The following is a 60,948-nucleotide window of genomic DNA, read 5'->3' on the forward strand; positions in this document are numbered from 1 at the left end:
AACAAAAAAAACACATTTGAACAAAACCACAATGAACTCCACTGCAACCCTCTTCTTTATTTCTTTTGTGTTGTGTGCCGCTGTGGAAAGTAAGCACTAGAACTCATTCAAGAACAGGACAAGTTTTGAATTTAAAGAATCGTGTTTTTTTGTTAAATCCATAGTAAAAAAAAAAAAAAACTAAAAATAAAATAAAAGGTCATCAAATGACCTGACCAAAATGTCATTGTACAACTGTTTGTATTGAGGTTTGGTTTTATGCCATTGATAGGTTTAATAAAAGCAGATAATACAATATTTCTTGATAATATAACAATCATAATTGCACTGTAAAAGATTATCAGATAGTAATAATGCTAACAATATACAGTATTGCAGATTCCATTGCATTTTTTAATGTAAACTGTATGTGAGGAACAGGTTTATCGCACTGTCAGGGTATCCAAACACAGCCACCGTTTATTTGTCTAAAACACTGCTGTCTCTGGGGAATTACACATATTCAAAGGCACATGTGGCCATGATAGTTTGAACTATTTGTAATAATGTGGTGGTTATTTAAGTTGTTCTTTGCCCACAGTATTTCAAAAGCTTCATTTCTGTTCTTTGTGTTCATCAGGTACTTCTCTGTATGAAAAGGGCCGATGCTTTTGCCTTAAGAATGGGGATGACTTTGTGCGTCGAAGAAACATTGAGAAGTTAGAAGTGATACCAAAAAGCCCAATGTGTGACAGGCTAGAGATTATGTGAATAGCTTTGTATTTTTTCTTTTTCCTTTGTTTAAGAAAACAATTACGTGACATTGTGAATTAGTGTTTAGTCGTTGTTTAAAAAATAATCCAATATTGAGAAATGTTACGTTTTTTGTGTTCTAGCACTTTGTAAAACTTTTGTTTTTTGATAGTGTGACACTGAAGGGTACAGCAGAACAGAGATGCCTGAATCCCCAGTCTAAGTTTGTGCAGAATCTGGTCAACACATTAAGGAAAAGGTATACAATTTTAATATATGACATTTATAAAAATGGTTATATATGTTACATATGTCAATTCTATCAAATATACATTGTGCATTTTAAAGTAGTTACTGAAATATGCAAATAACAAATGTACTTACTGTAAAGCATTGCACTACCAGGATTTAACATGAATAGAGTACAGTGCATAATAAAACAGATAAAGATACAATTATGCAAAAGGTATTTTTAATTTAATTAATAGTCAGTCATTTGACCAGCTGGACTGTATAAATCGATTTCTCAATCAAAGTGTCACATTTTGCTTGACTCTAGGAATGTACTAATACAAGAAAAGTATGTTTTGTCGATTTGTGCTTTTTTTGTTTTTTAACTTTCTTAATCTGTTATTTAGGTCTTCAAAGTAAACTTATATGCAACGAAGGACATGAAAACCCGAAAATAAAGGCCAGCCAAACCACTAGAAACATCGGCACACCTTAAACCTGTTTACAATGTTTACTTTGAACATTTTTTATGGGCATTATTTCCTTTGAATGTTTGGATACGATAGCACAAATAATACAGTCAGTTGTAGTTATTATTTATATATTTTATTTGTAAATACAGGAGTACACATTATTATTTTGAAAGTACTATTAAAGAGTTTGTCTTTGTTACTGAATGTATCATGTATTTGTTTCGTGCAAATCAAATAACAAACTATTTATGTAAATTATTCAATTACCTTTAAATCCCAGCATACTGTATGTCATGTCTGTTTCTCGGACAGAACTGATGTCAAATGTAAAGCACAGTGTACAATTACTTGTATTGTTTGTCAGTAAAGAAAGACTTATGAGCAAGAAAATGAATGTTGTATTTGTAATGCCCAAAGGTGCATATATATATATAATAATAAATATATATATATAGATATATCTATATATATATATATATATTATATAGTACATTCTGAAATGCACTGTATATAATGCACATTCTGAAATGTGTACTGTTTTTGAAATGTTGGTAGTTATGATATGTGTATTACCCTGTGTATATGCTTGTGGTTTTGTACAGTTATAATATGAAAAGTAAATTATTGAATTTTAAACTAATTGTGTGTCATCTGAGTACTTTCATTCTTTTACACATTGCTGGAAAGCATTAATTCATTTTCTAATCCCTCAAGCCAAATAAACCCAAACATACTGTACAATAAACAATCTGTGCTTTAAGGTCTTCACTATTCAGTATCATTACAAAGTTTTGTAACAGATTAAACCTTTGCAAGAAATATGAATGTAAACAGTATGTAATTTACAATACATTACATTAGGGTTACAATCTCAGCCTTTGACACAACTTGGGATTACTGTTGATAAAGATCATGTTTACCTAGGGAACACAAACTCACTGTACTTTCAATGCTATCTAGCCTCTTGTTGAGTCATGGTTTTAAAGACTGAGGTGTTCTTCAGTGAACTGCAGCACGACCAAACATACTACTGTCATTTTGCAAATAAATAAATCATTCATAACTTCAGACAATGAGAAATTCTCAGGTGAAACTGCTGTAAAGCATGTAGACAGACATTTTGGCTGATGACTTCAGCATATTAACTATAATTTGTGGAAGCTCGCATATTCATTTTAACTCAAGTTCTTCAGATTTGTTTTTTAATCAAACATGTTCTCATTTGAATGTAAGATGTGCATTGTGTAACAGGGCGAAGACTGGGCACGAACCGGTTTAGTGTTATAAAGCGGTACATCGTCACAATGAGGTATGCGTACCAAAACCAAAACGTGACCTGTGTAATGTTAGAAAGCAGTACGTTGTCCCATTGAAAGTGGTGCACTGTGAGATTTTGGTAGGTGCAATCAGTTGTGATGTGATGGGTGTTTTCCTATTGTCATACAGTGATACATTTACCATTAACTAAACATTGTTTTTTTTTTTTTTTTTTTTTTTTTTTGCAAACTTAAACTGGAAACAGACAATCAATTTGTCTTAAATAAATAAATAAATAAATAAAAACCCAAGAAATTTTGATAAATATTGAGAGAAGAGAAAGAGAGAGAGGGGGGGGTAAAAAAAGAGAGGTAAAGAAACGAAAACGAAAAGCAGAAGTAAACATTTTCTTTGTGTGTGTGTGTCTATATCTATATATATATATATATATATATATATATATATATATATATATATATATATATATATATATATATATATATATATATATAGACACACACACACACACACACACACACAAGTACCTGACGGTGTCAGCTGTCTGGTCTGGGAACGTCAATCCTCTGCTACCCTGTCACATGGTTCCCTTTCAATTCAAAGACAACCATCACTACATTAGGTATGGGATATTCCTGCCCTTCGGGTAGGTATTGCTGAGTTCTCTATACCAGAGCTGCCGAAAGGCCCCTTCCAGGGTTAACGCACTCGGTCCTTTCCACCAAGAGAACAAAACCATCACACAGGAAGATCCTCCTCTTTTTCCTTTTCAAGGGTACGGTAAGACCTCTGTGTTGAGCTGAGCTTGTTGATAGAAAAAGAGCTTCTCGAGTTGATTCAAGTAGGTTGTATTTCCCTTGCATTCGTGCTGAAAGATGGCTTGCCCCTTTCCTGGAAACAACGACTTAAAAAAGACCAAGTCCTTTTTGCCTTTCTGTCTTTTCAGCGGCCTAGACTCCACTACGTTGTGTGCATATCTGTCGAGCGACAGAGTTGCAACTATCCAAGGTTGCCTCTCCTTATTTCGACAGGGATTGTAGGTCACCCTCAGATTGTGTCAAAAAAACTACTGGGTCTGATGGCTGCAGCTATCTCGGCCATTCAGCTGGGTCTGCTTCGCATGTACTGCTCAAGCGTGATTCAATGCATTTCACCTCAATGCCAAACGCGACAGCCACCGTCGGCTGACTGTGTCTTACGCATGCTCAGAAGCCCTACGCTGGGGGAGGGTTCCCTCTCACCTGCACAAATGCGTGCAAATGGGAGTAGTATTGAACTGCCAAGTGGTGACAACAGACACTTCCAACCTGGGTTGGGGAGCAGTCTGGGAAAGCAGAGGGGTACACAGATCCTGGTCGGACCACTGGACATCCCTGCACATAAACATGCTGGAGGTGCAAGCGGTATCCCTTGTTCTCCACCACTTCCTCCCAGTGCAGAGCGGTACACATGTGCTGATTCGGACAGACAGCACAACAGTGGTGGAGTATGTCAACCACCAGGGAGGCCTACGGTCCCCGGGGTTGCATCACATAGCTTTCAAGCTATTGATATGGACGCAGAGGAACCTTCTGTCCCTACAGGCGATTCAAATTCCCGGAACAGTGAACTGAGCGGCGGCCCTCCTCTCCAGGAGTGGCCCGCATCCGTCGGAATGGCAACTCCACCCTCAGATGGAGCCGCGCATTTGGGAACCCCCTGTAGTACTCCCTCCACCACTTAGGCGGTCCATTTGGCGTAGATCCCCTAGTGCACGAATGCCCCAAGGCGTTTTTGTATGCTTCCTGCCTATACCGTTGCTCCCGGCTTTTCTCGAAGAAGTCAGGTTAGAGAAAGTGTCAGTTCTCCTAGTGGCTCCCAAGTGGTCCAGGGGAATATGGTTTTTGACCCTGTGCCAGCTGTTGCACTTCACTTGGATCTCCTCAGTCAGGGAAAAGGCTCTCTTTGGCACCAGGAGCCGGGCAGGTTCCAACTATGGGTCAGGCCTCTGAAAGGGACCACTGGTTAGCCCTAGGGCTATCAGATGCAATTGTGTTTACAATGCAGAGCGCTAGGGCGGACTCCACTAAGTCTTTATATACCTATAAGTGGTAGTATTTTCAAGCTTGGTGTCTGGCTGGGAACTATGACCCCATCTCTTGCCTTATGCCAGTCATTTTGTAGTTTCTACAAGAACTGCTTGATGCTGGAAGGTCACCTTCCACCTTGAAGGTGTATCTAGCGGCTATGTCTACTTATCATGCTCACGGAGATTCTATGTCTCTGGGTGTGCAGTTTTAGGCCAACCCATTTCCTTAAAGACGCATGACGATTACGCCCTCTTAGGAGGACTGTTCTCCCCGAATGAAGCCTTAATATTGCACTAGAGGCTTTCACAAAGGCCCTGTTTGAGCCCTTACACTCCATAGAGCTGAAGTACATGTCTATGAATACAGCCTTCCCAATGTTCATGATTTAGAAAAATAAAATGTTGCTGATACATCAATAAATGTGTATGTGAGGATTTAGCTCAGTCTTTGCAGAAATTAAAAACTTGGATTCTGTTTAAAAAAAAGAAATGACACTTTGGACTTAAACTTTGACTCAGCATTTCTTCTAAATCAGTTGTCTGTAGACAATGAGACCGAAGAGGAGAAACTGGAAATTCCCACTCTTTCTTGACTTTCTGCCAACAGAGCTCCACAGCCATCCTTTGTTGCTTTCTTGTTGTTTGCAGCTATTGGTTGTAAGGTTGATCAGAATACAGAAGATGCATTCATATCTGCATACACAGATACTGTATGTTTTTATAATGTCTTTGTTGACAATTTATTTTAATGCAATTTTGTATCTGTACCACTCCCTACTACAATGAATAAAAAACAGTATAGCATAAAAGCACACCATGCATGTTTAGTGAGTTAAAAAAAAAAAAAAAAAAAAAAAAAAAAGTAGGGGGTATTTTATTCAGTGCATGAAAATAATAATTTTGTACCTTGTGCTGAAGTTTATTTTTGTATTACTATGCTATTAGTGTTTTGAAAAGCTCCTGTTAGGTTATATAAAATTACATGTTTATGTTGTCTTGACTTGTCGCTTTATAATAAGGGTGGTTGCCGATACATTGTGAATGGTGTTAATTTGTATTGAACATTGTCAGATGACACCACCAACCTTGATGTGTGAGCAGGCAGAGATCATATAAATATATTTCAGACAAATCTTTTTTTTTTGTTTTTAAATCATTTAAAGATGTAACATTGATGCTATATCAAAGTAGTGCTAGGAAACCATTTCAAGTCCTATAACTTTTTCAATCTATAGCAGCCATAAGCAGTAACATTAATGTCATGTAAGAACATATTTACACATTCCAATCCATTTGTATTTACTGTAATGCTAAGTTGCTGGTTACCCTAATGCATACATTCAAGACTTATCTGTCTCATACTCTTGTAGTTGTTTGTAGTTAAAATGGAAACTATCAGCTTTTTACAGTATAAACATTATAAGCCAGTGGGTGTTTCCTTCCAGCTGTTTTAGGTATGGTTATAGCTCAATAAGAGGTATATATTTGCCATATGTGCTAGTCCAGTAGTTGTATCTATTTACTCTGCCATGATGCTAGGGCCGTGCAAAGGTGTCAATAGTTTTGGATTGGATTTATACTTAGATTGGATGTGATATTCATCTGAGTCAATTGGAAGTACATGACAAAGACTGAACTATAAAAAAACAACATTTTTTAATGTAAACATAGAATAAAGCTCAACATAAGATAAATTAGAATATGTTACATCATATCAGTATCACCATACACAGAGTACATAATTCTGATTTATGTTTTGACATTAAAGCTTTAAATGCTCATATATCAAATGAATCATTTTGTTGAAGAAGATGATTATGCTCTCAGCCAGTGATGTTGTAGTGACGTTCTAGTCACACATGGTGGCAGAAAATGAGAGAAATAAATCAAAACACATACTTTTGGTAACAGAAAAGTTATCTCTACATACCTGTAATCAATCCACTTGTGTCTCCTAGCTCTATTTTACTCACCCCGTAGTGGAGCTTTTCTGTAGAAAGGAGCATATTTGTAATTTAAACAGTATTTCAAAGAAACATGTTTTCATTCAACAGGACTGAGGAGGTTACTATAAAGTCAACCCTTTGAATAATTTACATTGACCTGTAGTATGTAATAGGTTACCTACTGGCCCATTCAAATGGGATAATGTTCCTTTTTAAATGGGCTGATCAGCAGGTGAAACCTCAACAAGACCTTCTAGAGGTTTGGTGTATGCATTAAACAAATAAATAAAGCACCAATATCACAGCCATATAAGTTATAAAAATACCTGTAAGATTAGATCTTGCTGTGCTGTTTTCTATCTTCCAGGATCACTTGAAATAACTTTTTTTCAGAATTATGAACTGCTTTGGGCAACTCTGATCTATCCCAATGCTTGGTGGCACTGTTTGCATCTTTGGCTGCGGTGCCAGATTAGTGTCTTCATTCTTTCTGGTCAGGTCAAGCATGTGCACCCCGATAAAAGTTAGTAGATGCACCTCTTCATTATTGTTGCTCGAGAGTTTCCCAAAGCTAATTTTTACAGACAGTATCTGCAGCTGCACAGCCTGGCATCGCATGCAGCAGTGTTTGTGAATGTGTTTCCCAATGACACTAATTGCAATACACTTGCTGGCAACAGGTGTCATCTGGGATGCAACTGAGGAACTGACCAGGCTGAATGCTGCATGAAACTCATCTGTGTACAAAATGATGAAAGATACTATCAACCAAAACCACTCCAACACCCACTACCATGATCACATCTAAGAATGCATTGACATTCAGACTGCTCCTTCTCTCAACAAAGTACACACATAGATGTTTATATTGGGCTGCAACTGCAAAGAAAGAGATCGAAGTTTACCTTAGATTCATATTGTATTTTATTTAAAAACATGAACACAGGGCATTTACAAAACATTCCTTAAAATGATGAAAACTATATATAATATACATAGGGTTTATTAAAAAGCATGTATGATTCTTTTAAGTCAGACACCAGGTCTTTGCAGAAATGAAAACTACTTGCATCACGTTAATAAGAAGAAGTGATACTTGGGATTTATTTGAATGCTTGGATATTTCTTATAAATCAAGTGTCGTTGTAGAAAGGGAATCTGAAGTGGTAAAACAGGACTTTCCCTCTCTGTCTTGAATTTCTGCCATAACAATGAATGTCACGAATGGCAACCCCCATGAAAACAATACAAACAGAAGGACCTTTTCACCTTTCACTGGTTCAGTGCTCAAGACAACAGAGTCCAGAACCCAAAAGAAACTTGAACAATAACAGCAATGAACTCCACAGCCGTCCTCTTTGTTGTTTTTCTCTTGTTTGCAGCTGTTGAAGGTAAGGCATCATATTGCACGTTAGGTCAAAAATAAATACCATCCTACAGAGAAATGTTTGGGAATTTGTATGTAGATAATTATTTTTAATACAAATTCCAATACAGCTGCCTAATTTGAATGTATTACGCCTACAATGGACATTTTTGCATCTATAAATATTGTATAATTGATGTGTTGATTAATAAATAAATAAACCTAACTTACAGTATTGGTGCTACTGAAGTATATATCCTTTTAGAGTTTGCTAGTGGTTGGATAAGTCAAAGAGTATGCTCCAATAATATTTAATACTAGTGTCTTTCAAACTTGTTAAGTAGTGGTGTTGTTTTTGCATCGTCTGCATTTTTAGACAGCAGACTCTGTCCATATTACAGGTAATCTGCAAATATATACGATATATGCCATGCTTATCTTTTGCTGTGTATCTTTTCCAGGCTCCCCACTTTACAACAAGGGCCGTTGCCACTGCATTGGGACCAGTGCTGACTTTATACATTTAAAACACATTGAAAAGTTTAAAGTGATACCAGCAACCTCAATGTGTCAGCAGATAGAAATTGTGTAAGTATTGTGGTGAAGTGGGATATTCTTTGTCATGCTTCAGGACCTTTTCAATGTCTTTCGGTGTAAAATGAGTACTTAAACAGCAGCAACTAGGGTGTAAGTAGGTCAGTGCCTGTATATTAATTCATTAACCACAAAAATTAAACAAACAAAACAAAAGCTTAACACTTAGTGAATACGTTCTAAACTATAACTGGACGGCTAAGCCCTTTAGCAGTCCTCAAACAAGACTACCTTTTCAATATATTTTCGAGGCCTGTCCCCACACATCTCTTCTCACAGACCCAGACCAAGCATTTTAACCTGCTTATATATCTGCCTGCTTAATCCTAGGCAGGTGTCCCTCATTAAATTAGAGTCAGGTGATTCCACGCCTGGCTCTACTCCAACCCTATTGCATTCTGGAAGATGTAGTCCTGCAGCAAACCCCTGGACTCCCTTATGGAAAAAAAAGCAAAACATATTTTTAATATATGATAGAAAAGTGCAATCCTTATATTTTTCATATATAAAAAAGGATCTGTGACAGGCTGGCAAGTGGATAGAGGCCCAGAGACGGACTGCAGTTCAAATAATACTTTTATTATAAATAAACACAAAATAAAAGGGCACAAGGGCCAAAACAAAGGTATTTATACTCAAACGCAAAGCAAAACTTACAGAAAAGGTTTCAGGGCTGGGTGATGACTTCACTGGAGCGAGCGAGCGAGCGAGCGAGCGAGCACGCACGCACGCACGCACGCACGCATGCACGCACGCACCAGCTTGCTTTCTCAGCTCCCTCCTCTCCCAAATGGGAAGCTGAGGCCTCCTTTTATGTCAAGTGGCTGGGTGCTGATTGATCGTTAATTACTCCAATCAACCCCCCAGCCACCGGAACACAATAAACCCAGGCAAGTAGGGGGATTTAACCCTATCCCTGCCAACCTATAAAGGGCAGAGCTCTGCTATGCCACAGGGGCCAATTTCTATATATGAAAAGTATAAGAATCATACTTTTCTACCATATATTAAAAATATATGTTTGTTCCATAAGGGCTACATATTTCCTCCCCCTACTCTGCCACAGAATTGAATCAGTCATGATTCCCCCATCATGAGGGATCATCCTTTACTATCTGAATAAAGCTTATTGCATTTTTTAAAATAGATTATTTTACAATACTGTCATTTTATTTTCCAGTGTTACAATGAAGGACACTGCAGAGGAGAGATGCATGAATCCCAAGTCAAAGCAGGCACAAAATATCATCAACAACCTGCTAAAGAAAAGGTATCTATTCACAGTATGATTGCCTTCAATGTTATGTAAAGTCATGCTATGCTGTTTATATCCGTTATTGTGTCATAGTTAGAATTATTTTTTTTGTTGTTTTTAAGTTATATTGGCTGCTTATGAATTGTTCTGTGTTTATGTAGCCTGACATTGTAAAGTCTAGTCTGTAAATTATGTTCTAGGTCCCCACAGAAGTAAAGCCAGCAAGGGAATTCCAGACCAGTTCTGATGTGGCCCTCCCCACCTGTCCTTCATGAAGCTAATAGGCATCATCAGTCCCAGCTGTCATGGTTACTGCTTGTCAAAATGTTGATAATGATTTAGGTATGCATTATAAAACAAATGTGACCATTTTTTAGATTGTCTTTTGCCACATAATACAGCAGTGTGTGTTCAATTACAATAATTGAATTGTATAGTATACTGCCATTTAAATTACATGATTACCTAATTAGAATCTAGCAAATGCCAACATTTTTGTGGTTAGACCATCTGCCGAAAAAAAAACATTAAGGCACACTGAGGAATCTGTTCAAACATGAGCTGAATTTGTATGTATCATTTGTGTATATAAACATACACATATGCTTGTGTGTTTTGCATAAATACTATGCATTTCTAACTTTTGTACTTTATATTTTTTTTAATATATCAATAAATTACTTTCAGACTATTTTTGGTTAGTAGCCAATGTGTTTTGGATGACAACTGTTCAACTGTATTTTCTGTAAATTAATTCTAGTGGCATTTAAAAAAACAACCTCACTTCACAAATCCAGACATTAGTTAGTAATCTATGGGGTGCCATGTGTAAAAACAAAAGGGTTAATATTTTAACATGTCTTTTTTCCAGATTTAACTTAACTTAAATCAGATATCATTTATAAAATCTAGTTACAAGATTTAACATTTAGCTAAATATTTCACGCGATTTGATTAGCTCTTGTAATGCTAATCTGGGAATATGCAAATTTCAGCATTACAAGAGCCAATCAAATCGTGTGAAAGCACAAAGCAAGCAGAGCTCATTTGCATACAAACTCCAGATTTAGCTGGCCAGATAAATATTTAGCTAAATGTTAAACCTTGCTAAGAGATTTGAGATATAGTAGTATATTAAACTTCCTATCATAATGTCAATAAGAAAGAGTGCATGTACAGTAATAGTTTTCTTTTTCCATTCTGCAAAGCATTTTACAGGAAAACAGAAAATGATAAAAGGGAACTTCACTTCATAGTTGTTTATGTGGGAAAATGGACTACCTCATAGATTATAGACTATGAACAGGAAGTGAGAAGTTCAAATTCAGGGTTATTGTTTATAAATAGGGATTCTGAGATGAGGTTTTATAAAAAAGAAAAAAGAAAACAGGATCATTTAAGAATTTGCCTTTTTAAATCATACTCTTAAATAAAACAATAAAAGCGTTACATTTTTATATCTGTCCATTTAATACATTTAATACTAGAATGTATTTACTCGTTTTTACAAAAGAGATCCTGATCATAGTTCAAGAAAGTTTCACTGATATATAATAGCACTGCAGTATTAATTAAGCTTTCTCTCTGGTTAATAACTTTTTGACATAGTTTTAAAATCCTGTACCATAATCATGAATAATGAAATTAACTGCTACCATATATTTAATATTAGCATGAATATGTATCAATGCAAATACTACAGTAGTGTAACACACACAGACAAATGTTAAATTAAGAAACAAAACATAACAAAAGAAAATCGTTCCCCTTTTCATACAGTAAATGTTGCAACAGTGAAAATATTTAATCTGAAACGTCATTATACAGCCACTAAGGTTTACATTAAGCAGTCCACGTTCATTGTTATTCACTGTACATACAGTATACAGTATATTATTCACTGTCATTGTTGAGTTGAACATCTCTTTTGCTTCATAACTGTGACTCTCCATTGAAAGAAGAGTAATGTAGTATAGAAGCTCCATGACGTCCATACAGGTCCGCAGGTATTACAGCCCCCTGGACAGAGATGTGTTACTTTAACAGGAAAAGTGAAATTAATTACTGCATGCAGTAACAAACTGAAAGCAGCTTCTCTCACGCACAAGCACATGGTATGCATTTATTTGCAGGATCATACTGTAAAGCTGCATGTACAGGATGTTGTTCCAACAGATGTGGTTGTTTTAAATATAATAATCCTCAAGCGCATGGCAAAGTGAGTGCTCCGTGTGCAGGTACAGGGTGCGGTGCTGCTGAGCTGTGCAGGGGATTTGAGTGCTGCCTCTGTGGCTGTAGCTTCCCAATCTCTACTGGTCTGCAATAGAAACAAAACAGTGTTTCAGCATAAAGGGCTGTAATTCATGTAGCTACATCCTCTTTGTACGGCCAAACTCCTTCCTCATGATCAGCCCAGCGCCACACTCTATCCAGTTGCTGCGTAGCCCTCCAGCTGATCACAATGGAGTTGTTTAGCTATCTTACAGCTTCGCCCTTTCACCAAGATGACCGACTTCCGGTTCCGTCATACCATCACGTTAGCCCATCCCTGTGAAGAAGTACCACCAACCTTACCTAGCACCCTTCTTGGTTGGGAGGTAGAGTTACAGCTCAAATTAATTCTCTCCCATTCGCAGTACAGTAGACCCCCATTAACCTGTGTAGATTGGGACCGATTTGAGCTCAAATTAGCCAAAATTGAGTTTACTGTTTGGGAAATCCCTACGTTATTAACTGAAAACTTGAAAAATGCAATAATACAAATAAAATATAATGCTTCAACAATGGTCAAAATATATACCGTACATAATCAGCCTTGTTCAGAGGCAGAGAGAGCTGGTTTAAAAAAGTCACTGACCGTGCACTTAAAGTCTTTAATTGTCATAACTGCTCTTAATATTCAGACTGCCAGGCTAAGAGAGTCTTAAGTGTGGTTTCTGCTTGCTTGTCACTGGTTTCAATAACTATAATACAGTGCTGTCCATTGGCTTGCTCTAAACTGTACTGAATTAAATTAAATGATGACCTTCCGCTACCACACAGGTACGCTGATTTCCGCACTCATAAAGTGTGCGAATATTCACTTCTGCACAGATCAGATGTCTTCTGCACATTTTTATAATGTACTTAAACAGCACAGATTATTGAAACACAAATTAATGAAAGAAACACGGATTAATGGGAGTCTACTGTAATACATTGTACTGAGCATGCTAAAGTGTACAGCGAGGAAACTGCAAACTGCAAAGAACGAGGCAACATTTTAGAAAAGAATACAACTATTTTAATGGCATCAAATGTTCCTTTAATTTTCACACTTTTTACATTGTATTGCAGCACCTGCTCTCTACTGTACATCCCATTTTAAAGTGTCTTTAATCATGTGGTGTATTGCATTTGTAAATACTGATTGTAGTTTATAACCTTTCCTATAATGCCTTAATACATTTTACATAACTTACATCTTGTGGCAGAAGCCGGTAAAGGTGATGTGGGGCTTTTAGCATTAGCAATTCACACTAAGATAAAAGTTTAAATACCGCAAATCACTAAATAGAATTACGATAGTAAAAGAGGCCACAGATTTATATGCACACATTTTGTATTGCAAACTGAAACAATTCTTAATTTAATTGCATTAAAACAGAACTTCGTTTTTCTGGTTTTGCAGCTTTGGTCCTAATACAATATAATGTTTGCAAAGTGTATACTGCCACCTAAAGGATCTTTACAGGATCACACCCATAATTATTTAGTATGTGGAACTGTATTTTAGATTGATCAAGTGAAATATGCAGTCTCTACAGAAACTCTTGAATAAAATAGTGTGGACTAGGCCGTTTGGCAAATTTTCTATGTAAACTGAAATACATTCTGTCAAGGGCTTTTTTTTTTGCCTGAGTCCTGAAACTGTTCTTTAGTTCCAGTTGCTTGGTACAGACACACAGTATGTAACGCAGGCTAGATCAGCCAGAAATTAAAACGTCATGCTTGTCTCCAAATTAACTGTTCACTAGATGGCGCTGGTGATTATTTCTACAAAGACACAGAAGTTGGAAAAAAAGGATCAAACATATATATGTATATCAAAATGCTTTTAAGTAAATAAAATGTAAGAGTTTGCTACACAACATCAGTGGTCATGTCTTAAAGAATATAGAAGAGTTTTTGAGTGTGCGAGCAGCCCCATCTCCACACATATCAACAATCAATGGAGGTACTGTATGCATGACCTTGTAGAGACATTTTTTTTGTTTTTTGTGTGTGTGTGTGTGTGTGTGTGTGTGTGTGTGTGTGTGTGGATATATTATATATGTACCTATATTATATATATCTATATATATATATATATATCTATATATATATATATATATATATATATATATATACTATATTAACACTGTGACAATGATCGAGGGAAATACGGAGGCAAATTTCCGTTTAAACAGAGCTTAATTGGGATATAGTTTTATTTCAGTACCAGTGAAGTAACCAGCATATATATATATATATATATATATATATATAGATATATATAATATAGCTATATATATAATATATATATATATATTTATATATAAGATCTACAGTAACATACTTACTCAAGACTTTTTTGACAACAAAGTTGAACAACATTTGTATAAAAACATAGGAGTACTAAAATATAAACTTTGAACAAGAACTTAATGATCAGTCTTCATGTGATATTTTGCCTATGGGCCCCCAACCTAATGTCTTTATACGTGTTGCTAAAGAGAAATTTCTTTAGCAACACATATAATGCATTTCTGGGGACCCTACAGCTTGCGATCCCCTGATAAAGGCAAAGTAGGTGGGACTAGATGAGTTTAAATGGAATGAGAAAGGCTGTTCGGTGCCAGGGCTCTGACAGCTCAAACAATGCAAGCTCAAAGCCAGGGTCATTTTATAACAAAGTAGCATCACAGGTGGAATTATGAGTTAATCAAATAATGGTGCTAATTGACTGGCTAGTTCTAAAATTGTTATTATCATAGCTCTAACAGCAGCTAGGAGCAGGAAAGGAATTCCCAAATATGAGGCTGCATGTTATGAACACAAGAGCAAACTGTAACTGCTTTTATGCTATCAGAGTTCACATACTTGAGCTTAGAAATAGCTGCTGTCCCATCTTTAGTTCACAGTAGCATTTATCACACATTTTTGCATATAGTGAACTACTTTGAAATGATGATGAAACTTGCAAAAGCTATAACCTACTTGCAGTGTTTACTCCACATATAAGCCTATCCTGTACATTACTAGCCTTGCAGTCAACCAAAAAAAATACTGTTAAAGTATTATTAATACAGTATCTAATGTAAAAGGGGGTGAATTAAACAGATCTAACAAATCACTGAATTACTGGTAATTTACTAAACAAATTATTTTGTGAATGCACAATGGTTTATAATCCAGCCTCAGATCTCTAAAATCTTTCTGGCGCACTCTGCTGGAAAAAGAAAGTATATATTTTAAAGACACTGCCAAAGTGGATTTATATTAGGTGTCCAAAATTATCACCAAAATCTTGACACAGGGGTGGTACCGACAGACTGGAAAATTGCAAACATAATACTGATCCACAAAAAGGGAAACAAAACTGAACCAGGTAACTACAGACCAGTAAGCCTGACTTCTATTATATGCAAACTTATAGAAACTATAACAAGATCCAAAATGGAAAATTACCTATATGGTAACAGTATCCTGGGAGACAGTCAACATGGTTTTAGAAAAGGGAGATCGTGTCTAACTAACCTGCTTGATTTTTTTGAGGATGCAACAACGATAATGGATAATTGCAAAGCATATGACATGGTTTATTTAGATTTCCAGAAAGCTTTTGTCAAAGTCCCACATAAAAGATTAATTCTCAAACTGAACGCAGTAGGGATTCAAGGAAACACATGTACATGGATTAGGGAGTGGTTAACATGTAGAAAACAGAAAGTACTGATTAGAGGAGAAACCTCAGAATGGAGTGTGGTAACCAGTGGAGCACCACAGGGATCAATATTAGGACCTCTGCTATTCCTAATCTACATTAATGATTTAGATTCTGGTATAGTAAGCACATTTGTTAAATTCGCAGACGACACAAAATAGGAGGAGTGGCAAACACTGTTGCAGCAGCAAAGGTCATTCAAAATGATCTAGACAAGATTCAGAACTGGGCAGACACATGGCAAATTACATTGAATAGAGAAAAATGTAAAGTACTGCACGCAGGAAATAAAAATATGCATTATAAATATCATATGGGAGATATTGAAATTGGAGAAGGAATCTATGAAAAAGATTTTGTTGACTCAGAAATGTCTTCATCTAGACAATGTGGGGAAGCTATAAAAAAGGCCAACAAGATGCTTGGATACATTGTGAAAAGTGTTGAATTTAAATCAAGGGAAGTAATGTTAAAACTGTACAATGCTTTAGTAAGACCTCCTCTTGAATATTGTGTTCAGTTCTGGGTACCTCGCTACAAAAAGGATATTGCTGCTCTAGAAAGAGTGCAAAGAAGAGCGACCAGAATTATTCCAGGTTTAAAAGGCATGTCATATGCAGCAGACTAAAAGAATTGAATCTATTCAGCCTTGAACAGAGAAGACTACACGGCGACCTAATTCAAGCATTCAAAATTCTAAAAGGTATTGACAATGTCGACCCAAGGGACTTTTTCGACCTGAAAAAAGAAACAAGGACCAGGGGTCACAAATGGAGATTAGACAAAGGGGCATTCAGAACAGAAAATAGGAGGAACTTTTTTACACAGAGAATCGTGAGGGTCTGGAATCAACTCCCCAGTAATGTTGTTGAAGCTGACACCCTGGGATCCTTCAAGAAGCTGAAGATTCTGGGATCAATAAGCTACTGACAACCAAACGAGCAAGATGGGCCGAATGGCCTCCTCTCGTTTGTAAACTTTCTTATGTTTTTATATGTGTGTGTGTGTGTGTGTACTACATAACCTGTTCCTACTATAATAAATCTGACCAATTCGTTGGTACGGAAGTATTCGTTTGAGGTTTTACATGTAATCTGCCCTCTCCTTCTCCATCCTGGGATAAAAAGTATATTTCCTATCTCCATAAACACAAGCTTATTTCATCTGTCTGAGATCAGGCTCTTTCTGACCTTTTTAGTGATCAGACTGATCCCACCAATGCCAATGATGCAGTTGCTCTTTATAATTCTTTAATTTGACAGGATCGCTCTTCGACTTGGTATGCCACAAAACTTAGAGATTTAAAATCATCTGGATGTCGGCTTGAGAGCAGGTGGAAAGACACAGGTCTTACAGTTTACAGGGAAATCTGGAAATCTCATCTTAAAGAGTACAGTTCACAGCTAAAATGAGCAAAAATTAAGTATTACTCCTTCATCATTTCGAAGGGACATGGTAATCTACATGTCCTCTTCAGTACTTTTGATAAGATTACTTCTCACACCTCCTACTCTCCTGTCTCTGCTAATCTTTCTGATTTCTCGTCTGTCTCTTCCTTCGATGCATGCGGGTCGAGCAATAAGGCTGAGACTCTACCTGTGCTACTGACCCTTGGCCCTCCAATGTTATTAAATATTATGCTGGAATTCTGTCTCCTGCTATCACTAATATAATCAATTTATCACTTCTCACAGGTTCTGTTCCTATTTCATTTAAACAAGCCATTGTTACACCCATTCTTAAAAAAACACCACTTGCTCCTACATTACGCAGTAATTTTCATTCTATTTCTAAACTCCCTTATTTAAGCTCAAGATACTTGAGGGAGTTGTTGCCAACCAGCTACTCTTACATCTCTCACAAAGCAATATCATGGTAAAATTCCAATCTGGCTTTAGAACCTTTCATAGCACTGAAACGGCGCTGGTTAGGGTTGTCAACGATCTTCTCAATCCTGTTGATGGTGCTTTTGACACTACTGACCATCAGATTCTTTTGGAAAGCCTTGAATATCTAGTGAGTGTGATGGGGTCTGCTCTTGAGTGGTTCCACTCATACCTGTCAAATCCATATCAGTGCGTGTCCTATGCTGGTTCTAATTCTTCTACCGCTCAAGCAGTTCATGGAGTCCCTCATGGTTTTTTTCTATGGTTTTAATATTTACATTTGCTGGTGGGAGGGTCTAAACCCTAGCTTTACTCTCGTTAAGTGATTGTTCCCTTAATACTTCCTCAGTGGTCCGAAACGTAGGTGTCCAGTTAGAATCTAGGTTAACGCTTGACACATCTTTACAGTGGTGAAGGCAGGGTTCTTCCATCTAAAGAAAATCTCTTGTAAGAAATCAGGGTTCGTTTATTTCTCAAAAATAACAATTCCAGTCCTTTTGATGTGATTTTCAATAAAACTATTTAATTCCAGAACAGAGGAAAAACCAATGGTACACAGTACAGAACGTAACCACATACAAACTGCAAGAACAAATCTTCAAACAAAACAATACTGTAGTTTTGACCCTACAGGACCCTTCAGATGAGCTTGATGAAAGAAGGTTCAGAGTACAGAAATACACAGGTTTAAATAGAAGGCAAAACCAGTCCCTTCCTTCCCCCAGCAGAAGCCCGACACCTTGTCTGTGGGAACCTGCCTCTATCGGCTGTGATTGTGTTTTTAACACCTGTGCTCAAATTTGCTCTATATAGGGGAAATAGCACCGAGGATATTCAAAGGGTACTCTGAACTTCAGAATAACCAGATCTTATACTGTTTCCCCAGACAGACAGGGCTTTTGGCAGTGTGTGAGACTATAGGGGGAGAGATAGTTAAGGATGTATTCCTTCTTACTATAACAATTTAATTGTAAAATGGTCACGATGAATAGAATATTTAAAATCTTACACTCTAGAGTGTGTCCTGAGATCCTTGTTCATGCCTTTGCCACTTCTCACTTAGATTATTGCAATGCCATTTTTGCTGGCCTTCCTAGCCTTCCCTTCCTCTGTAGTCATTTACAGTTGGTACAAAATGCAGCAACTAGAATCTTGACGGGCACTAGACAGGCTGAACACGACTCCTGTTCTTGCGCATTTGCATTGGCTAATGCAAATGGTCATTCTTACATCATGGACCTTCTTAGCTCATACATCCCTGGGAGACAGCTTAGGTCTTCCAATTCAGGACTTCTTAAATTAATTTCACCTAAGTGTATCATTCTTGGTGGGCACAGTTTTAGATACATTACCCCTTCCTTATAGAACTCTCTGCCTAGCTGTATTTGAAATTCTACTTCAGTTTCTCTTAAAATGCACCTCTTTTTGGCTTCTTAGGCTCCCTAGGTTTTGAAATATAAACTGACATTGTGTTTGTCTGTATAGTCTGTTTTGTTTGTCTCTTTGTTTTGGCTACCAGGGCCATGTCCTGTGTTTTGTTTGTCTCTCCCCTTTTATTTTCTGTGTAATAAACGGTGCAGCAGCACGATTTCAAAAACCTGCGTTCTTTGTTGGTTCCTGTTTCTAGTCTGATGTCACCCACTACAGCCGTCTTTGTGACAGGGATGTAGCGAGGTGATCTGTTCCTTTGTTATGGTTAACGCTGACCCAGAAGAAGAACCGTGTTATATATCGTGAGTGTTTTCTTTGTTTTGTTGTGTTTAATTATATACTTGTTTGTTGTTATTAGACGGCTAACAAGATCCAGAGTCGTTGCTACAGGCCAGCACAAACCCGGACAACAGTGCACTGCACTTGTTTCACGATTAATTGCATTTTCACAACAAGCACTACAGCACTCACGTTGGACTTGTGGCCGTGTTTACATATTGTGTGTGTATTAAAGACTGTGTTTATTATCTTGGGACTGAACCCAGTGGTTTCGCTCAGCAATACGCATTGTTGTGTATTGCAGTTAACATTATTATTTACTGTTGTCAAGTGACGATGGACTGCAAAATAAACCATCATTTCACTAGTAACATTGTTGTTGTCATTCTGTTGAGCACTGCATCAACTCTACACCTACTCACTGCAAATCGTTTTGCCACAGATGCATATCTTTGCAAATGGTTAAACATATAGGAATGGTTCTCCATGTTTAACACCTGGAAAACTTAAAAAATCGAAACTATTAACATGCCTGATTTCTGCAAATGAATTTTTCAAGCCATGCATTTTAAAGAGTTCTCTATTTCTACCACCCTGCAATACAGCTTTATTTAAACACGTCTCCAACTAGAGGATCAACTTTATATATTTAGTAAACAGATAACACTATGTAACACAATTTTTGTCACATAAAGTCAGAAAAAAACAACATATGAATCCAAATTAACATGTATTTATACTAAAGTAATACAAAAATGACTACAAAAGATTTAGAAGTAAGTAGTTTTTCGAGATTTACAATTATACTGTAAAAAAAATAATTGTTACATGGTGTAATGTATTAAATATAATTTGAAAGGATTATGAGGGCAACCAAGTAAATTACATTTCAAAATGAACTATGTATGTAACATTATTCTCTGCATATCTTTACATTTTAATTTGATCTAACAATAATGAAACGAATGCTGACATTTCTGGTAATTCTTATTAGACTTATGTGTGAAAACCTCAACTCATATTTGAACATACAATGTGGAGACCAAAAGTATTACCAGAATTACTTAAAAAAACAAAACAAAAAAAAACAAACAAAAAAAAAAAAAAAAAAAAAAATTGAAATTTCCACTTGTGGTTGCAGCTGCACATGATAAACAGGGACAACAGTTTGCCTCTTCCTCTTACAAAATAGACAAAAACAAAATAGACAAAAATAAAATTGCATCTAGTGCATTTATAGCATGTTGGTTTTCTCATCTCCGCAGCATTTCCCCTATTTTTTAAATTGCGGGCTTGACCCTGCTTTGCTTGTGTGCCTGGCACAGCCATGAGTGAGCAGGAAACCACCTACCCTGAGACACTTTTAATAGCATTTACAAAACACTGGCACAGGCAGGTCAGTTATGCTAGCATTTGATTTTGCACACACTTAAAGAGTAGCTTCAATGGCTTTTTACATTTGTTTTTATCTTACTTTCACTTACCTATTTCTGATATTTGCAATCGCTCTGAATAGTTCAGAGGGTCATTGCTCAAATACAGTGTGCCCTTATTGTATGGCATATGGTCGTCCAGGGTGTCCTTGGCTCACTGCGCACCAGCGACCCCTGTTTTCTGGCCGGGCGCCAGCGGGCTTGCCTGTTAACTGACCGGGAGCTGCGTTGTCTCCTACGCTGTAGCTCCTGGGCGGCTGCATGGTGAATCCGCACTGTGTAAAGAAGCGGTCGGCTGACGGCACACGATTCGGAGGACAGGGGTGGTAGCGGTGAGCCGAGCATAAATAAATAATAATTGGCCATTTCAAATTGTGAGTAAATAAAAAAAAAATTATTCGCAACGACTAAATTAAAAAAAAAAAAAAAAGTGATTTGGAAGCAAATTCATTTTCTCATACATTTCACAATTGTGGGTTCACAAAAACAAACATTTTTAGTTAACAAGTGGATTCCATTCATTCAACCGAATCACTTGAATTTGTCTTGAGACAACTTGGATGCTAAATTAAAAAGAAAAGAACCCGGATTATGAATCCTTTACTCAGTAATGTAATCATTTAAATTTCTGGATGATAGCCTCAGGGATGTAGTTATCCTAAATTTTGTGTATTAGGAGTCTAATTTAATCCTAAACTGAGTTCAGATCCCTAGCTTTACAATGCACTTTTTGTCTTGGCTTCCTGGGTATGTACCACCCTGCATCTCTTTCTTGTACAACGTGGGAGCATAGCATGCTGGGTACCTGCAGCACAGCAGTCAGAATGTGTGGACAGCTATCACCAGTAAAAGGCAAGCATGCATTTCATACCGTAGATATGTATTAGCAATAGCAAATGAATATATTGTACATTTATAATGAAGTTTTAAAATCCCTGAAGAATTCCCTTTAAATTAAAAAAAAAAAACATACACAAGAGCCAGTCGTTGCTTATCCTATTTATGCCATTCTGCTCTCATTCATGTGATTCTATATATTACATTAACAAAATATTTTAACACCTGTGGTGAAGACAAAGGGATATTCCCCTGACTTCAAATTTGAGAAGGAAACCCAGATGTCCTGTAACAGTAATACAGTAAAGACTAAGAAAACTTTTATGAATAGTGATTACTTGGGGGTATTCATGAAGCAATGAAGGGTATTTGCTATTTTAAAGTACAGGATAGAGACACAAAGATTTGAAGCTGCTGTTTAGTTTTTTTTCAGTACAGTAAGCACTTTCTGTTCCTCAACATGCACTAGTAAAGATGTTGCAACTTTAAATGAAGCTTTGTCCACCCATCAGTACTCAGATTTTATCAATCTTAATTTCAAAGGTTAGCATTAAAGTATGCCACACTTTAGGAGTTATTTCATTAAATTTACAGAAAATCAGTCCTACAAAATAAGCAACATAAATCAAAGACTAAACATTGTTTTCCACTGGTACCATTTTCCTATTTATTACATACTGTGTCACTAAAATAAGGAACAAAACTGAATTCATGCAGGTGTTGCATTCCCAGTAGGAAATGCAGTATACAGTATTTAAACAACATCTACCCCATTGTGTTACACACTGTTGCTAGTGTGTGCTTTTTATTTTTGTAGTTTCATTTAAAACTAGAAATGGGAGTTTTTGTGACTGAAAACAAAGAATCCCAGGTAGCATTATCTAAGGGGAATGTCATATCAGATCGAATGAGGGGTAAGCATGAAGTCAAATGAAAAGGTGAAAAAAGAGTGAGGTTGCAAATAACGTGACTGTGAAAAGGTTAATTTCTACTGGACACCACCTGTAATTGAACTTTAGAGAGAAAGATAGAATAAAGCCTGTAAAGACACTATCTGAAAGTGAGTGGTCGGTATCATGAATATGGTCAGAAGTTTTTAAAAGTGTCTCTCTGTAGACACAACTTCAAAAGTCACAGGACCTCAGTATGGAAACCATATTATTATTAGGTCAAAGGTAAACGTCATGGTCATGAACACATTTAACATGCAGATTATATATAACCCTGCAAATATGAAGTCACTATCTCAAATGGGTTCGGAGAGACAAGGCTGTGACATTGTAGCGATGACAGCTTTGCCTGGCAGATTTTTCAGTCAGACAGGTAGACATAATCAGGTGTCCCAAGATTATGATAGACTAAAGACGTTTCAGCACAATTGGAAAAGTGGTGCTCTAGCTATATTAAAAACTGGAAAATTACATAAAGAAACACTGTTGTGAGACAGGCAAACAGCCTCCGTATTCCCGGAGATTATAATTCACGGGGCGAGAGACGGGGCTGGAGTGAAAGGTCATTACTTGGAGAGGTAGTTTGAGGAGTGGCCTCAGGGGATAGGATAGGAAAGGAGAGGTTCCCGACCGATGGGAGCCTTCATGGCCAGAGGAGAGAGAGCGGCCTCGAAGGCATGCTGTTCTGCAGCCTCGGTAGCCAGAAAACAAATAAGATAGATTGGAGCGAAGGAGCCCACGACAGGGTCTGCGGAGCGGCAGTCGTGTAGGAGGAATAGGCTCTTGCGTTGAAAAACCTGGAAAAGGAATGATAGAATAGGGAGCTGGAAATAGAGCCCAGTCTTAGTTTGAGGAGGACAAAGAGCAGGAGCTGCTAAAGACCGGCCGGGGGGTCCCTCTGACTCACACAGTGATACCTCCTCCTCAGTGGAGGCGTGGATGGCCCTGGCCATAGAGGGCAGGGAAGTGAGCCTCACTTACCCCCCAGAGGACACCTTGATGCAATGGCAGCATAGGAAGGAGGAGGGGAGGAGGGGGAGAAAACAAACTGAAAACGCTAGACAGCGAGTTGTGTGAGATTCAGACTTAAATAGGAAATAGGAGAAGACTGACAGGGAAAGCAGCGTGGAGCCCCATATGTCATCCTCCAAAATACGCCTATAGGCTAACACTTAGTTATATAACTTTTTTTTGTGACAATTGGACAACATGGTCTTCTATATATCTGCAAAACTCTGTGAGTCATGCGTACACTTTTATGACATAAGCATTCCCGGCAGGGGTTTACAGGAAAGAGCTTGCTGATAAAAAAATACTTTTCTTTATTTATCCACCTTTTCTGATGTTAAGCTGAGAGAGTTAGATTGCAACAGCGGAAAAGATAAGAGACCAGACCACACAGGAAGTATGGAATATATTAGGATACATTGTACACTCACAATGGGAGACAATCCGATGGTATCAGAAGTGTAATTTAGGTCTAGTTGTTTAAACTAGGAAATATGGAATGTTTTAATTGAGTATTAGAAAAGTGTGGAATGTGGCCAGGTGGGAATTGAATTATGTATAATCAATGAACCCCTGGCCACATCCTCTATAATCAATCTCTGCAATCTAATGAGAAAGCTACAATAGTACTATATAGTACATTACATTAGACAAAGGCTCAAATATTAATACTGGTAGTTAAACTGTTTGCTTGTCAAGGCAAATATCTTGAGTGCAGGTTTACACAGAATCAAGATGACTAATGAGTTCTTATAAAATGATCTTCAATAAAATAGCACTACAGTATGCAATGGTTATGTACTAAGCATCAGTGGTAACACAAGGGAATGTACAATTGTAGTTCTGGCTTTTGATATTGCCTATGTCTGCTATATACTGAATAACTGATGTCTTAGGATAAATGCATTTTTCCTGTGTATTAACATACAGTACAGTGAGGTAATCTCAATAAAAAAGGGCTGGGCCAATGTTGCTAACATCTCACTAGTTCTGCTTCTTAGAATATATAAATATGAGGAGTCATTACATTTTTGTTGTATATGGTAAGACACACTCATTCTTGTCCCTTTGTATGCATTGTAAAATTTTGTATGAAATAATACATATTTAATCTAAATAATAGAAAAGGCTGAATGAACAATTACAAATGTTAATGTTATATATATATTAATATATATATATATATATATTATATATCTATATATATCTCTAATTTTTTAATATATATATTTTAGTATACTTTTGCATATACCAGCAAAAACAGTAAATTGGGCAAAACTATCCTGTTATATCCCTCTTAATTATTTCTAACTAGTTTTGTATCCATGAGTTTATTTTAATTTTCCAAACCAGAGAAAATATAAATACGAAGGCTCTAGCGACTCATCACTCGCCTGGGGAATACGTTTCTCAAGGTTTACTTTGGGCGTTCTCAGAGTAAAGTGAATTCCTCTGATAAACATTGCAGTGCATCCAGATCATGCTCTCCTGCAACAAAGTATGTTTTTTATTTCCAAAATACACCATTCTTTTTTTCAGTCAAAGCACTGTCAATGCTGTATGAGGTATCTGAATGCACTGCACTGATTATAATGGAAGTTCCAGAATGAAAAAAAAGAGAAAGAGTTATATTCCTCAGGTGATTTATGATCCAGTTTGAATAAGAATAGTAAAACAATTGTGATTTGGTTGAAAAATATATTGCTGCAATGCTGAAAACATGGGATACAGCAGAGGTAAAATAATGTGTTTCTTGCAAATACTGCAGGATGTTCTGTAAGTGACAAATCAGTACCAGGTTTTATTCAAATTAAAAACAAACACAGTTGCTAATGTATTTATTTGAATGGCTTCCAGCCTCTCAGTTGCTGTTCTCCAATGACCCGAAATGTAAATGCATAACACAAACATCTGCTAAAATCAACCCAAAGACCTTCCATCACATTGAGATGATTCCCAAAGGTGCCCACTGTGACAAGGTCGAGATAATGTGAGTAGACAATGCACTTTAAACATGCTCCTTTCTATTACTGAAGCCTGCAGTGTAATATACCGTGACCCGGAGACAGGACATTTGTGGGAAAACACCAAGGTGATAAACAGTGTAGGCAGAGGTTAGGTTAATTAACATTTCTTATGTACATGAGCACAATGACTTCATCTTGTTTTTGCACAAGCGTGGGTGGCTGCTGCAAGAGTGTTAATATTATTGGGCTGGTAGATTTGGAGTGATGTTCTACTTAGGTTTGCTTTTACAGGTTGAAGATGGGGGATCAACAAAACTCATGTGAAATCAGTACAAATACTGTACTGAACTTTGTTTAAATATACATTCCCTTTGCACTAGACCATAACCACTTTGAAGTGGCATACCATACTTTCTTTTTAGAAAGGGAAACCATGCATTTGTTTTTCATAGTTCCTTTTTTTAGTGTGCAGAGCTATAAAGTACCATCTGCTGGTACTGACAGTTAATTTTGTGATAGAAAATATAACAATTTTCAGTATATAAAACAGTCTCTATGATGAAAAAAAAACATGTATTTTTTCCCCCATTATTAGAATCACCTTGAAAAACCAACACGTTGTCTGTGTGAACCCTGAAGCAATATGGATCCAACATGTTGTTAAGGTCCTTCTGCAGAGGTAGGTGTGCCTTAACGTACCATTATTAGTGAGAATTCCTTATCTGTGAAATAAAAGTTTTATTTTGTTAAAATAAAAGTTCTGTAGTTAAAACTAAACTGCAATAGCTGCTTCAGAATGTGGGTACATTCTTTAAAGTTAATTCTTTTTCTGAGGTAATACGACCAGTCTTACAAACAGTGTTCAACGTGGTTAATAATTAATTGTGTGTCTATTTTGTGCAGAAGAAACACCACTGCCGCCATAGATGAGAATCCCAAACAGCAACTGGGCAGTACTGAAGCAAATACAAAAGCATGACGCAACATCATTTTGTTCCCTGATACTACAGAATAATCTACTTCTTTTAATGATCCTCTATTACAAACAGGACCATTCAAATAGTAGTATGTAATAATTCTATGAAAAATTATTTTAATATTTGCTTCATGTGGGCCATATATAAACACATTTAAATAAGAAAAAAGTTGTATTGTTTTGAGACCATTTAAATCTTTGCTTTGTAAGAATAAAAACAAACTGAACAAAAAATCCTAGAAGTAATGTAAATGACTGACCGTAATGTACACTTTTTAAAGTAAATTGCTTTTCCGTTCCTATTCCCTATTTTCCCGTAACCATTCCCTATTTTGTCATTTTTTTAAATTAATAAACCAAATGTTTAAATAAATGTATTTGTTGACTGTAAAAATGCTATCTTTTTTAAAATTTATTCCTAGTAAACAGTCTCTTTTATCACCGTGTCAATATGGCATTGTTACCTGTTGTGTGAATTTTTCAATAAATTCTACAGACCAAACTTCAGTTACCCAAACAACCACAAAGACTATTTGAAAGTCATCGGGCTCTTAGCGATACAGTTAAAACAATGTGGCAGAGAAAAGGCTCATTTTTACAGGAAAGCGCTGAACTTTATGTAGGCATTGGCATATACTGCCGAATGTAGTCAAGAGGCTGTGTGATCCAGCCTCTTGACTACCAGCAGGTCCCAGGTTCAAATCCCACACTGACTCACTGTGTGACCCTGAGCAAGTCACTTAACCTCTATGTGCTCCAACTTTCGGGAGAGTCGTTGTTGTAAGTGACTCTGCAGCTGATGCATAGTTCACACACCATAGTCTTGTATCTTGTAAAGCGCTTTGTGATGGTGGTCCACTATGAAAGGCGCGATATAGAAATAAAGATTATTATTATCATACTAAAATGCTTTTCTCTTTACCATCACCCTACCAAAGTTAAGACCAGATACCAGGAAAAATAGCAAAATACTGTTTTGATTATATATATATATATATATATATATATATATATATATATATATATATATATATATATATATTCTCATATAGGTGACAATGAAGTCCACACCTTCATGCATGTGTGGATAATATTTAAATGTCAAACTATTTTAATTGGGCCATAAAGTTATATTATTATGGTATAAGCATCTGGTATTATGTGTTTCAAAATGGTATTTTTCATCTCCTTATGATGTACTGCATATTTCCTCAGTTAATATCTATTTTAAACATGAACCAAGAATGCACAGCAACACCTGAGTTTGTATTTTCAAAATGGCCATTTATTGCCTATCGGCAAAAACAAAAACGCAGGTGCAAGGAAACAAGCAGTTATAATGTAGCCCTATACTTACAAGTGACGTAGTGCAAAAAATACAAAATATTCTAACAAAGGCAGAATATAGCACATCTTAAAGGCAGGACTGCTTTAATACAGTTACTAGCCTGCTGTGTTTGTTTAAAACAAAACCAGTTGTACAGCATACAGTATATTGCATAAAACTAATCTTACTGTAGTAAAGCATCAAGGACTTTAACTAACTTGACAATAATAGTAACTGAGGAAAGAGCTGGTGAATATGTAGTAGGAAAAGCCCTTAGTACAGTAGGTTAATAGTTACTATCTCTTTTTAACATGAGACTGGTCCAGTGACATCACACATACCCCGATCATGCTACAAGAAAGAAAAAAAGCAAAAAGCAAACACAAAACAAAAAACACCACAGCTATGGCTCTGTTTTTGTGTAAGCATCACACACAGTAAATATCCACTTATATAATTTTGTTCTATAATTAACAGTGGCATTCCTATATATTAATCAGCAAAAGTAGTGATCTCACTTTAGGTTCTGTTGCCAATATTGAAAGTGACAGAATTGATCCAAATTGGACATTAATAGAAACGTATAGGGTTGACTCTATTGTTTTAAAATAACCTCACCTTGTACTGTCATTACTGTTAATATTAAAATCACTCACTGGAAACCAATTGGCCAAATTGTTAGCAGCTGTTGTACTTCCTTGAAAAAGAAAACCCCTTTACTGTAACAGGAACTCGCTGCTATTTTATCGCTTTGTACACTGGTACTGTCTCTGTTTAACTTCATCATTGGTAACACAAAGTGATATCATCGTCTTGCAAATTAATCTGGGAAGCACTATACAAACAAAGCATATTTTAGCCCAAGCAACAGGAAGCAAATGATCAGAAAAGAAAAACTAGAACCAAAAGGAAGAGATCCAAAGCATGCTTGTCTTAAGCACTTATCACCAGGATTACTGAACTTGAATTCACTGAAGGATGTGTAAAAGAATAATGACCAAAGTGCAAACAAAGGTCAACTTCACATTCAACAAAACTTAGGACTACAAAAAAAAAAAAAAAATGCTATTAGAAATTCTTGACAGTGGAAAATTGTTCTGCATGTAACAACATGTCCTGGTCTTGTGTGCACAATCCAATCACTTCTAAAGTCATGCCACAAATAATTTCTGCACCTCATACAGGGTAGGAATACTAAGAATACCTTATATCCTTCCTATAATCTTCTTTACATGTACCAGATTTCAAACCTTTGCTGACTGTTTCTTACTTCTGATATAATCAGCGAACTGATTCAGTATTGTAAACCATAGTAATGCCACTTCAGACCCCAATTGCTCAGTTACGCACAAACACATTCTCAGCACATTAAATGTCAAACTGCAGTTTACAATTTTTATTTTTGTCCAAAAACTAGGAACTTTAAAGTGAAAAAAGTAGCATTTAAATAAAAACTGGAACTATAGATGTAAAATTAATTAATGGGTAATACAACAACTGCACTGTTACATCTTAAAAAGCATACATTCAAACAAATATGTCTTGCCTCATATAAGTTTCCTGAAGTACCCCCCCCCCCCCCCTGACTTTCATTGTTATTGCCATTTTTAATCTGCACAAATAAATCTGATTCTTCTAGATACAAACTGTGAGATATAATTTCCAATTCAACTGTATTCATACATATAATAGAGTAATACAATTTTAAGTCATGGATTTTCTTGGTAGAAATGAGTATTTTCGCATTCTTGTGTAAGTCAAACCATGTGAAAATATGTTTAAAAAAATAGTTACAGGAACTTTTTGGTAAAAATGGGTAAAAACTTAAAAAAAAGGTTTTTCCAGATGCATCTAGACAAATATGGAATATCATAACAAATCAAATGTATTTGTAAAAAAAACTAAGGTAGTTAGAATTTTGGAAAACCATTGCTATTCACAAATATCACCATTCCGGGCCAGCAGCCCAATGATGTATTTGGCTTTAAAAGTGATATGATGCGAGACTTGCATTTACTGATACTTCACAACTTCATAACGCATGAATATTAACTTCAATTAAAAAAAAAGGGGGGGGATACAAATTAAGATAATGTGGCACATTAAGCATAACAAATCATGTTAGAATGCACTTTTAACCTTGTTTCCAATTTTTAATGTTCTCTAAAACAAAAATAATGTGTGTGTGTGTTTTAGGTTACATACACTTCCACAGATCGTAATAGATCTATGTACTGAATGTTTAAAAAGATGCCTGGAGAAGGGTGCTGTGATTTGCATTTGTTTTTGATTCTCTGCATGCTTTTGGCAGTGCTGCTGCTTAAGTAGTAGAAAAAACAGGCACGTTGTTATAAAATGATATAGCCTACAAAGAATCACAACTACAAATGTGACCTTTATACAGTTTACAACCCAAGTGACAGGTCTTGCTGTTTAGTATGGTGTATGAAATATAAGGATGGGCCATTACAGTCAACATCCACTAGTGCTGGTATGTTAATTATCATCGGCAAAATGATTAAATCAGTTACTGTGATTAGCAATTTTGCTAATCCCCCCTGCAATGATTTCTGTTTAGTAAAATATGTAGCCTGTTTTAACTTTACAGTGTGCTTTAAAGCTTGTGTTGTCGTTACATTTTAAATTACAAGTCTTACATTAAGATTTAAAAAATGTTTAGTTATGTCATTTTTACCAATGACAATATTTTAAATGGATTTTATAAGAGAATGTAATGTGTTACATGTTTGTTTGCGCGTAGACAAGTGTTACATAACAGGCAACCTTTTTGCCTGTTATGTAAAACTTATATATTAAACCTACGGCCTTAAAGGCCTTCACTGTAGAAAATATATTTGGTTACCCTTGCTTTGAATGATAAAATTCTCACTCCCTTCAGTGGATTGCAGGTTGTCATTACTGTGATTTGATTCTGCAATAACCACATACACTACAGCACTAGGACACTTCCTTAGTGGTAGTATCAAAGCACACCTGGACTGTGGGTGTGTGTGTATATATATATATATTTTTAAATCTACCACCACGTTTAAACATTGAAAGCCATGGAGTACTGCTGCTACTCTAAGCACTTCCCACAACCATTAAAATTGAAAATGTTACAAATAAAGCAAAAGCAACAAGCAGTGAGAGAGAGAGAGAGAGAGAGAGAATGGGTGGCCTTTTGCAAAAAAGGCCAAACATACATTCACACTACAATACCTCTTTTCATGAACTTTCAAAAAGTAGATAAATATGTAGTTATGTGCTGTACCTCCCTCCATCCGAATAAAGAGAAAGAAAAAAGAATCAATAAATGGCTTTCTCTGTGGTACATATACAATCATTACAAGAGAAGTTCAACTTTAATTTTATACAAACATATCTGGCAAAACACCGGGAGTGAAGTATGGACAAAACATATTGCTCACAAAGTATTCAATTCAAAATAAACAAAAATGACATGGCAGGAAAATACTGCAGCAAATTCAAACAGCAGCAACGCTATAACGGTAATGTCCACCGAATAAAAGTACTGTATATTTGGTTTAAGATTTTGTTTAATACATATTTGTGTGCTTCAGGCAAGTTATGGCTTGATTAATATGGCCACTATGACAAATGATATATATTTTAGACAGTTTAAAACAAAGTGGCCTGAAACGTTTAAGTCATTTTAACAGCGGAATATAACCAGCACCTGGTACTAAAGTTATACAATTAATTAAAAAGGGTCGTTTTCAGTGTATTTTAAAAACTATTTTGCAAAAGTACCTCAGGGGATATTTAAATTTTTTAATGCAGTCCTTGTGTACGTTTATGTTAAAGTTTCCTTTTATAAACAAATCTGAATGAAGAATTTGAAAATTTCACATTTGGTAAGGTCATTTTTGCTTGTCTGGGATAGAGGGGGTTAATACATAAAAAAAAGAAATGAAATGCAGAGTAGTAAGCAGCACTAGTTTGTGTGCAGGGCTGGGAAAAGACTAAAATCCTTTGCAGAGAACTATGAAAAAAATGCATCTTTTGTCATTTACTGAAAAAACGTATGGTAGTTTCGAAGACAATTTTGTTGTGGTATTTGAAATTGAAGATCTTCATTTTATATATATAAACATTTTTTCCAGTTGCAAAGCATATGTATTGGTGGAGTTTCAGTTTTGCTCAGTGGTCATTATGATAAAATTATACTGTTGTAATCCCAGCCCTTTTGGGTATAAAGCATAGAAGAAACAAATAAATTATGTTCAAACCATAAAAAGGAGCAGCCTAGGAAAGGACCAGTATGTGAGCCACACTTCACTCCTACATACTATTTTTTTTTTTTACAATTGTACAAGTCCACAGGAAGAGGACCTAGTCCTCACGGAAGGGGCTCTACTACCTTCGGACAGGCAAGAGGACCCCGTTAATGAGGGACGGGGTAGGGGGGTGGAGCTCAAGCTGAGTCAGCAGGGAGAAGTGGTCGGAGGGGATGTGGGGGTGTGGGCAGCCGGTGATGCTGTTTTCAATCAGCCACTGAGGATCCAGAGGTCCCAGGACCCCTAACACACTCATGTGAGTCTTGGAATAGAAAATGTAGTCAATAACACCCTGAAAAAACAAAAGAAACAAAACAAAAAAGCACACACACACACACACACACACACACAAAAGGAAGCATGTTAGTTCTTAAAAATACAAATCAGTTTTAGCTCAACTAACTGTATACAACTGTTATATATATATATATACGCTTTCTATGGTTCATTTCAGTATTGAAGCATTTTCTGATTTACTTTATTAGGCTATAAAAATGTAATACTTTTTTTTTTTTTTTTTTTTTAAATCTTTTATAGCACTGGATAGTGATTACAGCAGACAAAGAAAAACAGGTTACACAACAGTAACAGAAACAACTAACTTGAATAAATTTAAAATAGCCATTCACCTTAGACATAATGTAAAGGAAATGGCATCTCTTACAGGAATGCTCAATGTCTGTAATACGTACTTTGAATTTGACACTGATTTAGAAGATTGCCGAGTAGATTGCAGAGATTGACATTCAGAAGAGCTGGCTTTTGACAGTGCCATACTGTTTATAGAGATGACCTTTAAATGCAAGTATAATAGTAATTCCTGCATAGCAAGCAAAAAACTGTTGGTTACTGTTTACACCACATGTAATCTAATGTGCTTTTCCTACAAATGGTAAAACAGCACTGTCCAATTCAGGTCATGCAAGCTGTACTGTAATCAAACTGTGACTTACCTTAAAGTCATAGGTGTAATTGGTGTAAGGCATTATGCTGTTATCATAGGCACTCTTCAGGTGAAAGCTGTGAGTGATTCTGCTGTCAGAGGTCCCGTTTTTCCCATTGCAACTGAAGTTCATGAGACATTCATTGTATCGCAGTTCCTTAAAGTCCTTGTGATTTTCTGCTACTCCTCCATTGCTTAAATATTCAACAACACCTAAACAGCAAAGTAAAAGATATCTTGGTAACAAAACGGTGTAACTCTGTCTAAATCTGAACACACTTTTCGTGATCTAACATGCTTTACTAAAAAGTAAAGGTAATGGTCAAGTTGCGACAGAACATTTTGTCCATTTAGGTCATGGTTATTAAATCCAACATTATTTTACAAAAAATGTAACGAAATTATGAAGAATAAATAGTGCTGCTTATCTTTCCATCCTTCCGTACAGTTCTATTTAGCAATACAAAAGTTTTACATTAGCAAGAAGTATTTAATTCGTATTTCTCAAAGGGCCAAGTTACGGATGTTACTTCAGTGATGTCAGTTCAGGAACTACAGGATTTTGAAGTACCACTAAAAAAGTGATCCTCATAAGAGTGTTTTCATACCTGAATCTGGCAGCGAGTTCAGATCTGCACACAGCACGATTGGGATGGAGCTGGGATCAGAAGCTGGAGAGCCTGGCTTGCCAGAGCTGGAGGCCTTCTCAACAATGTTCTTCAACTCAGAGGTAAACATCATTGTCTGAATCAGCTTCACATCAGAGTACTCAGGGTCCCAGTGCATGTGTGCGTTGGCCACTAGAAGTAGTTGTTTTTCAATACTATGAAGAGACTTCATACCTTAAACCGGGAATTTAAAAAAAAAAGAAAAAAAAGATATTTTTTATATAGTGACCTACATATTACTGCTGTCGCTGACATTTCATAAAGCAGGAATGATATTGTTTGGCATATATATGCAGATTACCTTAGAAAATATGTTTATATGTAAATCTGTTCTACAAAAACTCACAAAGTCAAGTAAAAAACAAAAAAATAAGGTATTTGAGGGACTGGTTAGCTAAGTTGTTTATGTGACTATTTATAGGAAGAACAGCTTCTAAATGCAAGACACCACATTCACTTAAACATTTGTTTCAAAGTACAGTAGTCCGTCGTACATTGGACTGCAGAAGGACCAGAGTAAGGGAGTATATGTAAAAAGTAGGATAAATTAATTAAACCATTATACAACTGTAACTATAATATTACTATATTCACACAATTATTGTTTTGAGATTCAGATTCAGTTTTTATTAGTGAGCTCCACTAAATCCCTTGTTTAGAAAGATACAGGGGAGCCATCTGCAGTGTGGGTGCGTACATTCGCTGCTGAGTGACAGGCAGGTGATCGAGACAGAAGTTGTTGATATGCCCTGCAGGCAAACAGGATTTATTTACATCTCAACACAGTGAACAGCTCACGTGCCACTACCAGCAATATGGTAGCGCAAGGAGTACATACAACATAGTGTTCTAAAACTTTGGTGGGATCTACAATCTCGAAACTAATCTTTTCTGTTCAATAATAAATGAACTCTGGCTACTCTTCATGTTTATTTACCATTTCTGAGTAACTTACACAGCAGCAAAATGTATAGGTTTACAAAATAAAAAACACACTGATGAAGAACTTGATCATGGCAGATAAACAGTTACGTTGGATATGTGATGGGCAGATACACGTCAGATTTCTGTGCAGCTTATCTGGACACAGCAATGCAGGCTCTAATGATTTAGCATTTACCCAGGAGAGTATGTCAGGTTCTTGTAAATAAAAAATAAAACAAACTAAGAGCAGGATAACAATAAAATAAAACAGTTACCAACATTACATCAATGGAGTGAATACAGGAAGCATCAGAAGTGGGTTTTTTTTGGACCAAAATGGATTAATTATACAGGGACATCAACTATTCTATTTGTATTTCTGTACTTCAGCTTCACTAAACACTTGGGACCTGATTTTACAAAGCCTTACGCATCCTTGCGCCCTGAGCTCTAATTTGACTTCATGTCATGTATTAAACACCAGGTAACACACTCAGACACAACCAGTTAGCATTAACAAAGGGGTCTGTCTATTCACCTGCCTAACTTTGGTTCTTTGTTATCGAGCCCTCAGAATGCAACTTGTAAACCAGAGAAACGATGACATCTAGTGGGTAAAAATGTGCATTGTCAACAAGGCCTCAGGGATTCAAATTATTAATAATAATAATAATAATAAATAATAATAATAATAATAATAATAATAATATCTTTATTTTTATATAGCTCCTTTCACAGTGGACCACCATCACAAACTGCTTTACAGAGGTAGACTGTGAACTGTGCATTATATGCAGAGTCACTTATAATAGGACATGGATTTAACATCTCAGCTGCAGGAGCATAAGGTGCACAAGTAACTTGCTCAGGGTCACACAGTGAGTCAATCAGTGGCAGAGGTGGGATTTGAACCAGTGACCTGCCGGTTACAAGCCCTGGACTTTAACCACTGGACCACACTGACTCTCTGTGAATAGTAATTTGTTTTGCACCAGAGTTGGCATGGAGTATGTAGTTTTTAACTCAAAAAATGTTTGTTGAACTGTAGCATTTCACAAGGGATATATGAATGTTAATATGTCTACATTTTAAATGTCAGGGCTGCACCCAAGTCAAATGAGTCACATGGCCGCATAATGTATTTTAGCTTTACAGTGTTTACTACACTTATTCTTTCCAAACGGTTTCCCGAAAATATGTGTCAAAAAAGGTCAAAGAAAACTGTAAGAAAATACAAAGAAATGTGGGTTGGGTTGTGTTGAGGCAAGAAAATGTAGTTTACTTCTCTACTCACTTCTCCGTTTTGAAAAATATTGCACATCCATCCACATGTTTCCTTTCTTGCTCTGACACTAATTTGGCACGAGACTTTGGACAAAAGAACCCGTCATACCCACGCTCCTTTAATGCTTGCAGAAAGAGGGTGTAGTATTGCTCGGTTTCAACTTCCTGTAAGAAAACATGGTCCATGAAAGGACTTATTTCCAGAGGTAAACTGAACAAGTTTTGTCAGAGGTAACAAGAATACATTTTTTTCAGGTACACATCTACGGAACCCCTAAAGGGGTATGGTGTGAATTAAAAAAAGGTTAGGATCTCATGCGCATGAGTTACTTAATACTTGTAAGAGATTGTGGTATCCTCATTTGGTTTTCTCTTCTTTTGTAATTTGTCAGTCTTTGCAACACTGTCATTTTGGTAGGTGAGCCATCATTTTGCGTTGCAGTTGCACCCACTCTGTATAATGTAAACGGCACTGTGAACAGGACAGAATTAATCTGAGCTGCAAATCTACCTCCCGACCTGGAATGGTGCATTCCTCACATTCTGACAGGCATATACCGTATTACTTTAAGGTTTATTTCAAATTGCTAAAAACTGCTGTGGTTCTTATTCAAGGGAGGCGCTCACTCAAGGTCAGCGGTAATTAAAAGTACTGTGCTTTTTGAAAGGGGCAATTTTTTATTGTGTTTTTTTTAGCGTATTTGAGATAGGTGTATACTAAAGTATACTGTAAGTTGAGCGTGAGTCTAAGCACACCAGTTTTGCACAGTTACGTCACAAGGAAAATACGCCGATGTCAACCTATATACGGAGAACACTAGGTGTCTGCTGCAGTCAGCAAAATATTAACTTGTGCGCACGACACAGTATCTGGCAAGCAGATGTCCCTTTAGGGGTTCTGTACATATCTATATATATTAAAAAAAAAACACAAATGCACAGTATTTCAGTTTTCTAATTTCAGATTTTCTCTTACCTGAAGACTAATAATATCTGCGTCACAGCTGACAATCTCTTCCATAATTCCCTTTTTTCTGTACTCCCAGTTTAATGCCCAAGATGGGCAGTAGCCGTAGAGCTGCCTTGTGGCATACTTGTCACAAAGTACATTGAAACACATGATTGTGAATAGGGCTGAAAGTGAAGTGTAACACATTTGTCAATTTCAAGCAAGAGTGATGTAAACCACTGTCTAATATCTAAAACACACAATTACCTGATAATTTAGAAGTCAACTTAGTTGACTTGATTGGAACTTACGACCGGCCAAAAATCTTCAAGGAATTTTTAAAACTTCCTTTTTTTCAATCAAAGTTTAGTTGTTGTATTGGGGGGGGGGTGGGGGGGTGGGGTGGGGGTACCAACAACGTCTCAACACAGATAATAAAAGTTAATTCCCAGATGGGAACACGTCTCGACGTTACAGATAATCAAAGTCATAATTCAATGATGCAATGTCTATTATTTTCAATATAATGTCTACTATTATGAAATCTAAAAAAGCCTGACTCAAGCAGTATACTCTGCTTTCAATACTATATGCAGTACATTTGCAGTTTCCTCTTGGGTCTCACACTGTGATAAAAATAAATGATTTTTTTTTTTTTTTTTTTGCATTTCAATATATACATAATGTCACCATAACAAATGTAATGCTGTGTTAGGATGTCACCATGTCTTGCTCACAATTTATTTCAAACTGTGCAGTTTTATTTGGTTAAAGGTAATATTTTTAAGTAGATGAGGTTTTTGTTTTGTTTTGTTTTTTCAGAAACACAGTGCTTATAACAATGTGAGTAAAAGGCTTTGAAAAGCTAGCCCCATGTTTGTCCGCTTCAGTGAATTTTTATGTTGTGGTTACGTTAGATTTCCAAGAAATCTGATATTTGTTGACAATGCTTGAGCATGCAGACTTAAGAGCTTTTGTAAAATGAGTGTGCAAAGGTTGAAATTATTTCAAAATGTCACTGATCTAACTGATAGGAAATAACAATATTGAAACAAAATAAATAGTTACATGCACCATCTCTTTTTTTATTATTATGAAAAAAGGGACTTCATTGAATTACAAAATGGATTCATGAAAATAGTTTACCTGTAGGGTGCATTTGGTCTCGTTCTTTCAATGTGATCCACGGCCTCTGCGGAAGCTGTTCTGGATGGACTAAAATAAATGAAAACTAGTTATGTGAATTGTTACTTTAGAATACGCAAGCACACAGAGAATTACACTAATACATTGCGCATTGTTTATCACACAAGGACAAAAGTCTGTCAAATCCAGTTTGGTAGCTAAACTGCTACTCTAGTAGCAACGGTATGTTCTTTTCCCCCTTTTTTTTTTTTTTTTTAATTTATTATCCTAGTGCTTTTGCTACACCCTTTGGTTTTGTTAATGCTAGCACCATTATCTGTTTAGTAATACTACTGTTTTTGTTTGTTTTATCAATAGTTGAATGCTACTTGCACTCAGGGTTTTGCACTCACTTTTTGTAAAATTAGGGGTGCTACTTCAAACATAAATTAAATACAGTGAATAACAAATAAAAAAAAAAAGGCAGGCACTGGCTCTTACCTGCTAGATTATCAAGCATATAATTCAGCAGCTTTCTTGTTCCGTCAGGTTCCTGGTACAGGTTCAGAATATCCTGTGACAGCGGATTGCCTGCAAAAGAGATGAAAAGAGGAAAATGTTTTCAGCCTTAAACCTACTGAGCACACCTTGTAAACATGTTTAAGTTTTGCTGAACTAGTCTGGCATGGGAAATTAATATTTGATAAATAAATAGAAATTGAAAATAAAAAAAAGATATAAAAAACCAGGCCAGTCTACTGGATAAGCAACACTATAACACAAGGAATTGTGAATTGATACATGGATGCAATGTGACATACCCTACACACACTGAGATTCTATTGAGGAATCTGAAATTCAAAACCTGGATTTTACAGCATTATTTGCACAGCAGCTGTAATCAAGCCACACTTACTCTATTTCAAAACTCCTGTTAAGGATGGCCTTGACGCTCTGTAATTATATTACTCATTTAAATCGATTTGAAAAAAAAGTTAGCTAAACAAAAATACATATGCCCTATTCCTTTATTTTTTTAAGTGAAATGATTTTGGTTAATTGGCATATTTTTTGTGGTGTTCTTCAATTATATATGTGAAGTTTGAAACAAAAATAATAATCATTTGGTAACACTATATTGTGTGGCATAAATGAATATTAAATAGATATGGAATTACATATTAAATTAATGCTAATGTCGAATAAATATGCAATAGCTGGTTTCTTGCCAAATGTTAATCAAATGTCGATTGAAAATTTAACTGCATATCACCTCCATTTATATTACGTTTTGTTACCATTGAAAATATGTAATAATTTCCCATTGTTTACACGTTTCTAATTGAAAATACAGTTAAAGTAACAAGGAATAGCTTAACGTAAATTTGATATCAATTGCATATCTATTAACTACGAATTTAACATTAATTTAATATGCAATTGCATATCTATTTAATATTAATCTATGCCACGCAATATAAAGCGTTACCAATAATTTCACTGCCCATTTTCTTCTAAATCAAAGTGCAAAAGGACCTTTGGCTTTTCAAATAGGGCCCATAGTTTTCTGTAAAACTCCAAAGGTAAGTTTTTTTGTACAGAACAACTGACTGCGAGTCACAAGTTTCATGTTAAAATCTCAAGCAATACTACTAACCTCCTAATTCATGTTTAGCAAAATTCCATAAAGAAAATAACTACCTTTTAAACCGAGGGTCTGTAGCTGGAACAGCCGCCCAAGTTCATAAGGCAAAACCCGTAAGAGATTATTATTTAAAAGCAATTCCCTGTAAAGAAAATGGAAAATACACTCAGTGAGCTTTTCTATTTTATATTAAAAGTTTGATGGGACAAGGTTTACTAGCCTTTTTTAATTCAGTTATTTTGCCTAGCCTAGAGTTTATCAACCACTTCCAATGCCATGCACAGCGATACTCATTGCTTTGTTATCTAATTTATCAGATAATTAATACAACTCCTCCTCCTCAACTTGCACTTCACGGGGCGATGGTGAGTGGTAAGTGTAGTGCTTCATGACAGCTCGAAGAGGGCCAAGACACTTAAAGGGAGTTAAAGGCATAGACCCAGAGTCTTGCTCTCAGCGATGGAGAACCTTACTGTCAAAGGCTGGTCTGGCGACCCAAGACTCGAAAACACCTAGACAGAATCCCCCACTCTGCGGAGAGCCGCTTACATGGCAGCTTGGGAACAGAGCTACCCATAGGGGATTGAAGGAAGAGAGGACCAGACTCTCGGTGAGCCGCTGTAGCTGAGCGACTTGGGAACGGAGCGACCAACCGGGACAGAACGGACCTCCAAAGGAGAGACTTAAAAAGGAAAAATTAGAGGGACTCGGAATCGTGGAACGGAGATTACAGGAGTCCTGGAGCTAGAAAGAAAGAAGTAAAGAGATTAGAAAGAGATCGAAGTACTGCAAGGCAGACTTCGCGTTGACAGCTGAGAAGGAGAGAGATGCTCCAAAATTTAGTATAGGAAAAGCACACAAGCTGCAACAGGATAGAAAGTGTGGCCGGGTGTACCCTCTGGCCCGACGCAGAATCTCCAGCTCGAATGTCGTAGCCCAGGGAGGCCGGGGAAAGTGAGCTTCACTAACCCTCCAAAAACGGCCCACCGGCCCCCCGCAGAACCGCACCTGTGAGGATAGAAAAGAAAAGACTGCAGCCACTGCACAACATAGACTTAAGTGGGAAAAACAAACAAGACAAAGAGGTTAGTACTCCCTTTTTTTAGGAGGAAACCTTTGGTGGACCAGGCGGAGAGGGCACCCCCCCACTCGGGCCAAGCTAGCTACAGACTGGTGGGCAGTTACGATGACTGCTGGAGTGGTTCTGATGTAGAGATCATGATCATGATCATGAGACAGCTGATGATGTCCAGCGACCGAGAACTTTGATGGTGTGTTGGCTTGAGCCCGGCTCTTGCTGAGGATGTTGCTGCTCTGATTCTAAGAGAATGGGGTGTGTAGAACTGGGAGGGCAGGCCTGCCTTGGTGACGACGGAGGAGAGACGAGAGGCAAACCAATGCCTAGTGATAATGTTTCTGGATAGGTCAGAGTACATGGATAGACCAGAGAAGAGGTGGTCAGAATATGAAGGTTTCCTGGTTGACAGGAGCTTCTGCAGACATGTATAAGGGCAGAGAGGAAAGTTGATGTCTGAGAGCCGGATACAGTGCACGGAAGGAAGCTGTTTGGTTTTGAGGATCGGAAAAAAGGAGGAGATGGTAGTCCTTAACAAGCAAGAGGTCGGTGGAACAGATTCCAGAGACTAGGAAGCTGGGAAGGGATGGTCTGATGAATTCTGCACCTCTCAAGAAGCTGTGGCTGAGTGATATAATGATGTGAGAACTCGTCATGTGGGACTAAGGCGATGGTGTTATTGGGTGAGGAAACTGAAAGAAGAGAGGCTAATCATTTGTGGGACACGGACCTGATGGATTTGCCACAAAAATTGCATACATGGATAGCAGCAGCTTTTAAAAAGACAGGTTCCAATATTAAAATTATTGCCTGGCGTCTGAGAATTTAATAGATGCTGATGGGGGTGCTAAGCCGTGAACAGGATTGACGGAAGAGATGTGATGGGTGGAGGGTGGAGAAGAAGGAGGCAGCAGGGTGCGAGAGCTGTAGGAAGCTGCTCTGGGGCACAGAGATGAAGAATAGGCTGTAGAAGCACAGATCCTTCAGGCGTGGGCTCGCAGCCCGCTGAAAATCTGATTGTATAAATCAATATCCAGAGTGGCCAAATGATGATGCTGTCAGCTTCCAGGATTGCAGCTGCTTTGGTGAAAAACTTTTATGGTAATCATAAAATATGGTACTCCCGTATCTAAACGGACAGCTCGTAAACATACAGAAGATACTGATCCAGCTCCTGGCGTCTGTGAGGGTAGGCTGTGCAGAGGACGTCCCAGTATGCTCCCAAAAAGCAATGACGAACTCTGAGGGTGAGATTTTTTAGAAGCCGTTGATCGCGAGACTTAAGGGTGATAAGAGAGGTCGCCGCAATCCACTACCTGATGGTCAAGGTACTCCGAAGCTGCAATGAGGATTGATACGAAGTTGATGTCCTTACCCTGCATGATTAGGAGGCAGAGATGAGAGGAAAGGTTTGCTACTATCATGTCTGCTTCAAATGGAAAAGGTGAACTCACATTCAGAGATTTGGGTTTCAGAACTCCAGTCTTTCTCCTAATAGTGGAACTCCTTAACTCATAATCAAGATAGATTTCCAGTTTCATACCACGTCTTTCACCATGAATTAATGCTGTAATACTCGAGAGGATGAGCGGACATATAAATAGATTGCTGAGCATGTCAAGTGCCCTGTATTTTCATTAGAGGGGGATTAGCGATAGCCTTGACTACGGAAATGCAGCCACGATCTGCGTATTGGAGGAAACCTGGAGTGTTGGAAGCTCTGGAGAAGTGCAGTTGAAGACTTGAACAGTAAACTAAGGCAACTTTTGCATGCTGCAGAAGTGAGCAGATATGAAGAGAGAAGCAGAGATCTGCTGTAGTGAGGTGCGAATAACAGTAGAGGGCGGGATCTGCTGAACAGAGTGGAGATCTGAGGAAGAAAACGATGGAGTGCTGTCAGTAGTGTGCAGAGGCCTGCGGTAGAAAGCAGAGATCTGGTGAAGCAGTAATCTGCAATAGTGAGCGGTGGACCGCCATCGGTAGAGTGTGGTGGTCTGCTGCAGGGAGCAGGGAATCTGCTGAATGCGGCGGGTATTGGTCTTTGAGAGTTAAGGCAGTTTTAGATGGAGCCAGAGATGGGGCTGACTTTGGGCAGAGATGAAGAATGCAGAGATCTGAGGCCGCTGCAGAACCTGAGGGAATGAAGAATACATTGCTCTGAGGCTTCTGCAAACTGACTGATTTGGTCAGGAGCAGTCTATGAGTGTATTGTCTATTGGGGTGTAGGAGGACTCCGACTGAAATGTTGATAATCAAAGGACATGGTTCCGTATCTGACTGGCGGCTCGTGTTAATTAAATGATGTGATGATGAGTTTGAAAGTTGAATAAAGTGAAGAAACAGACTCTGTGAGAGGCTGCAGAAGGCCTCTGATGTCTGAAAAAAATCTCTCTATGGAGTATGGATAGGCTGGCTGCATATTTGTCTCCTGCTGCAGGCTTGTGCTCATCTGCTGCTGCAGGCTTGTCTGTAAGCTAATCCATGAGAAGGTTGGGGGGGGGGGGGGGTGGGGGGTGGGGGAAGGTTGAGAAGGTGGGGGGGGGGGGGGGGGGGGGGGGGGGGGGGGGGGGGGGGGGGGGGGGGGGGGGGGGGGGGGGGGGGGGGGGGGGGTGGGGGGGATGGGGGCGGGGGGGACGGGGCTGAGGGGGGTGTGGGGGGGGCTTTGAAAGCCTGCGCACTTGAAGCTGACGCAGGATGAGATTGAAAGCACTGGGCTGAAGCTGAAAAGCTGACACAGCTGCAGATGCGGTGGACTATGCAGCCGAGTGTGGCTGTGCAGCTGAGCGGGATGCGCCTTGGAAAAGGAAGGACGGGCTCTTGACGCTGCCGGTGTAGGAAAGACCGATTAGCTGATTGGGACTCCCATAGGAGGAGAAACACTGCTTTTATGTCAGTATGTGCTGGTATGGCTATTCCATGATCGAGTGATGATTTAAGTAACCTGTTGGTTGGCTGGTCTTTGACGAAGAGGCAGCTCAGAGATGGATTAGACGAAGAAAATCTTTTACCATGGCAGGGTTGAAGAATGGCGGCAGCTGCTGCTGGAACTGGAGCAGATGAGACGTCTGGAAACCATGAATGACCCGGGTTGTCTCCAGAAATCCAGTGGAGGAGAGGTACTGGGCAGAATAGCCATGCTTGCTTGAAGAAATAGTTGCTAGTGGGAGAAATAGTTGCTAGTGGGAAAGCAGTAGGAGGTAGTTCTCGCGCCCCGTTTTTTTTTTTTTTTTAATTTTGGCGAACCATGCTAAAGAGGGCGGAAGAGGAAACAGGAGACTTATTTAAAAGTGGAAGAGTGACTGACAGGGAGATTAGAGTTAGGGAAAGGATAGGCGTGACTCACCTGTGCCCCCCGAAACTCAACCTAAAGGTTTACATTTCTGTCAACAGTACTTCCTTACCTGAGTGACACCATGTTTCCGAGTTCTGTTGGCAAGCTGCGGAGTTTATTGGATGACAAGTTGAGGTAAACCAGGTGCCGCAGCTTAGCAATGTCTGGTGGAATGCGACTCAGGTTGTTGTCATTAATATGTAGTGCAGTTAAGTGTGTCAGAGTCCATAATGAAGTGCTCAAGCTTCTTACCCTACCTGAGAAGCAAAGAAAACAGTGCATAAGCATAATGACAGATGTTGGTGGTTAAATTCAAATCAGTGCCCATGCATTCAGATACAATTATTTTAGGTTAACAAAAAAAAAAAAAAACAATGCATCAGATTATACCAAAAAGGTTTACAGGAGGCAAGGGGTGTTTGATAAAGCTTTGTCATCTTTCTCAGTATGTTGAGTGTGAGAGACTGATACGATCACTGCATAAGGGTCCACATTTTGAATGAGGGCACAAAGCTAACTGCAGATACTTCCCGGGGGGAGAAATCCTTATTTTGAGAGTACACATAGATCTGTATGCAGAAGAATAACACCTGCTTCTAGTACTGCAAAAAGGGCCACAGTGTCTACAAGGTTTTTTAATTGTTCTGGAGAGATACATGTGCAACATTTACAGACTTCGGGGTAGATGTGGGTGGAAATCTGAAGCCAAGTCTTGCATGTACAATGATTGAGTATTTAAAAAAAAAAAAAAAAAAGGAAGATCTACAAAATATTTAAAATAGAACTTTTTTTTTTTAATAACTGCTGCAAATTCTGCACAGCGTAATGGCTATACCATGCTTCTTCGTGTCTTATACAATTTCTGCAAAATGTGTTCAATGGTGTTTTTGGGGGGGTCTTAGTACTTTACTGTATGGTTAAATAAATAATACATAACAACATGGGAATTTCAGAAATTCAAAGGGTTTCTCAAGAGTATTTCAAGATCATTTTAAAACTTATTAAGTTTCTCAAAAGACATATGTTCAGATTTTATAATATCAAGTATTGAAATCAGAAAGATTTTCAAAGTATCACCTTATAGTACATCCACTGGTCATTTACGTCTTAGCCAAAGTGCACATCTGCGTGTAAGATACTATAGGACTGTTTTGACAAAGCAATGTGCTACTCAAACTAAAAACAGAGTTACCATACAAGTCAATTAACAACGCCTCTAACAGTGCTTCATGATCATGCAGTTCCGCAGTGGTTTACTGACCAGAGATTTCTAATTCTGCCCAGTGTGACTTCTTTCTATTGGCAGCCTCCTCAGTTGACATGATGGTATATAATCTCCGAGGATCTGGGGGATCATATTTTTCCTTTGGCATCTCTGTTAGTCTAGAAAAGTGGACACAGGGCATAAAAGAAAAAACTCATCCTCACTAGCATGAAAGAACACTCCCGTAACATACAGCATCAAGCAATAATAATGACTCTGACAGCGCATACGTCTACAAAACCTGCAATTGCTCCTTCACATTTAAAAACTGAAACTAGTAATTAGAAACTGACAGACTTGGAAAGAGAAGTAATATAAGAAGATACAATGAACTCTTCAACCACAAAAGGAGATACAATACACACACCTGGAACAGCACTTTAAATCTTTATTCAAAAGTTACACCTTTTCACTTGACACTGACTTTTTTTTTTTTTAACACACACTTCACAACATTTCCCACAGCACTTAATCTGTAAGTAATATCTCACCTCATGTTGATAGTTCTATAGCAACAGCTGAAGTGTACACAATATCATATCACAGGCCTACATAACAAACATTTCATAACCTAACAACGCATAACATAATAATTCAACAAATGGCTCAGTTTTATCAGATAAAAACAAAAGCAACATCAGTTAAAAAAAAAAAAAAAAACGTATTTATTGCATAGCAAAGCAACAGACCGCAACATAACATTCCTCGTAGTGGCTGCGTTGTGTCAAAACATAACTTTACGACTCTTCTGCCAAATGACAGCTGCACACCTCTGCTTCGCTGTCGTTACAGTAACATTACACAGCACAATCTAACTTCTGTTTTTTGTACTTATTTAGTTTTCAAACATTACGATTAATGATTTGCGACTAGTTGAAAGTAAAATTAGTTAAGAGTGCAACTTGCATTTGAAAGCATACCGATGTCACGTACAGTACCAATTCGAAATATTACCTGTATTATGTAAACAGACTAAACAAATACATAGACATTGAATTATCAGTGTACAGGTGTACAAAAGTCAAATCAATTTAAACGAAAAAATATATTATAAAGAGGCGGTTTTCGTCATTAAAATTCCTGTTTACTTACAGTGGGCCTAAGTAACATAACAACTAACTGACACTATTTAATGTTTGAAGCCTTTAAAATAATGTACAGATTTGATCTTTTAGTGGAACTGTGTTGATTCGTTCTAAACCACATATTAAAAGTTTGCTCCATGTTATGCAAATGCAGTTCTTAGGTGAAGCCTGGGCCTTGATTGAGTACAGCCGTGCCTTGCAAGACTATCCAACAGCCTAGCGAAGACAGACAACAAAATAAATAAAACACACAAAGAACACTGCATAATGTAATTCTGCAAGTAACACAATGTGAAGGTTTTTTGTTTTTTTTTAATACCTGCATTCAGTGAATGGTTGAGATGAGTTGTTGGTGAAATTAAAGACATGTAGACAGAGTGCTCTGACGCTCCAGTCCTGTGTATTCCTAAGAGTCTGAAGAAGGAAGGAATAATTATGGCTGCTGCTCACGCACAGTCCTTAAAATAAATAAATCGATAGATATAAAATAAATGCTTGAAGAACTTGACATGTCAAAAAGCACTGCTTTAAAAAAAAAAAAAAAAAAAAAAAAAAAAAAAAAAAGCATTATTATAAAATGTACAGATTTTATTTGTATTTATTTATTAGAGATTTCTGTAATGTGTTACATTTTTCATATTGTATTTCATTACAACGACGAATTAAGATGTATGGTAATGCATTACACGAAATACCTGGGGTATAGTATGTTTATCATACCATCTGTTTTTGTAGCAAAAGGTGTGCACAGAGAAAAAAAAAAAAAAAAAAAAAAAACTTTTGTCCAAGTATTAGTCAAGCAGTGTTGTTTAAACCGTTTAGTTACCAGTATTCGTGTCCTTTTTATGAATCATATACATTTGCTGATCCATTCAGTTGTATTATCAGTGCCACTATGAAAGCATTGTGCCAGTAAATAAAAAAAAACAAAAAAAACATGGAAAGTAAATAAATAAATAAACTGCTGAAGCAACAGGTTGAATGGGACCCGTTAAAGAAGTCTTAACCAATTGGTAGAAACTAGTTGATTGAAAGCTGCCTAGCCTTAAAACTCTGTAGAACACATATGGGATCACTTTCACATGCAACTCTAATACACTCTGGGCTATGTGCATAAATGAAAGGCATTCTCTGGATATCTAGCAACAACTGCATACCAACGTGTGATACTTATCCCCATGTAGGGTTGTTCATTTCTACTTCTGTACAGCTGCCACAAAAACATCGCTTCAGAAACGTGTTTGCATTATTTTAGCACAGATCTGTAAAAGTAAAATTTGCTCAAATATGAGTTGCAACCACTATACAATTATAAGCCATACAAGAGCTATATGCCTCCCAGACAAACCTTCCTTCCATTATAATGGTGTAGTCAGACAGTTTCAGGCGGAGATGCACAAACCTGTTGTGAATTCAGATTATTATTATTATTATTATTATTATTATTATTATTATTATTATTATTATTATTATTATTATGTAAAGTGTTATGCGGTCCTATCCCAAACTCAACTCACCTAAGTTCCCCAGAAAAAGCCCACATATTTTAAGTAAATAGAAAAATCCATGAATTGGGCTGGACACTCAAAGCCATTAACTCCAAATCCTCAATTTAAACACCAGTTACTTAAAAATGAATAAAAATAGTTTTAAACTTTACATGCCCCCAGATTAAATAACTGAGTAGTTTATTTCTTGTTTGGATGCTATACAGTAAATGGTTTCGATAACCTATGCCATTCAGTTGTATAGCATTTCATTTGATAACATATGTTAGTGTCTAGTGACAATTATTCTTAATCCTAATTTCCCATACTCAGTTAAATGGACGTTGAACTTTACATTTATAAATCGTACACTACACCAAGCACCTGCAAACCGTGTATGGTTTCAAACACATTTTTATAGGAACCGAGGAGAATAACAACGTCTGTTCACTTACATTAACTCACCATCACAATCCAGTCAGTGAACACAGAAACTTTGGTAGGAATTAGCATTGAGGGTTTTTGGTTACTGCACGAACCACTTGAAATGATACATCACACATGTAAACATGGCATCTTGCACGAAAAATTTCCCCAGAGGTCAGTTCAAAATAGATGAAATAAACATATATCTTTGTGTTGTAATGTTTATTGGACATACAGACATAAGTAGACAGTACATATGCGTCTTAACAGAAGAGGGGCAGTGACATTTTCCAATTTTTAAACTATTGGCTATTGTCTGTCAGAGAAGCTTATGCATGTTTTCTTTTGTCAAGTAACTGTTAGTTCAAGTATATTATTAGACGGTTATCCGTGGTTATGAAATATTGTACATAACACAATGTACATCGTAACCTCACTTTTACTTGTGACTGACCTCAGACAAGTTTGTGCTGAAGCCACAACTGTACTTAAGGTTTAGAAAAAACAAAAACAAAAAACTGAATGTTCTACTTCAGCTCCATGCCTCAAAAAACTGAGCAACATTAACCAACGTGTAGTATTTTCATTTAACATGCATGCCTAGCTGTATAGCCTTCTTGAAATCCTATACTCAAATCAACTGTCAAGACCCACTTCTTCTCTCTTGCTTTTAATGCTTTCTAAGTCTGATATCTGTTATTAGCTGTTGTCCAAATTACTATTTCAGGCTTTTCACTCCATCTTATTCGTTTAATTCTGCTTGACACACGCATACATTACACACAGGGCATAGTATTTAGTGTACTAGGTCCACTATGAAAGGTGCTATATAAAATAAATATTGATTGATTGATTGAAATACTAACTGTATTGACCGGTTCTGAGAAAACCAATAGGGAAGGTATTTACTTAACCTGACCAAGTCCTTTGACGAACAACTTGTCTGACAAGTCTTATCAGGTGCCTGCAATCTGTTTAGCTCTTTCCACTGTAAATGTGATTTGAGTCTGTAAAAACTGTATTGGTTACTCAGTTGATGCAGGAAATGATAAAGGTGACAATGGAGGGGTTTAAAATGGGACTGGTTGTGGCTACCTGATCATTTAGTTACACTTCTTAATACGTGTATTCTAACATAGCGGTAGAGGTACAAGCAGTACCGTTTTCTGTTGTATCTCTGATTTTTTTTTTTCCCCTATAGTTTTAACTGGCTGTCACAAATCTTTGCTCATCAGTAACGGTTAGAGTTCCACAAATGTTTCTCAGATTGTACCTAAACAAGTTCCCGTCCGGCAGTTTGCTGCAGTAAAGTAAGTATTTTTTAATTTGATTTGGATAGCTCAAGATTTTTTAAGTAAACTGTTTAGTTGTACAGTAGAAAGTTACAAACGTTACGGCAGTACATTACCCTCCAACATGTATTGGGACCAGAGAATAAATTAAGACAGACTTGGGGTGTCCTTAAGGTTACAGCTTGGCAGGACAAGTTGTGGAATCTTAGTTGTGGACCTTGGATGAATATTTTAGTAAATAGAAAATATAGATGACATAAGGTTTTTTTTTTTAAATCTTTTTTTGTCTTTCACATCAGAGCTGTGAAAAAAGAACAGAAGGAACAAAAAGATGAAAAGCAGAAGGTGATAAAGGAGAGAAAGATAGATGACACCAATCGACATAAACCCTTTGGACTGACTGTATGGGAACCAATAGATGATGTGTACATAACACAGTTTTACCCAAAGCCTGTCTATGATGCAGAGACAGCAATTGATATGCTGAAGAAGTTCCAACAGTTAGAACATAAGAACATAAGAAAGTTTACAAATGAGAGGAGGCCATTCGGCCCATCTTGCTCGTTTGGTTGTTAGTAGCTTATTGATCCCAAAATCTCATCAAGCAGCTTCTTGAAGGATCCCAGGGTGTCAGCTTCAATAACATTACTGGGGAGTTGATTCCAGACCCTCACAATTCTCTGTGTAAAAAAGTGTCTCCTATTTTCTGTTCTGAATGCCACTTTTTCTAAACTCCATTTGTGACCCCTGGTCCTTGTTTCTTTTTTCAGGCTGAAAAAGTCCCTTGCGTCGACACTGTCAATACCTTTTAGAATTTTGAATGCTTGAATTAGGTCGCCACGTAGTCTTCTTTGTTCAAGACTGAACAGATTCAATTCTTTTAGCCTGTCTGCATATGACATGCCTTTTAAGCCCGGAATAATTCTGGTCGCTGTGTGCGGGACTTTGTCAAAAGCTTTCTGGAAATCTAAATAAACCATGTCATATGCTTTGCAATTATCCATTATGGATGTTGCATCCTCAAAAAAATCAAGCAAGTTAGTTAGGCACGATCTCCCTTTCCTAAAACCATGTTGACTGTCTCCCAGTACCCTGTTACCATATAGGTAATTTTCCATTTTGGATCTTATTATAGTTTCCATAAGTTTGCATATAATAGAAGTCAGGCTTACTGGTCTGTAGTTACCTGGTTCAGTTTTGTTTCCCTTTTTGTGGATCGGTATTACGTTTGCAATTTTCCAGTCTGTCGGTACCACCCCTGTGTCAAGAGACTGCTGCATGATCTTGGTTAGCGGTTTGTAAATTACTTCTTTCATTTCTTTGAGTACTACTGGGAGGATCTCATCCGGCCCAGGGGATTTGTTTATTTTAAGAGCTCCTAGTCCCTTTAACACTTCTGCCTCAGTTATGCTAAAGTTATTTAAAACTGGATAGGAACTGGATGACATGTGGGGCATGTTGTCAGTATCTTCCTTTGTAAAAACTTGTGAAAAGTAATCATTTAACATATTTGCTATTTTTTTTTCTTCATCTACGATTTTGCCATTTGTATCTCTTAAACATTTAATCTCCTCTTTGAATGTTCTCTTGCTGTTGTAATATTGGAAAAACATTTTGGAATTGGTTTTAGCTCCCTTAGCAATGTTTATTTCTATTTCTCTCTTGGCCTTTCTAACTTCCTTTTTGACTTGCGTTTGCAGTTCTGTGTACTCTTTCTGCGTACTTTCTTTTTGGTCCTTTTTTAATGCTCTGTAAAGTGCCTTTTTTCGCTGAATATTTTTTTTTTATTGATCTATTAAACCATTTTGGCAATTTAGTTTTACATTTAGATTTGTCTACTTTAGGGATATAATTGTTTTGTGCCTCTAGTACTACATTTTTGAAGAACAACCATCCTTCTTCTGTGGGTGTTTTCTCTATTTTACTCCAATCTACTTCTGTTAGTCTCTGTTTCATACCTTCATAGTTTGCTTTTCTAAAATTGTAAACCTTAGCTTTAGTCATTTCTTTTGTGGTTTTAAAAAACACTTCAAATGAGACCATGTTGTGGTCTGAGTTTGCCAGTGGTTCTCTGACCTCTGTTTTAGTTATTCTATCTTCGTTATTTGAAAAGACTAAATCAAGGCATGCCTCCCCTCTAGTGGGTGCCTTCACAAATTGTGTTAGGAAGCAGTCATTTGTCATTTCCACCATTTCTATTTCATCCTTTGCGCTACCCACCGGGTTTTCCCATTTTATTTGGGGGAAGTTGAAATCCCCCATTAGTATGGCTTCTCCTTTGCTACACACATTTCTAATGTCATTGTATAACAGATTATTGTGCTCACCGTCTGAATCTGGCGGTCTATAGCATGCTCCTATTATTATGCCTTTTGAATTTTTGTCCGTTATTCTGACCCATATTGATTCGGTTTTATTTTCTTTGTTCAGGTTTAACACCTGGGCTTCAAGACTGTTTCTTATGTATAGCGCTACCCCTCCTCCTCTTCTGTCCTGCCTGTCTTTCCTATACAGTGTATACCCACAAATATTAAATTCGTCCCCATCACTCTCAGACAACCACGTTTCTGTAACACCTATCACATCATAGTTACCTGTTAGTGCAGTAGCTTCAAGTTCTAGAATTTTGTTTCTGATACTTCTAGCATTTAGATAAATACATTTAATGGTTGTCTTACCTGAGTTGTTGTTCTTGTTTTGAGTTAGACTTTACCTACCCAAAGCAGCCTCTTTACATTGACTTGAAGCTTGATAAGAAGCTATGAAGCTGGAGAAAAAGGTTTGTGTTTTCAGAACTATCTACAGACCATGCTTTGACATAGGGGACCCAATTTTGATGAATGCTAAAAAAAACAACAACAAAAAAACCCCCAGAAGTCAGTGTGCAAACTCAAGAGCGTTTGCGTTGCATCCTGCCATATCTCCCATGTTGTGATTTATGAACAAGCGCAAAGGTTGAGTATTGGTGCGATTTAATGCTCGCCAATCCATGAAAAATGTGAGACAGAAATGCTTTGCAAATCAAGAGAAACTGACTTCCCTTTAATGTGGAATACTTACTGCCCATGCGTTTTCTGTGGTTTTTAAATAATAAAATACACATTCATTATTTCTATTATAGTAAACATCCCATCACAAGAGCTTCTATTGGGTGAGCGGTATCTTTACCATATGGAACATAGTTAATGTTATTGTTGCTGTGAAAAAAATAGACTTGTATACACAATTTTCTTTTTTATAAATAAAACTTTTCCAATAACATTTTTTCTTTCCAAAAACTGCATTGTTTTTCAGTAAAAACCTTGCCAAACTTTAGGTTCATAATTTCTTATTAACCTGTTTTTTAAATTTCTTTTTAAAAATTCATTTTTATTTATTTATTTATTTTAACAATTTCCATCTCTTACCTAAGGCCAACAAATTTTCTGGAAAGTATAGTATAATAAATACAGTCCAGAGAGTGTTACTCTTTGGAATTACCTGCTTGGAGTAGATAAATACATCATGCCTTTGAGCCTACACTGATTTGGTAGTTTTTATGGATGTGTTTTTGCTGTTTGAAAATATTGTGGTTATGACATTTTGTAGTAGTCAGCATTGGTAATCTAAGCCTATGTCTTAAAACAAACATCTTTATAGGGAACAGGTGGTCAAATCATTTTAAATATGTTATTGTGCAAGATTCTGTTGTGTGGCAATGGTGGTCATTTATGTACATACTGTATGTTATCTTCTCTCTACAGGGATTGAAATAAGACTCCTATTGCATAGTAGTTGCACCAAGTTTTATTATGAGCTTGATTATCCACTGTTTATATGTAACAATCTTGGGTGTTTCTTTTTAAACTCATAGTAAGGCCAGGAATGTATCAAACCACTCTGAAATGGGAGTCTTATTTCCATCCCTGTCTCTGGGTTTAAAATGAAGGGTACAACACTTTTCTGTGACTCAGTCCGTTTAGTTGCACCCTCCTGTAGTCGGCAAGTTTTTATTTAGAATCTGTAATTATCAATGGTATGTAACCAAACATTTAAATTGAATTACATCACATCTGCCCTGCAGGAAATTGTAAATCTTTAAAGTTGCTAAATGTGTTGCAGAAATTATGGAATTGAATAAAAACCATGTTCTAGTTTAGTGAAAAATAGGCCCACATTTTTACACTTTCTAACCTGGTGTGTTGCACATTCTAACACACAGTAACAATATTAAACATTGAACATATTCTTCTTTTCCTTAGAAAAAGGTTGACCAATTTGTCAGTACAGTTCACTTTCCACATTCTTTCAAGACAGACGTGAATAAAGTTGTATTATTTACAGAGGTAAGTTGAATGTAAATTAGAAGACAAAAGTGCTTCATGGCATTTAATTACTGTTTGATGTTAGCTTGAATTCTTTTATACTTACTGTTCTAAATCATCATCTGTCCACTTCCATATTATTTGGCAAGATTACTCGATTAATACTTACTTTACAGCATATCTTTATATTATTTCCCAAAAAACTGATCCCTGTTGAAACAAGTGCTTCATGAAATATACAGTGTAAGATCAGCCATAAGTTATGCTGTGCACAGTCTGGGATCCACAGTTTAGTGAGTTTTCCAAGACTCCTGGTAGGGACATACACAGAAGTAAGGATTTTATTTAATAAAAGTAAAAGAAAATGTTAAACCGGGCACCCCACTCCATTCCAGTAAGAGAAATAAAGCAACACATGTCCTTGTTTTCAATGTCTTTTGTTGAACACATGCCAGTGTTAGCACTGCTGTAACTGTTTAAATATTGACATTGCCACTGTACTCAAGGCTTTGGGGAATAACCTCTACAGCTTAAGGAACTGAACAGTTCTTATTGGATCAGTTTATCCATTAACCTTTAAAGTAACAATGTCTGACAGAGCGACTTGCCTTTTGTGCTTATCAGCAAGCAAGTGACTAGAACAGGAACAGATATAGAGGTGCTTTTACGCTCTTTTGTGTTTATTTTTTGTCCTACAAAAATCGGTGTGCAAGAGACATGCAGTTTATCTCTGCTCTGACACAAATAGACACAAACTATTTACATACAAACTTTTGTGTTTAATACACAACAAATACAGAACTAAATATTGCAATGACCACTTTACTAGAGGCTTGGGGTAGTAACGTCTGCAGCTTAAGGAACTGGGCAGTTCTTACTGGATCAAATATTGTTACTATGACAAACTGTTTGTTGACCCATGTAAATGAACATTAACACTTTAGGCATCCAAAAATTGTGTTCTGTCATTCTTCTTTTAATAAATAATTGGTACGTAATGTCTTTCTAACTAGAATGTAGAAGATGCTAATGTAGCCAAAGACAATGTAGCTGCTTTCGTAGGTGGAGCTGAACTTGTGCAAAAGGTATGTGTGCTCTAAAGCAATTAAACTGTATGGTGTAGCATTCGAAGCACTTACATGTATACATGCTGGATGATTTTTAAAACTGTGATTATACTGTAGTATGAAACTAAACAGAGACTTGTGGAAAACATGAATCCTTCAAAAGGAAATTATATCTGTTAACATTGTAGTCATTATTGTTATGCAATTTAAATCAATCAAGTTTTGTGTTTATACAAAATAAATATCTACAATATGAGAGAGGGCTTCTTTCCAGACTTTGAGATCCAGTTAGATCAGTGCTTCACAGTGACATGTTCCCCTAGCCCAGTTCTATTATTTTTATCTGCTTTCCAGATTTTGGATAACGACATCAAGCAGATTTTTATATGGCAGTGCCAGACATTCTCCCCAGAATGTCAACCCTAAAAAACAAGCTTAGAAAAAAAGTTCCTAAGAGCAAGAGAGGTGAGTGTGTTTGAACAATATGGTCCTGTATAGCATGGCAAGGTTGTAAATAGGACTCACATTGCATAGCAATTTGATGCATCCCTGGTTTTAATAAGACAGACCTGAGCTTGTCACCTACACACTGTGGCTAATCAGGCTCATAATAAAACCTGGACTGGGTGAAACTGCTATACAGTAGTAGTCTATTTCCATCCCTGCAGGGTGCTCTAGGGGTAACTGCCAAGGGCTGGGAATCCTTCACGATATTGAACTAGTAAAGAATTTTAAGGAATGCATCAACCCTATTTGTTGACATTTACAGTGTGGACATTTTTATTTGCACATTATTATGCAGTGCAAAAAACAAGCCTGCACTGTTTTGTGGATAAAAGTATTTCATCCTTGTTTTCCAGGTTCTGTTGGAACAAACATTCCTAAAATGCTTGAGCTGTTTAAGACTGGCCATGAATACCTGGTGGAGAGAGATTGCTATGTTCTGACAAAAATGACTACAGTAGGTTTAGAGTATGATTTCCTGAATGGGGTGGTGAGAGCTGCCGGTAACATATTGTAAAAGAACATGCAATTATAAATGCAGTTCTTTCTATCTGTAAAATTAACAGTGTACTATAGACAGTAAATAGTTGGTGTTTGAGGCTGTACAATTTTCAGTGACTAAAAACCTCCAATTTCTCTCAATATCGGAGTGACAATTGTCACCACTGGACTGACGGCTTTCAAAACAACATCAGGTGATGGTTTATCTGTTTGCCTAAGCCTTCTATTGAGTCAACTGAAGTGTGATTAATGCCAAGAGCCCTGTATCACCTGGTGCTTCTCACACTCAATCAGGTGCCTTTTGTGACTTTATGGGCAACCTGTTGTCTGTGATTTTAAAATGTGATCATCGTCTTTCACACCTCAGAAGTTTTCAAGAGCTTGTAACTGGACTGATTGTAAGTTTGGACTGATCAAATGGATGGCGAGCTTGTGTGCTTTGCTCTGTTTGGCTCTGTCATATGGCTCGTGGTCGCATTCTATCTTACTATTTGTGCATTACTTTTGTACTCCATCTGCTGTAAGACCAAAAACAAAGACCGTGATATGGAGAGGCAGGCCGTGTCTCCTGCAGAACTGCTGAACAGACAATGAGACCAAAAAGAAACAGAATGGTCTTTTCTATATTCACTAACTGCAGACATTGTGTTTCCACCTACAGTAGGCTGCTCTTTTTTGTTGCCTGAAGATAAATGCTAATGAGTGTTATAAATGTGAGTATAAGAGAAGTCCTTTATACATTATTTTTTTATTTTATTTCTTATTTTTTGTAAATATAACGATAACTTTTACAGGATGGGGAGCAATTGGTCTGCTGCAAAGTAGTATGATGCCTGCTTTTCTTGTTATGTACATTTGATTATGTTCACTTGTACTTTACATTTGTTAAAACATATACATTTAGATCAATCATTTAAGTAAGTCGGAAAATCTTTTTAGGGGGTGACGGAGCTCAATAAAAAAGACCCACTGGAGACAGTTGAAATCTGACTATTTTATTAAAGGAAACCAGCATTTCTCAATAAACTGTACAATTTACAGTGGATCGATATCTTGTTTATGAAAGATTATTATTGTGTTGGTATGAATGGTTTCTAAGTGAGATGCTAGAAAAGCGTTTTTTCACTTGATGTTATGTGATTCAGAAACAGCTAGATACTTTGCTGTACTTTGTGTGATTGACATTGCAGTAGTTTTTTAAAGAATCATAACATTTAAATATCAAAAAATGTAACCTCACAGGAATTGTCACTGCTGTGCCTGATTTACTGCTGAAAGGGGATTTTATCTTCGGCCCCAGTTACTTTTAAAAAGCGACAGGATGCTATTTAATGCTTCAATGCGTTGTGATAGATCAGTAAATGTAAAAGATGTTCATGACTGGTACCTAGTAATTATGGTACAAAAGACCTTGAACATTCCCCCCTGTGCATTATACAGTATAAAGGAAACAACATATGAAAGGCAGCATTGGAGAGCAGCAAGCAGCAGAGAGCTCACCACTGGGAACAGGAGAGGCACAAGCTGCAATCAAGTCAAGCAGCAGGGGACACAGCAGCCTTGAGTGAAACTAGGCACAGACAGAGAGCACACAGTATTTGATGCATAACTAGCAAATGTTACTGATTAGTCATATTGTGGCCTTTCCTTATAATTATGTACTGGTGTTGTAACCAGGAGATGTAGTTGTTGGGCAAGTTTAATCAGGTTGAATCTTCCCCATCATTACAATCCGTCGAACACTGCACACAAAGACACACTTTTATGGAAACAAAGTGAAAAGTGGAATAAAAATAAGATTAGTGTTTTTTATTTTACTATTATTATTTTTTGTTATGCTTGTCTCTGATTCAGGGTTGATAAAGTCTCACACTACTAGTCGGGGGGGGGGGGGGGGGGGGGGACATGACACTAGATACCCAATTGGAATGAGAGACTGAAGGGATATTGCATCTGTGTTTTTGCACATTGCAAACATCCCTTTGGCGTAATCAAAAAAAAAAAAAAAAGTTGAAATAAAAACATCAAAAGCCATGCCATTGTTTTTGTTTAACATTTCGTTACTGTTTAAACTAATGGTGCGTTATTAGTTTTGGTTTTAATTAAATGTTATATGGCCTATTCATTTCTTGCAGTTGGATATGCCTAAAGAACAGATCACTGACAACCTAGACACAATCATCAAGGATGTATGCTCACACAGGCCTTTGAACTTGAGTAAGATAACCTTATATTGCTATGATAAGAACAGTTAAGTTATACAACTGTTGTTTCCTCTCATAATGTGTAATTATTATATTAAAACATTTTACAAGATCATTTTAATATGTAATATCTTTATTTTATTTTCTGTAACTTGAAATCATTTCCATCTGGGTGTTCAGCATCGCTACCGATCTGATTGCATTACAGCCAGGCTCTGAGATCATTAAACAAAGCCAACAATATGAATATGTGTTACTAAATATACAGCTGTATCTATTATTTATTTATTTTAGACAAGTAAACATCCAGCAGATTATTTTGTTACCACAAGTTCCCAGTCCTTATTGAGAGAGCTTACAGTTTCACATGAACTGTTGACTGTATTCTGTTTAAGGTTATAAGGTGTTTTTTTTTTGTTGTTTTTTTTGTATGAAAGCATTACTTCTAGGAAAAGTAATTTGCTTGTTACTCCAAACTGTTATTGGCAGAACAACTATATACTGCTTACAGTATAATCCCCTAAGAAAATGCCTGGCATGGATTATTTCTGCTTTGTAATTCTAAAAGAGCTTTGAGAAACTAGAGTTTTATAGTAATTATAAAAGCAAAACATTAGGATGTTCATTGAAAAAATGTAGCAAGTTGATAATTATAAACCTAATGAAACAAAACGTACTGTAATTAATTGCCACAAATAGACCATTTGTTATCTAACCAAGCACTGAATTAGCCGTGCAGTTCCAATTCCCATGTAAACGTGTACTGAATTACTGTAGTGTGATTTTAGTCTCTTATATACAGTCACAGCCTGGTTTTCTTCTTTACAGAGTGTGCTGTGTGTCTAAATTCTGGTTCTTGTCATTTATTTTCCTCAAAAAGCTGGGTGCTAAGTCAGAACAATACATTGATAAAGGATACTGTGTTGTAATAGCTCTGATAGGTATGACAGTTTGCTTAAAAATGGGAACATTGTACCAGTGAAGTAACATTTAAGAGCACAATTTAAAACAAGAACACACTGCTAATGAAAACAATAAATCAAACTAAGGCTAAACAAGACAGCATATTGATGTGGGGCCTGTATTATAACCTGAATCATATCTATATTAATACAAGTTTACAACTTAAATTGATAATCATTCCCTGTATGTGTAAGGGGACAGTGTAGTTAATTCAGTCAATTAATTGTGGATTATGAACCTTTAACGCACCCTTCAGATTTACAGTTTCTTCTAATCTGTTAACAGGCCCATTTATTGAGAGAGCAATCATTTCGAGTACAAAAAGCGAAGCATTACATTTCAAGATTGAACAGTTTCTTCCAAAAATTGAAGAGGTGGACACGAAATAAGGACAGGGCTGAAATCATGCTTTTATTTATTTTTTTGTTACTATTATCTGTAAAAAATACTGTCATAACATAATAAAATGTATCAGTGTATCCATCTATGCTGTTTCTTTTGAATACTTTTAAAGGATGTTATAAAAAGGGAAGGGAAACAAACTATGATTGTGTAAGAGTGTCACCATGTGTTAAACATTTTAACATATATCATTTGTTGTATTGTGATTTATTAACACGTCATTTGATGGTCCTGATTATGTTACTATACTGCACTGTCACATTTAGGATCCTAATGCAAGTTGCATTTCAAAGGTCGCTCTTAATTTGTTCTCCTACATTACAAATTACTGTATGATTAAATAAAAATTGACTTTTGTGTATTTTACAGTATTGCAGTACAGATTAATACCACCATGGACTGCTCTGAGCATAGAAAGTGAAATTTACTGTAGATAGTAGTACCAGAAGACTTTTTCTGTTCAAATAGAGACAGTTGATATAACAGACAAACAACCTCTATAGTGACGAAGACAGTTCTTGTTTAAAATGTATTAAAATGTATGCACCAATATGACCCCCATCCCTGTTTTCCCATTGCTTTAATTGTTGCCAAGCAACAATTCATAATAACAGACAATGAAACAACCTCTGAATTAGAACTTCTGACAACCCTACAAAACAATGCTTTAAGTTTGTTTTATTATTTTGGTAAACACATTTTTATCGTGAGATTTCTAAGCATCTGTTTCTAAGAAACATAAATTAATTAATAATAAAATAAGGCAGTAATCAAAACAGTTTTTACAACATTTTCCCATTTGAATGTTAAGGCAGTATCACACTGCAAGGTGTACGAATATGGTTCAATATCTGCAACCACGGGGTATTTTTTAGCATGAGGCTTAGTCATATTTAAACACCCAGTAGTGTATTATTGCGCTTCTAAAAGGGCACCTCCACTCTACTCTACCTCTCCCAAGGTGAATTGGTTATCTGAGAATCAGCCAGAGTTCCACACTGCTGGTATGCTCACACATCTGCACCGGTTGGAACACTTGGCAGCCACTGAGATTGCTGCTTCTATTCTTGCCATTTTACAGCTGACAATTACCATTGTTTTTTAGAATCTAAATTATATTTGGATCACTAACACGACTGGTAAAATTATATTTAAATGATTAAATATGTGTACATTAAATCCTATCTTGGAGCAAAAACTAACTA

General features: G+C 36.9%; 3 protein-coding genes and 1 long non-coding RNA gene across 4 annotated transcripts; 3 read left to right on the forward strand and 1 right to left on the reverse strand.

The window, feature by feature from the left end:
- The first annotated feature begins 8,021 nt into the window (after nt 1-8,021).
- On the forward strand, nt 8,022-10,427 carry LOC121295453 (C-X-C motif chemokine 10-like). The gene is made up of 4 exons (XM_041220121.1): nt 8,022-8,116; nt 8,553-8,679; nt 9,866-9,955; nt 10,141-10,427. Exons 1-4 carry the CDS (start codon nt 8,062-8,064, stop codon nt 10,154-10,156), a joined length of 288 nt encoding a protein of 95 aa, XP_041076055.1. The 5' UTR covers nt 8,022-8,061; the 3' UTR covers nt 10,157-10,427.
- A 10,925-nt stretch (nt 10,428-21,352) lies between these two features.
- On the forward strand, nt 21,353-27,472 carry LOC121295512 (interleukin-8-like). Its single transcript, XM_041220257.1, has 4 exons — nt 21,353-21,786; nt 25,587-25,719; nt 26,292-26,375; nt 26,600-27,472. The coding sequence occupies exons 1-4, from the start codon at nt 21,684-21,686 to the stop codon at nt 26,673-26,675; spliced, it is 396 nt and encodes a 131-aa protein (XP_041076191.1). The 5' UTR covers nt 21,353-21,683; the 3' UTR covers nt 26,676-27,472.
- Nucleotides 27,473-27,935: 463 nt separating this feature from the next.
- LOC121318668 (CCR4-NOT transcription complex subunit 6-like) lies at nt 27,936-47,026 on the reverse strand. Its single transcript, XM_041255630.1, has 11 exons — nt 46,913-47,026; nt 45,506-45,627; nt 44,315-44,501; nt 39,895-39,980; nt 38,695-38,784; nt 38,215-38,283; nt 37,096-37,253; nt 36,128-36,284; nt 33,852-34,085; nt 33,254-33,456; nt 27,936-32,592 (listed from the first exon to the last, which is right to left on the reverse strand). The coding sequence occupies exons 2-11, from the start codon at nt 45,615-45,617 to the stop codon at nt 32,380-32,382; spliced, it is 1,509 nt and encodes a 502-aa protein (XP_041111564.1). The 5' UTR covers nt 45,618-45,627; nt 46,913-47,026; the 3' UTR covers nt 27,936-32,379.
- A 9,175-nt stretch (nt 47,027-56,201) lies between these two features.
- Nucleotides 56,202-59,977, forward strand: LOC121317381. Its single transcript, XR_005950498.1, has 3 exons — nt 56,202-56,887; nt 58,310-58,391; nt 59,627-59,977. It is a non-coding gene; the product is annotated as an uncharacterized LOC121317381 (long non-coding RNA).
- Nucleotides 59,978-60,948: the final 971 nt, after the last annotated feature.

Source organism: Polyodon spathula, chromosome 1 (assembly GCF_017654505.1).
Source record: "Polyodon spathula isolate WHYD16114869_AA chromosome 1, ASM1765450v1, whole genome shotgun sequence".
Taxonomy (NCBI): domain Eukaryota; kingdom Metazoa; phylum Chordata; class Actinopteri; order Acipenseriformes; family Polyodontidae; genus Polyodon; species Polyodon spathula.

Coding starts and splice junctions, on each gene's coding strand:
- LOC121295453 (XM_041220121.1), top strand. CDS start 8,062: ATGAACTCCACAGCCGTCCTCTTTGTTGTTTTTCTCTTGTTTGCAGCT. Junction 8,117..8,552: donor CTTGTTTGCAGCTGTTGAAG/GTAAGGCATCAT, acceptor TATCTTTTCCAG/GCTCCCCACTTTACAACAAG. Junction 8,680..9,865: donor TGTCAGCAGATAGAAATTGT/GTAAGTATTGTG, acceptor TTTATTTTCCAG/TGTTACAATGAAGGACACTG.
- LOC121318668 (XM_041255630.1), bottom strand. CDS start 45,617: ATGCCAAAGGAAAAATATGATCCCCCAGATCCTCGGAGATTATATACC. Junction 33,457..33,851: donor GAACTCGCTGCCAGATTCAG/GTATGAAAACAC, acceptor TTTGCTGTTTAG/GTGTTGTTGAATATTTAAGC. Junction 32,593..33,253: donor ATTACACCTATGACTTTAAG/GTAAGTCACAGT, acceptor TTGTTTTTTCAG/GGTGTTATTGACTACATTTT.
- LOC121295512 (XM_041220257.1), top strand. CDS start 21,684: ATGTACCACCCTGCATCTCTTTCTTGTACAACGTGGGAGCATAGCATG. Junction 21,787..25,586: donor ACAGCTATCACCAGTAAAAG/GCAAGCATGCAT, acceptor AATGGCTTCCAG/CCTCTCAGTTGCTGTTCTCC. Junction 25,720..26,291: donor TGTGACAAGGTCGAGATAAT/GTGAGTAGACAA, acceptor CCCCATTATTAG/AATCACCTTGAAAAACCAAC.